Source organism: Suncus etruscus, chromosome 18, assembly GCF_024139225.1.
Source record: "Suncus etruscus isolate mSunEtr1 chromosome 18, mSunEtr1.pri.cur, whole genome shotgun sequence".
Taxonomy (NCBI): domain Eukaryota; kingdom Metazoa; phylum Chordata; class Mammalia; order Eulipotyphla; family Soricidae; genus Suncus; species Suncus etruscus.
The window spans coordinates 36889279-36961367 of NC_064865.1; the positions used below are offsets into that span (position 1 = coordinate 36889279).

Sequence of the window (72089 nt, forward strand, 5' to 3'; positions counted from 1 at the left end):
GAGGCTTAGGGACCACTGTGGTGCTGGTGTTTGGACCCAGGTCAGTCATGTGCTGTTGAACTATCTCTCTAGTCAGTTATTTTATTTTTTTTTAATGGGCTCAATAGTCACTTTGTATCAGTGACTGGAGTTCATTATAGATAAACTGGACTGAGAAAAAAAAATGTTATTGCTAATGTACAATTGCTCCACCAATTATACTCCTAACATTCTTGTTAAAAGTACTTTTGTTTGTTAATTTCTGTCGAACTCCTAAATTTTTCTTCCATGAGGAGTAGATGTCAAGGGTCTTTAGACTATTCTTCTACCATTTTATTGGGGCCTATAAATCCACTTTTCTAAAGACATTTGCTAGTGCTTATTAAAAGGAAATCAATCCTAAATATTTGTCACAGGCAATTAGCTATGATTATGTTCACAAATAAATTAAAAGCACTTTTAAATCTGGTATGTTATATTCTTTTCTTTTCTGGGGGACAGATACATTCTTTCTCTCTGTGCTGGTTTGAAAATTTATTCACATGTAAGGAAAAAAGTTAAGTTTAAGAAAGAGAAAAAGCTTAATAAGTTGTATTTCATTCCATGAATAATTTTTATATTATTGTGAATCCTTGAAAATGTTACTGTTTTCTACAATAAGGATTATTTAGTTGGTGAAATAATAGGAAATAACTTCAGACAAGATAGATAGGACAGCATATAAGACATTTGCTTTGCATGCAACTGACCTGAGGTCAAGCCCCAGAACCCCAATGACCACCTGAGCCCACCAGAAGTGATTTCTGAGTGCAGAACCAGGAGTAATACCTAAACATCACTGAGTATGACAAAAAATAAAGAAGAAATAAAGAAATAGGAAAGAACAGGAAATAGAGCTAGCCAAACATGGTTGACTAATAAAAGCAGGGTGTGATGAGTATGTAATTGAAGTGCCTGACTTGTTTATTAAAGAATAGCCCTTGAGATTTAAGCAACATTCACACTATAAACTCTTCCCAAGATGTGTAATTTGAATCATATGGAATAATTGGCTTTTAACTATTTTGGCCCAGAAAATTTCAACTTCATATAACTTATACTCTGTTAGTTTAATTTCTTTTTGTGGACTCAATTGAGTGAATAGAAAGAGGTAGGAAAAACTAATAGTCTAGATATGTCGAAAATAAATTGATAAAAAAAACTTTAACCTGTCCAGGCTTTAGAAGAAAGTGCATAAATGTGTCAAAGAACACCCGAAGTGGCTCTTTTAAGAATCACACAAGTGGGGCCAGAGAGATAGCACAGTGGTGGGGCGTTTGCCTTGCATGCAGAAGGACGGTGGTTTGAATCCCGACATCCCATATGGTCCCCAGAGCCTGCCAGGGGTGATTTCTGAGCATAGAGCCAGGAGTAGCCCCTGAGCGCTACTGGGTGTGACCCCCCCCCAAAAAAAAAAAAAACAAAAGAATTACATGAAGTATGAATTATTTCTGCTGCATTCAAGGAATTAAACACTAACTTTTTAGAAAATGTCCAGTGAAAGGATACAGGGTTTCAAAATTTTAGAGTTTATGGAAAAGGAGATAATAGCACAGAGGAGTTTTCTTGGTATATCTATTCATGTTAGAAGCACCAACATCACAGATAAAATTCCAAGTATTCTAATAGAAATATTTGTTATTCTTTTTGACTTTCCACAAAATTACCAGAAACAGGCCCACTTTTTAAGCAAAATGTTGCTTAATAAATAATCATTATTTTGTTTTTGTTGTTGTTGTTTGGGGCAGACCTGGCAGCACTCAGGGATTACTCCTGGCTCTATGCTCAGAAATCGCTCCTGGCAGGCACGGGGGATCATATGGGATGCTGGGATTCGAACCACTGTCTTTCTGCATGCCAGGCAAATGCCCTACCTCCATGCTATCTCTCTGGACCCAATAAATAACTATTTTAGAATAATTAAATATGCTCTAAATATGGATTTTTTTCACAACTCTAGTTCAGATAGGCAATATTTAAATTTATTTTGCTCTAGAAAAAATTGAGGGCTAATTAGAAACTAAAGGCTGATCACTGAAGAAAATATCAACAGGGGATATGTCCTGGACACAGATAAACCTAATTCCCTTTCCCCTTCCCAATAGCTCACCCTCAAGATGTCCACTTACGTGAGGTGTCCCTGGCCAAAGCAAGGGAAGGACTCAGCAACATCAGTATCACTGCCAGAGTTGTCATCTGGGAGGCTCTGGGGAAGCTAAGCTGGACACCAAAAGAGGTCCTGGGTACAGGGATTAAGCTCACTTCACTATGACCCAGTTCCACTTACACGCCTAGATAATAATAGCCGAGTTCATTTCTTTGCTCTGTGATTGGATCAGCTCAGTCTTGAGAACCAATTAACATAGATGTCATAAGGCGTCAGCAGTTGCTGGTCAGAGATTCAATTTGCAAGTCCTCTTCTCAAACTTAGATATTTACAAATGAGATTGATTTAATTTAGTACTTAAAAGTTTAACCCAATAGCACCTGAAATCTTTTAGTTGGGCCTCTATTCTAAGGCAACTTTGTACTGTCAATAATGGCCACACATTTTGGGCTTTAGGGAAATCCTACATTTCTCTGACTTGAAGATATATATTAAATAATTTGTGGATTGAACCACTGTGAAACACACCATTACAATTATAAATTTATGTTCATCATTGTGTTTCAGTTATACAATGTCTAAAACCCTCAGCAGTGCACATTTCTCACCATCAATCATCAATGCTCCCATTTTCCCTCTTACCCTCCTCCTGCCTGCCTGCCTCTGTGACAGACTGGCAAATACTTCTCTCTCTCTCTCTTTCTCTCTCTCTCCCTCTCTCTCTTTCTCTCTCCTTCCCTTTCATTCTTTTTAGACATTGTGGTTAGAAATACTGTAACTGAAGGGGCATCGTGCATATCACTTATCTCCTTTCATCACCCCATTCTGAAGACACATCTTTTTTCACATTGTGTGTGTGTGTGTGTGTGTGTGTGTGTGTGTGTGTGTGTGTGTGTGTGTGTGTGTGCAAGAGTTGTTCAAGTTGAGGGAAAGAGATTGCAAGTTTGGAGACCTATAACATGATTTGTATTGCTTACATAACTTTCTGAAGTTGGTTTATGGAAATTACTTATTGCCTCACAGTTTAAATAGAAACGCTGATTTTTAAGGTATTTTCATATTGGAAAGCATTATGATTCTATGTTGAAGCCTGGTACTAAGGATATTATAGAATTATAGCTGTTTGTTTGTAAAGTATAATTAACATTTCATTACATGGAGAGACATTTACCTAATAAACAAACAAAAAATGAATATAGTAATTTAGCTTGAGTGATAAAACTTCATCAAATATGAGAAACCTGCTATTTTCCATTCCTCTATCCTTAATTTATAGACTTTGTCTTCACACTTCCAGGCTGGGAATGTAGCTCAGCATTAGAGCACTTGCCTTACTTATGGGAGACACTGAGTTCAATTCCTGGCACTCCAAAAAGAGAAAGAGGGAGAGTGAGAGACACAAATGTCTTCAAGATTCTTGCTAAGTACTTAAAATATATAAGCTTTATAAACATTGTAAACAAACATATACCACCAGTCTAGTTTCTAGGCAGAAATATAAGGGAGCAAACAACAAAGACCTATTTCTAGTATCCCTATTTATGCCTGTTTATGGGATGAGAACCACAAAAGTTTCATCTATTCTCATTAAACCACATAAATTTAAATAATTTATTTTGGATAAAATTAAATGATAAGAACAAATAATCTTCTACCCAAAAGCTAATAAAGTTTAAAATAAAAGCAACTCAGACTAGAATGTGGCTCAGTGATAAAGAGAATACCTCACATAAATTCCTGAGTTAAATCCTTAGCACCATCAAAAAACATTGAAAATAAAGTTAAATGTGGGGAAGAGAAATTAAACAGGGTAAATGTAAAACAAAAAGCAAATGGAGATGTTGGCACTGGGCAAGATCCTAGACTCACTCTTTTCTCGAATGAGATGTAAACCAAGCCATGAAAAAAAACATAGATACACCAGAAAGCTGGCTATCTTGGAAGGAGAGGGTGGGCCAAGTCCCAGCCATGCTAAAACCACACCTGCTGTATCCATCACTCAGAAACACAATTTTGCTGATGGCCCTACCTCACCCACTCTTCTTTGGTTCTCTTCAGGGATACCAATCTGACCAAACTTCAGGTATCTGTTTTTATTTTGATACCAGCAGGGCTTTTTGGAGCAAGTGTAGGCACCCTCCTCTCATATCTTTCTTTTATACAGGCGGGCTGGCAGATGAATACATGCCCCAAAAGTTGCAGTATCAGTAATACCGCTGGCGAATAAGGTCTTGTAGTAAAGTTGGATGTCTCCTAAAGCTTCAACTGGCTGCCTGTGGATCATTTCTTTGCTGTCACTCTGCTATCTATAGGCTGTAAGGGCTTCAGGCACCTGGCCAAACCTAGAAAGGTTTTACCATTCATCTACCACACTAGGACTCATTACTTTATAATAATAATACAACAGTCAACTATATGATGCATTATAAAAAGACATAGTAAGTCAATTAAAAAAGTAACAGAAAAAATGTGATGCATTTTCTTTAAATCAAGTAATAAAAAAATAAATGGAGAGGAAGCATTTAGCTAAGTGCAATATTGGAGAGAAAATAGGAGCTATGTGGAAAAGCTATAAAAGCTCTTACTAGAAAAACACAAACATCGAAAATATCACATGTGAATCAAAGAATAACAGTAGGATAAGGAAAAGACATGTCTATGGTGCTCTGGATTTACTGAGATTTAATTTTACTTTTTTGTTTTTGTTTTGTTTTGTTTTGGGCCACACCTGGCAATGCTTAGGAGTTATTCCTGTCAATCCTTATTCCTTATTCCTTCAGTCAATCTGATATTGGCTGTTCACCCCAACCTTGGATCCCATCTTCGAAACTGGCACCATTTTCTGCATCAACAACAAAAATTGAACTTCTATCAGGGAAGGCCCTAATGCTGCCCTGGAACCAACTTGTTCCAAGGTGGGTTCATATGACACCCTGACAACTTGAAATAAATAAAAATAATAATAAAAATAAAAATAATAAAAAATAAAAAATAATAAAAATAAATAAAAGCAATAACTTGCTTTTAGGGCTTGTTTCCTTGCCTCATCTGCCCTAACAATTAGATGAAATCAGAAAATGCTTCGTGATACCCTGACTTTCATATAGGATCTGTGCAAAATCCAAGATCTTTAATTACTGAAGCTTGACTGCAACAACTGTGATTGAGAAGATCTTTTTCTGGGATCATGAAAAAAGACTTTGGGGCTAAACAACTTAGTATGCTTGGAGCTTGTAGTTGGTATTATAACAGGATGCTTCATGGGTAGGGACACCATGTTTTGGCCAACAGTTTTTTCTTTCTATTTCCCCAAACTTTTGCTGCTCCTATACAAAAAAAAAATGCTGCCTCTGTTTTTTATCTTTTTAAATAGGGGCTTCTGTTTTTTTTTTATAGAACCTTGGTTCATAGATTACTTTGTTCTACATCATATATCTGCATTATTTTATAAAAATAAAAAGGGAGGAATAAGAATGGGAGCCAGGTGCCAAATGGCCTCAGTTGCATTGGTGGAGATTTAAAAAATGAGAGAAATAAATATTCAAGCCAAAGTCAACAACAATAGAATAAAGAGACCCAAACTATAACAATCTAAACTTAAAGCAGTCCTATTATACTGGCAGGCCAGAGGGCAAAGAATGGTGATTTAGGATGAACTCTGGAATATTGGTGGAGGGAGGTTGACACTGGATTGGCCCTGATTCATTGTACGTCTGAAATACAACTATAAAGGACTTTGGAAATCATAATGGTTTCAGTAAAATAAAATATAAAAATAATAACTCCTACTAGGCTCAGGGGACCACATGCGATGTGTGGAATCAAATCCAGGTCAGCTGCACACAAATCAAATACCCTATTCACTGTGCTATCACTCAGATACTGAGATATACTTTTTTATTTTTTTTATTTGGGGGGGGGGTTACAACAGGCAGCACTCAGAGGTTACTCCTGGTTCTGTGCTCAGAAATCACTTCTGGCAGGCTCAGGGGACCATATGGGTTGTCAGGAATCAAACTTGGATCTGTCCTGGGTTGGCCACATCCAAGGCAAATGCCCTACTGCTGTGCTATCTCTCCTAGCCCCTGATATCTAACTTTTTAAAGCACATTTTTGCAGTGACATTGTATAGGTAAAGTGAACAATGTAAAAGCAATGAAAATATCAAAACAGCATTACTGATGAATAAGAAAACTTAAGTTCACTTAACCAGATCCCCAAATAAGCATATAGCTAATGACAGCTTTTATTCATTAGATGGACTACTGACCAAATGACTAAATGTTCAGCATTCAGAAAATAATCTGTGCCTTAAAATTGAATTGTAAAATAAATAACATAAGGTGCTATCTTGGAAAAGATCCTGGACCAATTAATCCTGAGTTGCTAGTCCGCTCAACCTTCCATTTTCAGAAGAAATGCTTTTCTCTCTCTCCATGAAAGAAATTGCTGAAGTCACACAAGGAAGTAGTACTTCTGTGGAAACATTTTCCTGCCTTCATACTTCTAACCACGGTTGGAAAAATACTTTTGATATCTAGATTTCATAACTTTTTGTTGTAATGATATCAGTCATTCATGTTTGTTTAAATGTAACTAAAAACCCATATATATCATATAGATGTATCTACATATACAATATATTTAGGGCTAATCAACTCACAAATACTCTATTAAATACTGCATATGTACAAATGTACAATGCTAAGTAATTTGACATATATCACTTATATTCCACTTTAAAAAAACTTGTAAGCATAATACAGTTAATATAAAGGATGTTACAAGATCTACAGTAGACATATCTCAAAACACAGCTGATGACAGTATTTTTTCAATTAAAAAGTATTTATTATTTACGCCACTGAAATAGCCTCATAAGAACAATATACACCATGTTTATTCAAAAGGATAGGCTCCTTTCAAATATGATAACCATATGAAGCAACACTCAACACAGAAAAGAGATAACATTACATATCTGCAGGCATCAGCATTGCAAATAATATCTTACAAGTGTCTTACAGCTGGATATTTCACCATATGGTCCCCTGAGCCTGCCAGGAGCAATTTCTGAGCACAGAACCAGAAGTAACCCCTGAGCATTGATGGGTGTGACCCCCCCCCAAAAAAAAAAAAAAAAACCTAAAATGTGATGGTCTGTGGGGAGCTGAGGCCCAACAGTCTCTAGCAGTCTCTCAAGAGGCCTGAACAAGATTGCAGCCTGCCTTTACTAAGGTTATGTCATCAATAAGTGAGGCATTGTGACAAGCCAAAGGGAACACAGGCGCCAGTAACCTTGGGAGAAGCAATTTTTGTTGTCTATGTGGCCAGGTTCTAGGGGGAATTATATTAGGGGGTCACTGTTAATTATGTAGCTAGACGACTTGGGGCATCTTGGGGGGAATCGTGTGCTGTTATCTGTATAATCAAAGGCCTTGAGAAGTTGCTCAAAGTGCTTGCTCTACACTTCTCTTTGTTTGCGCCCCCCCCCCCACGCCATGTATGATATATAATGATCTGCCCCCTTTGCAATAAACAGAAGCTGGCTCTTCTTACTGGCTTCCCATTTTCTTTGTCTCTGTGTGTCTTGTGTGTCCTTTGTATGTTTTAAATTCACACTCCCTCCGAGAAATTCACCCACATTTGTGGTGTCACTGCAGGGGCAGGGACCCTACAATGGTTTTAACTGCTTTTAAGAAGACAATAGTTTACATTGAAATGTTTCTACTTAGCAACCAAAAAGAAATGCACTCTAGTTTCTTGTTTCATTGTTCAGGGTAGCGATTTCTATGTTACAGCCTATGATGTGCTGTTATCACAGCTGACATTTTCCAATTCTACTCAGAACTGACACAACAGACTACACTGAGACAACTTGGAATTCAGAGCTGTCAATAGTATTGGAGAGGGGAGAAGGTGTCTCTCTGATAAAGAAAAAGGTTCTTGGGGATGTAAGCTGACCAAACTAGATTTCATACTCAAATCACTTTTTGCAGGGTGGGGATTTGGGCAGCATCTAGAAGTAATCAGGGCTTACAACTGTCTCTGTACTCAGGGATCTCTGAGTACTCTGTACTCAGGGATCTCTCTTGTCTGTGATCAGAGTCTATATGGGCTGCAGAGTATCAAAAGCAGGTTGGCTGCAGGTTGGCTACAGTACAGAGAAAATGACCTACCCACTCTCCTATCTTTCTGGCCCCAAAAACATTTTTTAAAGGAAAAAGCAGCAATTTTGAGCTGGGTTTGGTCTTAGTTTTCATCAGAAAACAACACAATGAGACAAAACATAGGCATAACTGTTTTCAAAGTCACAAAATGATACTGCTGAATATGCTTTTTTTGGGTCTACTTTTGTGTGTTGGGGTGGGGAGGGGTTCAGTATTTAATACAAGAGAAAATATTTTCAAGAGTAAAATGATGCTGATATAGGGAAAGAGGATTTTTTTAGCATATTGCTATGATCTTCAAAAAATATAAAATGAAGTTTATAAAAAGAAACCTGGAAGACCAAGTATAAGCAGCTTGATTTCTGCTTCAGTGCCCAGCATTACTGTGATGATTTCTATTTTTTGTTGGGTTTTTTTGGGGGGGGCCACACTCGGTGATACTCAGGGGTTACTCCTGGCTATAAGCTCAGAAATAGCTCCTGGCTTGGGGGACCATATGGGATGCCAGGGGATGGAACCGCTGTCCGTCCTAGGCTAGCGCTGATAAAGCAGACACACCGCTTGCACCACCACTCCGACACCACTCTGATGATTTTTAGCAGAAACGGAAGAAATTTACTGGGTCTCATGTGTTTTCAGTAACAGCCAGTGTAACTTGTAACTACTGTCTCTACTTCTTTGAGAGATACCTCTCCCAATATTTGTGATTTAGGTCCAAAAAGTTACCTAATTTGGCTATTTCCTTGAGGTACTGAGTTAGTTTTAGGATCTCTTTGTCTTTGTCTCAATTCAGGTGTGTTTTCATGAAAGGCCTTATCTGGAGTTCATTCTGGGGGCTCATTAGAAAATTTCTGCCTATGTCATCAAACATAATGGTGGGTTTTTTTGGGGGGGGCTGTAAAACTTGGAAAACATTCCCCAAATAAACCAAGAGGCTTCACGTCTATTAATCCTCTCCATGGAGTATGAGCTGATATAATAGCAGTACTATCCAACATGAAGGTAATTTTATAATGTGCATTCAGGCTCACTCTCAGCTCTTTCATGTTATCTTCAATCCACTTCATATTTGTTGCAGACCAAATAACAATGACATATTCCTCATAGGATGATGTTAGCTTTTCATGAAGATGAGGAAGCATTGACTCTACATCAGTCTCCACGCAAGACCTGTAGTCAAACAACATTGAGTCAACATCTGGTACCAACAGTTTTTTTCCCTTCCCTAGGAGGGTTCGAAATTGCCACTTTGTACTTTCACACAGCAAGAAATTTTCATTAGGTGTTCTTCCCTGTTTTCTACTGCAATTATTTCATCTTCAATATCAAAGTCTTTGACATCATCATCATGGGAGGTGGGGGAAATACCTAAGACATCTTCTAAGCTCTCCTCACGAGTTCCCAACATCATGATTTTAGTATTTGGTTTCGGTTTGAGAGCTCCAAGTTCTCTACAGGATGGTCTTTAACTTTGAGTCCAAGTAACTTCTGATGCTCTGGAAGCACTCCAGTTAGAGTGTTGAAAAACTGCTTGAGATCCAGCACACTGTCGTCTTCGGAAAGCGTGGTCACAGAATATCCCTGCCCACCTCACTTCACAATGATAGGGAGAGCTATCCTTGAAGCATGGGACAAGGGGAACGCCTGAACCGGCAGCTGTGGGCACAGGAAGAGACCTTACCGGAACCCAAGCGACCAGAAGTGGAAGGCGGGCTAATGACAGTGATTTTTAAATGAAACAAAATGGTTAAAACTAAGGACAAGTATGATTTACAACAAAAAGGAAGCATTTGTTTATATGTGAGTTCTAGAGGAAGTGAGACTTAAAACAAAGAGGAAGATAGTATATTTCAAGTTGGTTAGGGACAAACTGGGAACAGAACTACAGTAAAGTGTGTGTGTGTGTGTGTGTGTGTGTGTGTGTGTGTGTGTGTGTGTGCGCACGCGCGCGCGCGCGTGCCCGCGTGGATGCATTCGTGCTTGTGTTAAAGAGGTATAAAGGAATACTTGATAGAATAAGAATATTCACTTGATAGAAATAGAAATTCTTTATTAAATTATATATTAAATTATATGAATGCTATGCAGAATTAAACTATGATAGAAAGTTGCTGAAAAAATGTTTAAGTTGCATGTACTAGAATATAGGGATGAGAACAGGAAAATATTTACTAGGAAAACTTTAAGCAATCCAAAATTAGCTAGGAGGGATTGAACATTGAGATTAATGCAATGACAAAAAAGAATAGGAATTCCATACAATTTTTTTTTATTTCCAGGCATGCGTTTGATGAATTATAGAGAATGTGGGGTCTTTCAGAATAAATATATTGGAGGTAACATGCAAGATCCTCATACAGTTCTAGGTATTATTTCTTTCCCTCTGGTGTGACTCTTTGGGGGAGGAGGAAAAAGAGAACATGAAAAGGAGTAGGAAAGGAAAGTGAGAGAGAAAGAGCTTTACTGGAAATCCCCACTCTTTCTGAGATCACTTTTTTTTTCTTTTACCAATGGAAATAAAGAGAGAAACAGCATCACTTATCTCCAGCAGATACATATGACCAGAAGATCTTATTTAAGTTCTAAGACAAAACTAGAAGAGTACAGGATGACTAAAGTAGATTCTGATAAGAAACTGAAAATATTCTTAAGGAATGAATCCTGAGATGGGAAGGCTGTTAGAAAAAATATTTTGAAGTAAAACAAAATATGGAATGAAAGTTGGAGAGTCAGACACTTATAATTAAAGAGAGGTGGAGTCTAAATTTTTGTACTATGTGATAAGTCCCTATAATTAAAAATATACAAATTAAAAACTATGATCCTGACATCTTCCTGCTATTTCTGTCATAGAACTTATCGAAACTGTAAGAGATATATTTTATACCAGTGCTAATTGTATTTCGTAAAGACAAATAAAAGGAAAATCACATGTGAAATATCACTTATTTTCTACCAGCTCTTGTTATGTACTTCCAGACACTTTATTTCATTTGATCTAATTACAATTTTGAAAAGACTGTATTGTATCATACTACATTTCAGTTAATTGAAGCATATCTAGAAGATTAAAAATACTGATCATGTTATTAAAAATTAGCACTTAACATATAGATTACTAATCTATTAACATAGGTTATTAGTATCTAGTTCAAAAATATAATAATGAACCTGAAGCTATAGCCCAACAGGTAGGGCATTTGCCTTGTACACTGCTAACCCTTGTAACCCCTGAGCGCTGCCGAGTATGGCCCCAAAACCAAAAAAAAAAAAAAGTAATAATTTACATCTTAACACTTTTAGAACATGTTATGAATATAGAAAACATATGAAGCATTCATTTACAACTCAATTATTGTATTTCAAATATTAATGGAACTAATGTACAAATCAATAAAAGATTAGTCTAATACCCTCTCAGCATATACTGTGCCTTTTCCCATTTACACCTGTCTACATTCCACCAAGAAAACTCACAATCAGGATTTCCAAGCTTTATTTCCCTGCTTCTCAATGTATTTCACAATCTAATAATACTTATAAGTATACTTGTAGCATTATATAAATGAACTCATTACATATATTCTCCTTTATTATGTAATTGTTTTCATTGAACAGCTAGGAAAGAATAGTCTTTTCAATAAATACTTTTGAGTCGATTGGTTAGCCTCACTAGAAAAAGTTATTATAATTTAACAGCTAACCCACATTGCATACAAAATTAATTCCAGTATAATTATAAAGGTTGCTATAAAAGGCAATGTATTTTTAAAAGAAAAAGCTTAAATGATATTAGAGAAACTCTTCGTGCTCTAGAAGAAGAAGAATGTTCTCAAATTATTACCTTAGAATGGTTTTAAAGTAAAAAAAAAATAAAAAGAATACAAATGTAGCATTGCAGTGAAATGGGGTGTTGGTAATCGCTGGAGCCATAGAGCTATAGATTAGGGATGGACTATACTGGTGAAGATAGGAAAGTCTGGAATTGCTGAATGTTTTGTGTATCTACAAACTTGTCTATTAAATGTATAGGGGAAGTAAAAATAGAGTTTTTTAAAACTGATTTTTTTTTTCATTTTAGGAGTTGCATTAAAGTCAGTCCTGAAACCCTACTTCCCTTCTCTCTCCTTAGATTCTTTCTTTAAGAAAGAAGCAAGGTCAGTTTGCTTAAGGGAAACACTTTGTAAACATTCTCATTTGTGTCCACTAACTAGTACCATTTCAATAATGCTATTGGTTAAATAATCTTGATAAAGTGGTGTGGGGAGTAGTTGAGTTAAGTGGTGAGAGGAAAGTCTAATACCCGAAGTCTATGAAAACAAAGGTGATATGAGTGCGTTGATGGCACTTTGTTTTCAAGCATGATTTGGTTGGGTGTAGAGTGTTATAGTCAGGATTCTTACTCCTTTTTAGGTATCATTGGAAAGTCCTTGACAGTATTAAATGGTAGTGAAGACTATTATGATGTCAGTATCTCATTGCCCATACAAAATTAATCTTTGTGCTATGGAAAAGATGAAAGGGAGAGAAACAGTGAATACCTTTACTTCATCTGCTGTTTGTCTTTAAAAAGTACAGGGACAATGATGGAAAATGAAACCAAAGTTCTAAGGCATTTTTATTATCTCATTTAACATTTGTAACCATCCTGAAGATAAGGTTTTATATTATTTTTGGAATATAGCCAGAATGTTCAATTTATTTTCTGAGTTCAGAAAGAAAAAAGTTCTTCCTGGGAAATATAAATTTAATGAAAATGGTATTTGTGCTATAACTGTACACAGCAGTAGTTAAGGTGTTGAAATTAAAAGAAAAAAATTGGCCAGTAAGCCTTATTTCCTACAAGTTCAGGACATACATAATCTATCATATGCCTCAAAAAGACCTGCAACAGATTGAGAGCAGAAATTAAAGAAAAAGTGGACAGAATTACTAAAATGTTTTATGAGTCTATAAGGAAAACATTAAAATTAAATACTGTAGTTCTCTATATATATGAGATAGCAAGACTCAGGAAAAGATAATATGTTTCAGGTTAATTATAGATTATAGAAGACAAAGATCTTGACATAATAGGCATGGACAAGAAGGAAAGAAATATGTACATATACCTATATGTAGAGAGAAATGATACTGGTGAGAGAGAAGATATTCTGTAAGGAATGGGGGGGAGGAAGATATTCATATTGGAACCACCCAAACAAGCAGAGAAATTATATGGCTGCTGTTAGAAATGGAAATGAGCCACGAAGTCATTTGGTAGTTTCAGTGTTACCAAGCAAGTGTTGGTTAGAATGAAGGGATGGGAATCACTGAGAACTAATGTTATTGGAATTGTGCTAGGAAAAACTGAGTTACATCAAAAAGAATTCCTCTTCTCTCTTAACGACGATACCTGAAGATTCAGTACTCAAAGCCAGAATCAAACTCGTCACTTAAATCAAGTTAAGTTGACTTCTTCTTTAGAAAGATGTTTCAGTCTTTTGCACTGATGCATTTTAAGAACAGCATTCCTGGAAAACCCCATCCCTTCACTAAAGTTTCTGCTCCACCATTAAAAATGGAAAATGAAGCAGAATCACTCATCCCCTGGCAAATGAATCTGCTCAGAAGATATAATCCCTGGGAGGTGAGGAGAAGGTAAAGAGGCAGAAAGATAATTATGTAATAAAAGAATGATTCACAGCTTATTTCCTTAGAAAGAGATATAACATGTGGAAAGACAAAAAATACCATATTTAAACCTAAAAAAACAAAAAACAAAAAAACGAAGAGATAGCACTGTGGCGTTTGCCTTGCAAGCAGCCAATCCAGGACCAAAGGTGGTTGGTTCGAATCCCGGTGTCCCATATGGTCCCCCGTGCCTGCCAGGAGCTATTTTTGAGCAGACAGCCAGGAGTCACCCCTGAGCAACGCCGGGTGTGGATCAAAAAAAAAAAAAAAACCTAAAAAAAAAAAATACCATATTTTATAGTTGTAAAGCAGAGTCTGAATGTATGTATTTAGTATTGGTTGAGGGAGGGGAGAATACTTGTTATTTTTCATGCATCTGTGAGAAGTGCCTATCCATTTTAGAAAGTGGTTCTGATATTCAACTCTCCCTGGTAATAAGAGATAAACACCTGTGGTGAACACAGTGGAAATTGCCTAGAAATTTAGTATCTCATTTGCTGATTGTCATAGGACAGATTGAGAAGAGTAAATAGTGTCACATTGCGTTATTATGCACTAGCAAAGATTTATTTCTAGATTATGAACTCTCAGTTGATTATCATGAATATATTTGTATTTTTTATTAAGTGATGAATCTTCAGCACCTACAAGAAGTTCCTATATTCAAGAAATATAAGGTCAAATAATTAATAAATAGCATTATGCAAAAATTCAATTTTATACAGAAAAATTATGCTTATTAGGACCCAAAGCCAGGAATCAAAAAATATTTGTTCATCTGAAAGCAGAAAAGTATTTGGAATAGAAGGTCTTCATTCTATTAAAAATATTTATTCTATTAATTTAATATATTTCAGCTTAGTATTTCTTCTTCCAATATACCTTCAATACAACATTTTACTTGATCAAAGTTACCCTGGTACTCAGTTCATGGATATATAGAGTGAGATGTAAGATAAAAAGCAGTATCTATATTTATTGCCATGAGATCATAATTCTAGTCCAATAATTTACTATCTTCAGCTGCTCTTCTTTGACCACTAAGTCACTATGTGACAGGTTAGCAGCTTGCTGGTTCCTTGAATATGATAAATGTTAGTAGACATTAAATTTTTACTTCATATCATTGAGCATTTCAGGAACTGAAAAATAATTACAAAGGAAGGAAATATTATATAACTTACTTCAACTAAAATAAAGATAACATTTTTGTTATCCCAGAAGAAAATCATTCCATATTAAGCAATATCATTTAATGAAATATTAGTCATATGATAATTTTTTCAGCTATCCCTTATAGATAAATAAGAGCATTATTTGTGTAAAAATATTATTGAGGGGCCAGAGAGATAGAAACAGGGGTTAAGAAAAACATTTAACTTGCATGTACTGTGGTGGCTGTAACCCTGGTTTGAATTCCCAGTACCACATATGCTCCCCCAAACACCACCAGGAATGCTCATAGAGCACAGAACTAAGAGTAAGCTCTGAGCACAGCTAGTGGCCAAAATAACAACAAAATACTCTTTGGGGTTTTGTTTTGTTTTGGAGCCACACCCAGCGATGCTCAAGGGTTATTCCTGGATCTGAGCTCAGAAATTTCTCCTGGCAGGCTCGGTGAACTCTGGGGTATGCCGGAACCGAACCCTGGGTTCGTCCTGGATCTGTTCTGGGTCCTCCACATGCAAGGCAAAAGTCTTACTGCTTTTTCAGCGTTCCATCTCCTACTGTTAGGAATCGGTGAGGAGAGCAACAAAATACTCTTGAGGTAAATATACTCGTTTTGATTAAGGAGCTAGAAATACACTATTAGTACTCTGTCTCACGTAGCACAGAATTATAGGAAAGAACCTTTCATCTTTAAGTAGAAAATGCAAGTCTCCAAAATTAGATTTTAAAAATGTGTTGAGTACTTAGATATGTAAAGTACATGTCTTGCATGTAGGATACCTGGAGTATATCCCTTGTATCACATATAGACACACATGCTCAACAAAAAAAATTATATTTTAAATGATCCTTAATGGGATGGTGGGCCACTTCCCCTCACACCTAACCTGGCAATTGTGGGTCTGGGAGTACCCCGGAGGCGACCAGAATCATAGCCGACTTTATAGGGAATCAAACCCGTCCCTCATGCATGCTACACATGCACCATATTTGAGATTAAATTTCACAAGAAACAAAAGAGAAAGTTCCTCAGATAAAAGAAAAACCTGGAAACCAAAATTTCAATTTACACACACACACACAAAAAAAAAAAAAAAACAGCTATGTAATTGTTAGGAAACTAAAGAAAAGCACATTTTCTCAATTATTTTAAGTAATTTAAAACAAATCTTTGTGGCCTATAAAATATATGAATATATGTAAAATAAACTGTTCAATAGCATCATAAAACAACTAGGTGGTAGCAAATATATAACTGGACTAGAACATGATGACTGGCAAAAAAAGCAATATTTATCAAAGTAATGTTATGTTTACAATATTAGTAGATGTAAGGTATTCGACAAAATTACCATCAGAAAGGAGGATAAGGCCTAGGAAAAACGTTTCTCCATATTTCTGGAATTAAGCTAGTATACTACTGAAAATGGTTCCTTTAATATGTATTGATAAACTCTAGGCCTATGTATACAAACATATAAATGCTACATTAAAAACTAGAAAGGGGGGGCAGGAAAAATAAGGAAGGGGCAAGTTTGTTTGCATTCACACTGCTGATCAGAGTTTGATTCTCAAAACTCCATATATTTCCCAGAACCCTGCCAGGGGTGACCCCTGAGCAAAAAGCCAGGAGTGAGCCCTAAGAACTTCTGGGTGTATGGTTCCAAAATAATGAAGGAGGAGGAGAAAAACAACAACAACAACAACAACAACAACTTCACTAGGGATGAAAAGTCTTTTTTTTTTTATCGGGTGTGGCCCAAAAGCCAAATAAATAAAATAAAATGATTTACTAATTTTAGCCACTGTTATAGGGGTATTTTTTTGTTTGTTTGTTTTTTGTTGTTTTTTTTCTTCTTTTTTGTATAACTTTATATCATATGCAAATATAGATAGTTTCCATTGTAATCCCTTTGATTTTCTTCTTTTGCCTAATTGCTGTTGCTAGGATTTCAAATACTATATTGAATAAGAGAGGAGAAAATGGTCATTCTTGTCTTGTGCCTTACCTCAGTGGGAATGCTTTCAGTTGTTTACTATTAATAATAACATTGACTGAAAGATTTGTAACTCACTTTACCACAATAAAAACATAAAAAAAAAAATAATGTTAACTATGGGATTTTTCTTTTTTTTTGTTTGTTTGTTTTTTTTTCTTTATATAAACACCATGATTACAAACATGATTATAGTTGTATGATTACAGTCATGTAAAGAACACCCCCCCTCACCGGTGCAACATTCCCACCACCAATTTCCCAGATCTCCCTCCTCCCCACCCCCCTACACCTGTACTCGAGACAACTACTACTTCCCTCATTCATTCACATTGTTATGATAGTTTTCAGTGTAGTCATCTCTGCAATTGCACTCATCACTCTATGTGATGAGCTGCATGTCCTGAGCTGCACCTACCAGCCCTCACCTCTCCTGTCTCTGAAATACTGTTAAAAATGTCCTTCATTTTTCTTAAAGCCCATAGATGAGTGAAACCATTCTGCGTCTTTCTCTCTCCCTCTGACTTACTTCACTCAGCATAATAGATTCCATGTACATCCATGTATAGGAAAATTTCATGACTTCATCTCTCCTGATGGCTGCATAGTATTCCATTGTGTATATGTACCACAGTTTCTTCAGCCACTCATCTGTTGAAGGGCATCTTGGTTGTTTCCAGAGTCTGGCTATTGTAAATAGCGCTGCAATGAATATAGGAGTAAGGAAGGGATTTTTGTATTGTATTTTTGTGTTCCTTGGGTATATTCCTAGGAGTGGTATAGCTGGATCATATGGAAGCTCAATTTCCAGTTTGTGAAGGAATCTCCATATTGCTTTCCATAGAGGTTGTACTAGACGGCATTCCCACCAGCAGTGAAAAAGAGTTCCTTTCTCTCCACATCCTCGCCAGCACTGCTTGTTTTCCTTTTTTGTGATGTGTGCCAATCTCAGTGGCGTGAGGTGGTACCTCATAGTAGTTTTGATTTGCATCTCCCTGACGATTAGTGATGTTGAACATCTTTTCATGTGCCTTTTGACCATTTGCCTTTCTTCTTTTTCAAAGTGTCTGTTCATTTCTTCTCCCCATTTTTTGATGGGGTTAGTTGTTTTTTTCTTGTATATTTCTGTCAGTACCTTGTAAATTTTGGATATTAGTCCTTTATCTGATGAGTATTGGGTGAATAATTTCTCCCACTCAGTGGGTGGCCTTTGTATTCTGGGCACTATTTCCTTTGAGATGCAGAAGCTTCTCAGCTTAATATAGTCCCATCTGTTTATCTCTGCTTCCACTTGCTTGGAAAGTGCTGTCTCCTCCTTAAAGATGCCTTTAGTCTCAATGTCCTGGAGTGTTTCACCTACATGTTGTTCTATATACCTTATAGTTTCAGTTCTGATATCAAGGTCTCTAATCCATTTTGATTTGACCTTTGTACATGGTGTTAGCTGGGGGTCTGAGTTCGCTTTTTTGCAAGTGGCTAACCAGTTGTGCCAACACCACTTGTTGAATAGGCTTTCCCTGCTCCATTTAGGATTTCTTGCTCCCTTATCAAAAATGAGGTGGTTATATGTCTGAGGAACCTTCTCTGAGTACTCAAGCCTATTCCACTGATCTGAGGGTCTGTCTTTATTCCAATACCATGCTGTTTTTATAACTGTGGCTTTGTAATACAACTTAAAATTGGGGAAAGTAATGCCTCCCATATTCCTTTTCCCAAGGAGTGCCCTAGCTATTTGAGGTTGTTTGTTGTTCCAGATGAATTTCAGAAGTATTTGATCCACTTCTTTGAAGAATGTCATGGGTATCTTCAGAGGAATCGCGTTAAATCTGTACAATGCTTTTGAAAGTATTGCCATTTTAATGATGTTGATCCTGCCAATCCATGAGCATGGTATGTGTTTCCATTTCCGCGTGTCCTCTCTTATTTCTTGGAGCAGTGTTTTGTAGTTTTCTTTGTATAGATCCTTCACATCTTTAGTCAGGTTGACTCCAAGATATTTGAGTTTGTGTGGAACTAATGTGAATGGGATTGTTCTCTTAATGTCCATTTCTTCCCTATCATTATTAGTGTATAGGAAAGGCCATTGATTTTTTTTTTTTTTTTTGGTTTTTGGGCCACACCCGGTGATGCTCAGGGTTACTCCTGGCTGTCTGCTCAGAAATAGCTCCTGGCAGGCACGGGGGACCATATGGGACACCGGGATTTGAACCAACCACCTTTGGTCCTGGATCGGCTGCTTGCAAGGCAAACGCCGCTGTGCTATCTCTCCGGGCCCGGCCATTGATTTTTGTGTGTTAATTTTGTAGCCTACCACTTTGCTATATGAATCTATTATTTCTAGAAGCTTTTTGATAGAGTCTTTAGGGTTTTCTAAGTAGAGTATCATGTCATCTGCAAACAGTGATTGCTTGACTTCTTCCTTTTCTATCTGGATTCCCTTGATATCTTTTTCTTGCCTAATTGCTATACCAAGTACTTCCAGTACTATGTTGAATAGGAGTGGTGAGAGAGGACAGCCTTGTCTTGTACCAGAATTTAGAGGAAAGGATTTTAGTTTTTCTCCATTGAGGATAATATTTGCCACTGGCTTCTGGTAGATGGCTTTGACTATATTGAGAAAGGTTCCTTTTATTCCTATCTTGCTGAGAGTTTTCATCAAGAATGGGTGTTGATGGGGCCGGGTAGGTGGCGCTGGAGGTAAGGTGTCTGCCTTGCAAGCACTAGCCAAGGAAGGACCGCGGTTTGATCCCCCGGCGTCCCATATGGTCCCCCCCAAGCCAGGGGCGATTTCTGAGCACATAGCCAGGAGTAACCCCTGAGCGTCAAATGGGTGTGGCCCAAAAACCAAAAACCAAAAAAAAAAAAAAAAAAAAGAATGGGTATTGAACCTTATCAAATGCTTTTTCTGCGTCTATTGATATGACCATGTGATTTTTATTTTTTTTTGTTGTTTATGTTGTGTATTATATTGATAGATTTACGGATGTTAAACCATCCTTGCATTCCTGGAATGAAACCTACTTGATCAAAGTGAATGATCTTCTTGATGAGGCACTGGATCCTGTTCGCCAGGATTTTGTTGAGGATCTTTGCATCTGTGTTCATCAAGGATATTGGTCTGTAATTTTCTTTTTTGGCAGCATCTCTATCAGGTTTTGGTATTAAGGTGATGTTGGCTTCATAAAAGCTATTTGGAAGTGTTCCTGTGTTTTCTATTTCATAAAAGAGCCTGGCCAGGATTGGTAGTAGTTCCTCTTGAAAGGTTTGAAAGAATTCATTCATGAATCCATCAGGGCCTGGGCTTTTGTTTTTGGGTAAATTTTTGATTACAGATTTAATTTCCTCAATAGTGATGGGGGTATTTAGATACGCTACCTCTTCTTTATTCAACCGTGGAAGGTTATATGAGTTCAGAAATTTATCCATTTCTTCCAGGTTCTCATATTTAGTGGCATAGAGTTTCTCAAAGTATTCTCTGAATACCCTTTGAATCTCTGCAGTATCTGTAGTGATCTCCCCCTTTTCATTTCTAATACGTGTTATCAAGTTTCTCTCTCTCTTTTGCTTTGTGAGTTTTGCCAATGGTCTATCAATCTTGTTTATTTTTTAAAAGAACCAACTTCTGCTTTCATTGATCTTTCTGATTGTTTTTTGGGTTTCCACTTCGTTGATTTCTGCTCTCAGCTTTGTTATTTCCTTCTGTCTCCCTATTTTTGGGTCCTTTTGTTGAGCACTTTCTAGTTCTATTAGCTGTGTCATTAAGCTACTCAGGTAAGCTCCTTCTTCCTTCCTGATGTGTGCTTACAAAGCTATAAATTTTCCTCTCAGTACTGCTTTTGCTGTGTCCCGTAAATTCTGATAGTTTGTGTCTTTATTGTCATTTGTTTCCAGGAACCTTTTGATTTCCTCCTTGATTTCATCTCGGACCCACTGGTTATTGAGTATGAGGCTGTTTAACTTCCAGGTGTTAAATTTTTTCTTCTGTGTCCCTTTGCAGTTCACATCTAACTTCAGAGCCTTGTGGTCAGCAAAGGCAGCCTGCAAAATGTCTATCTTTTTTATTTTATGGAGGTATGTTTTATGTGCCAGCACGTGATCTATCCTGGAGAATGATCCATGTGCACTGGAAAAGAATGTGTATCCAGGTTTCTGAGGATAGAGTGCCCTATATATATCTACTAGGCCTCTTTCTTCCATTTCTCTTTTCAGGTCTAGTATATTTTTGTTGGGTTTCCATTTGGTTGACCTATCAAGTGTTGACAAGCCTGTGTTGAGGTCTTCTACAATTATTGTGTTATTATTGATATCCTTCTTCAGATTTGTCAACAATTGTATTAAATACTTTGCTGGACCCTCATTTGGTGCGTATATGTTTAGGAGAGTGATTTCTTCTTGCTGTACAAATCCCTTGATTAGTACATAATATCCATCTTTGTCCCTTACAACTTTTCTGAGTATAAAGTTTGTGTTATCTGATATTAGTATGGCCACCCCCGCTTTTTTAAGGGTGTTGTTTGCTTGAATGATTTTCCTCCAGCCTTTGATTTTGAGTCTATGTTTATTCTGACTATTCAGGTGTGTTTCTTGTAGACAGCAGAAGGTTGGCTTCAGTTTTTTGATCCATTTCGCCACTCTGTGCCTCTTAACTGGTGCATTTAGTCCATTGACATTGAGAGAAATAATTGTCATGGGATTTATTGCCATCTTTGTGTAGAAGTTTGGTGTGATTTTTGTTCTGTCTTGTTTTTAGAGTAGATCTTTCAGTTTTTCTTTTAAGGCTGGTTTTGAGTCTGCAAAGTTTTTGAGCTGTTGTTTATCTGTGAAGCCGTGTATACATCCTTCAAACCTGAAAGTGAGTTTTGCTGGGTGCAGTACTCTTGGCGAAGCATTTATTTCATTGAGTTTTGCCACTATATCCCACCACTGCCTTCTGGCCTTGAGTGTTTCTGGTGACAGGTCTGCTGTAAATTTCAAGGATGCTCCCTAGAATGTAATTTCCCTTTTCGATCTTGCTGCTTTCAGTATTCTATCTCTATCTGTGGGTTTCATCATGGTGACTAGGATGTGTCTTGGGGTGTTTCTCCTCGGGTCTTTTTTAGCTGGTACTCTTCGGGCATGCAGGATTTGGTCACATGTTTTCTTTAGCTCTGGTAGTTTCTCTGTGATGATGTTCTTGACCATTAATTCTTCCTGAAGATTTTCTTCTTGGGTCTCTGGGACTCCAATGATTCTAAAGTTGTTTCTGTTGAGCTTATCAAAGACTTCTATTTTCATCTGCTCATATTCTTTGAGTAAATTTTCCATTGTCTGATCCTTTGATTTAAGGCTTTTTTCCAATCTCTTCTGCTGTGTAAAGTTGTTATGCATCTCATCTTCTAAAGCACTAATTCTATCCTCAGCTGCTGTTAACCTGTGGGAAAGCTCATCCATTATGTTCTTCAATTCGTCTACTGAGTTTTTCAGACTTGTTATCTGATCTGATATTTCAGTTTGGAGTTTTCTGATTTCTATCTTCATATTCTCTTGATTTTTATTAGTGTTCTGATTTATACTTTCTTTGATTTCTGTTAGCAACCTCCATATTTCTTCTCTAAACTCCATTTCTGAAAGACTGCTTAGGTAGTTGGCCATTGTTGGGTCATCAGAGTTTCCATCTTCATTCTCTATGGTTGAAGTTGGTCTGCGTAGTCTCCCCATTGTCACACTTACACTTTGGGTTTTTCTACATGTTGTGGTGGTACTCATTGGCTAGGTGAAGTGCATGGCCGCGAAGCGAAGCGGAGCGGCCGAGCTCCGGCCCCCAAACACTCACCTCAGCCGAGGCAAGCCGTCAGGGGATGCCCAGGGAAGCCCCCAAATGTCTGGGATGAAAAGTCTTGATGTAAAGTGGATCTTTAGATCTAAGTAAGACAGTGATACTGAACTATCTGAAACAGTGAAATTGAGCTCCTCATGGTTAAATTTACACTGCTAATAATATCTTTATATTATATAGATATAGGCTCTTATATTATAGATCTCTTTGTAACTAGAACATTAATAGCTAAATTATCCTTTGCCAGGGTGATATTGCAATCTAGACTCTCCAGTTGATGGGAAGATTAGTAAATCATGAGGATACTGAAAACACACTTTCTTACAATGACCAAATGTTATAATGTATTTCTAGCCTTCACTTAAAAATTTAGGTATATAAAATGCACTAAAAGAAAAAATAATTACAATTTATAATTACTGGGTGATGCCACAGCACATGCTAAAAATGCAACAAATTATAAAAGAAAATATAAAAGAGGCTTAAAAAAATTTCATGGAGCCTGAGAGATAGCATGGAAGTAAGGCATTTGCCTTGCATGCAGAAGGTCGGTGGTTCAAATCCCGCATCCCATATGGTCCCCTGAGCCTGCCAGGAGAAATTTCTGAGCATAGAGACAGGAGTAACCCCTGAGCGCTGCAGGTGTGACCCAAAAACAAGCAAACAAAAAAAAAGCATTTCATATGTTATAAATTCCTTAATATTGTGTATGCAGTTATATGTGTGTGCATATAATATATGCAAATAATATACTTATGCACAATATTAAGGAGCTTATATGGATATTTAGATACATGTAATTTTTCACTCTATAAATGATGAATGAGTAATTAAAAGCATTAATTCGTAGATTTGCTTTGCAATGCATAATCTTGTTCTTAGTCTGTGTGCTGCCAAAGCGAACACAGCATAATCTTGTTCTTATACTGGAATCGCCTGTACATATTATTCTTGAATCATTAACAAGCTAAATTGATTTAGCTCAAATTACCAGAATTTACATTTAGTAAATTTAGTAAATTCTGTCATACAAAGCAAATGATGATGGAGTTATCAGGTCTGCCACTGATTGCATAAGATAAAACAAACAGGAGTTCTGGCTAATTTATCTAAGGCTCTGACAGGTCACCATTCCCAGAAAACACTTGTACCCTTACCGATGATTCAGCAGAGGACTCAGTGACTAATCTCCTGTAGGAGGCTCTAGTTGCCTTAACTCTGAGATTGGAGATGGCTCCAGTCTCTGTTCAAGCCAAACTTCTACTGATCCAGCCCCCAGTTAAATGCAGCTCTTACTGTTAAAGCCTGTCTTTCAAATATTGAGACAGTGACACTAATTCTGATTAATCCAAAGCTAAACTTCTCAATCATGTTAAACCATTTTATATTTTTCTAATTTTCATGGCTTTTCAAAAAACATTTATTATTTTAGGGATATTTTTGCAACGTATTTACTAATATCTTGGATTTAGATGCCCAGAAAGTGTTTTTTAAAATACAACATTTGATTAAAATGTGTTTTCACAGTTAGCAGTGTTAACTTGCACTCTTGATAAACTTCTAAATAGTTTACTCATATCTCTTATATTCTTCAGATTTTCTGTTGTTTTTTTTGTTTAGGTTTGGTTTTGGAATTTTTGGTGGGGGGGGCAGACCTGGCAGCACTCAAAAGTTACTCCTGGCTCTGCCTCAAAAATTACTTCTGGGGGCCGGAGAGATAGCATGGAGGTAAGGCGTTTGCCTTTCATGCAGGAGGTCATAGGTTCGAATTCCGGCGTCCCATATGGTCCCCCGTGCCTGCCAGGAGCAATTTCTTAGCGTGGAGCCAGAAATAACTCCTGAGCACTGCCGGGTGTGACCCAAAAACCACAAAAAAAAATTACTTCTGAAAAAAATTACTTCTGGTAAGCTCAGGGAACCATCTGGGCTGTCAGAGATTGAATCAGTGTCAGCCACATGGAACACATATGTCTTACCCACTGTGCTATCATTCTGGCCCTGTTATTCATTTTTTTGTGGCTTATTGGGGAAGTGTCAAAAATATTATATTTCTCTCTAAAATTTACCTGGAAGTACCTCCAAAAATGCACCACAGCTGATGTCCATAAGTCTGAAGAGAGGAAGTGGTTATTGAACCAGGGTTATGGTTTAAAACAAAGAAAAATGGCATAAATCTTTGTATAAGTCAAGTTTCCATGAAACCATGCTATTTCTTGAAGTACCTAATTTTCCAGCAAATCAGGAGAAAGAGTAAAGTCACTGTCACTTGTCTCTGGCAGACACAGTCATCAAATAGTTCCCAGTTATGGTTTAGGTGGGGATAGGACAAATGAATTTTGGTTTAGTGAAATTTGTGTAAGAAACATCTATATAAGGAGGACTGTGTACAATTTCTAAGTTTACCTGCCCCAGCCATCTATCCTGTGGCAAGGATATTCTCTGCCACAGTATGTCCATATGTCTGTTTTCTTTCCTGGAAGCCTTTATAGTAATCCTGGGACCAGGACCACAAAGTTTTCCATCTCAATTGAACTACAAACATTTAGTCCTTTCAATTTCTCATTTTCTTCTAATGTGTTATCTTTTTAAAGCCCCCACCTCAAGAAACTGAATAACCACATTGGACCACATAACAATAAAGATATGAACATTCTCTCAGTTTGATGAGCCTTAAATTATATACCTGCAAACCCCAGAGTACCCCAATGAGCAGACAGTAAAGACCACAACTTAGATGCCTGATCTCCACAGATAGAAACTTTTAGAATAAAAAGATTCATCTGTAGTTAAAGTATAGCAATTTCTGTGTTGGAAATTCTGGGACTGGATACAAGGATGACTTTGATCCTGGTTATCATGGGATTTTGATTCTGCTCTAAATACAGAATATTGATTTTGGTGTTCAATGAAGGTATAAAATTTTGTTAGCCTCAAATTGTTTGAATATGTCAAAATCCTTAAGCTTGATCAGATAAAATTTCCCATTCTTTATCTTCTCATGCCTCTGATTCCAAGAACTGAACAATACCCTGTGTACCACCAGAAGTAACCCTTGAGCATAGTACTGGGAGTAGGCCTGAACAGATTGATGTAGTCAAAAATCAAATAAACAAAAGATCAATATATATCAAAAGTTCATACATAGTGAAAATTTTAATTGTAACTGTCAACCATTATTATCATTATGCTCAATGAGTCTGGCAATCTGACTGACTGATAGATTCACTGAATCTAAGGAGAAAGTCCTAGTGTTGAAAGTCAAAATAATGGCCAAAGAGATAGTAGAGGGATTTAGGTACTCATTTTGCATGTCACTGGCCTTGGTTTGATTCCCCAGTACCACATATGGTCCCCTGATCACTTCCAGGGGAAGAGTGAAGTCACTGTCACTTGTCTCTGGCAGATACAGTCATCAAGCAGTTCCAATTTATGCTTTAGGTGAGGATAGAATGCTCTTTTCACATACCTTGCTTCCTCTACATTTTCACCTAACCTAATAAAACAGAATTTTTATTCTATTTAAATTCTTATGAAATATAGTCTTATATTTCTATACTATATAGAAATATATATTTATAGAAATATATATTTATAAATATATAAAGTAAATATATAAAAATATATAAATTATATGAATAAATATAATAAATGTATATGTAAATATAAATAAATATTTACAAATATATAAATGCTTAGCACAGAGTTGGGAGTAGCGCTTGAGCACCACTAGGTGTGGTCCTAAAACAAACAAAAAAAGCCAAAATATGGGCCAGAGAGATAGCATAAATAATGCTATAGCTGGCACATGCCTTGCATATAGAAAGCTTCAGTTCAATCTTCAGCACTACATGATTCCCAAGTAATTAACTGAAAGTGATCCTGAAGAGCCACTGGGTGTTTCCAAAAAACAAAAAACAAAACAAGGCCAGAGAGATAGTACAGAGATTAAGTCACTTACTTTGCATGTGGTCCACATAGATTCAATCCCTGACACTACATATGATCCCCTCAGCCCTGCCAAAAGTAATCCTGAGCATAAAACCAGGAGTGAGCCCTGAATCACTACCAAGTGTGGCCCAGAACCCACCCCAATCAAAATAATCATGTTTTCCCCATGAGAGTACCATGCCCTCTCATAGGACAAGCACAGCCTGACATGCTCCTTCTCTAAAATAGGAGGAAATACTTTTAAAGCTGGTTTTTGTTATTAATTGTAGACTCATTGATTCTATACAACAGTCTATATTTCATATGCATTTTAAAAGAATAAAAATTCTGATTTATTAGGTTAGGTGAGAGTGGAGAGGAAGCAAGGTATGGGAAAAGAGCATTCTATATTCTGGACTTTGCCAATGCCCCAACCAATTCCAAAAAAACAATCAACTCTCAGGCATCTGGGAAAGAGCTTTATCCATTTCTTCCCCCAAACTGAAATCTGTTTCAACATTTACAAATCTCAGAACTTATTTGTAGATTCTGAAAGAACAGAGGTCAGATTCATATGAGCATGTCACAAGTTTAGAATTGATGTGGTAGGATTAGTTGTAACTGTAATAACAACTTTATCTGTGAGGAAAAAACTATATTGTGAAAAATGTTGTAACCATGGTGTTTAAATTTTTTTAACTTTTTCTTCTTCACAATTTCACTTTTTTCAAAAGTTCCATTTCTTTTATATCTTACTGAGTTTTCCCTAACTGAAGGTGCTTTATTTCAGCATCTAACATTCTGGCCTTAAAAGCTGAATCCAAGAAACAGGTTCAGGATACCAGACAACAGAAACAAACACACATACACACACACACACACACACACACACACACACACACACACACACACACTCTCACACACACACACACACATTCACATACACATATCCAGAGTGGCTTTGTAACCCTACTTTTTGACTTCAGCTCTCATGCCTCAATGTCTACACAGAGGATATAAACTAACCTAGAATGTATTAACAAAGAGCATTTGCAGAAGTTTATTGCTTTTTTTTTCTTTTTTCTGCCTTTACTGAATCGGCTGCTGCAAGGCAAATGCCCTATCACTGTGCTGTCTCTCCAGTACTAATGTCCTGTAAATTTTATAACAATCTTCTTTTATTTCCTACTCTGATTTTATATTATACTATGATTGAGGGAGCCTGAAGAATATAAATAATATTTATGCAGTTGACCTTTTTCTTAAAATACATTGTCCATTAAATTTCATTTATTGATCATTGCTAGTCTAGCATCACTATTAACACTGCTTTTTAATGTTTTTGCATTTGTCTGATAAATCTTGTCCATATATTCATTTGGCCTTTCTTTACATTGTGTATATGTATTTTACATCTTTATTTAAGAATTATGATTACAAACATGTTTGCAGTGAAGCCTCATTCATAGAAAAAACACCCCCTTCACCAGTGCAGATTCCCATCACCAATGTATCCCTTCTCCCTCTTCTCTCATCTTCTGCCTGTATTCAAGACAAGCATTCTACTTCTCTCACTCATCAACATTGTTATGATAGTTCTTAGTGTAGATATTTCTCTAACTGCATTCACCACTCTTTGTGGTGAGCTTCAGATCGTGAGCCAGTCTTTCGGCCCTCATCTCTATTGTCTCTGGGCATTATTATAATAATATCTTTTTTCTTTTCTTCTCTTTTTTTCCCCCATTTTTTTCCAGGATCTCAAGTTTTGTGGCATAGAGTCTCTCAAAGTAGTCTCTGATCACTACCTGGATCTCTGTATTATCTGTAGTGATCTCCCCTTTTCATTTCCAATCCAGTTTATAACACTTCTCTCTCTCCTCCTCCTTGTGAGTTTTGCTAGTGGTTATCAATTTTGTATATTTCTTCAAAGAACCAACTTTTGCTTTCTTTGGTCTTTGAGAGTGTCTTTTAGATTTCCACTTCATTAATCTCTGCTTCAAGCTTTATGTCCTTCTGTCTACCCATTTTGGTTTCATTTTGGTTGATCATTTTCCAATTTTATAAACTGTGTCATTAAGCTACTCATGCAGGCCCCTTCTTCCTTACTGATGTGTGCCTTCAACTCTAATTTTAAATTTGTGTTTGTTCTGACTATTCAGATGTATTTACTATAGGCAGCATAATTTTGTTTTTTATATCTTTATTTAAACACCTTGATTACAAATATGATTGTAGTTGGGTTTCAGTCATGTAAAGAACACCCCCTTCACCAGTGCAACATTCCCGTCACCAATGTCCCAAATCTCCCTCCTCCCCACCCCACCCACGCCTGTATTCTAGATAGGCTTTCCACTTCCCTCATTCAATCACATTGTTAGGATAGTTTTCAGTGTAGTTATTTCTCTAACTGCACTCATCACTCTTTGTGGTGGGCTTCATGTCGTGAGCTCAACCTTCCAGCTCTCCTCTCTTTTGTCTCTGAGAATTATTGAAAAATGTCTTATTTTTCTTAAAACCCATAGATAAGTGAGACTATTCTGCATCTATCTCTTGCCCCCCTGACTTATTTCACTCAGAATAATAGATTCTATGTACATCCATGTATAGAAAAATTTTATGACTTCATCTCTCCTGATGGCTGCATAGTATTCCATTGTGTATATGTACCACACTTTCTTTAGCCACTCATTCGTTGAAGGGCATCTTGGTTGTTTCCAGGGTCTGTCTATTGTAAATAGTGAGGCAGCATAATTTTGGATTCAGTTTTTGATTCATTTTGCCACTCTGTGTCTCTTAACTGGTGCATTGGGCCCAGTGGTGTTGAGAGAGATAATTGCCATGGGATTTAGAGCCATCTTTGTATATAAGTTTGGTGTGTTGTCAGGCCTGTCTTGTTTTAAAGTAGACATTTAAGTTTGTCTTTTAAGACTGGTTTTGAGTCTATAAAGTTTCTGCATTGCTTTTTAACTGTAATACTATGTGTACTTCCTTCAAACCTGAAAGTGAGTCTGGCTGGGTGCAGTATTTTAGGCAAAGCACTCATTTCATTGAGTTTTGTCACTATGTCACACCACTGCCTTATTCCCTTGAGGGTTTCTTTTGACAGTTCTTCTGTAAATCTTAAAAATATTCCTTTGAAGCAAGAAATCCTAAATGGAGCAAGGAAAGCCTCAACAACAAGTGGTCTTGGCATAATTGGTTAGCCACTTGCAAAAAAGCGAACTCAGACCCCCAGCTAACACCATGTACAAAGGTCAAATCCAAATGGATTAAAGACCTTGATATCAGATCTAAAACTATACGGTATATGGAACTACATGTAGGTAAAACACTCTATGACATTGAGACTAAAGATATCTTTAAGGAGGAAACAGCACTCTCCAAACAAGTGGAAGCAGAGATAAACAGATGGGACTATATTAAGCTGAGAAGCTTCTGCACCTCAAAGGAGATAGTGCCCAGAATACAAATACCAGCCACTGAGTGGAAGAAATTATTCACCCAATACCCATCAGATAAAGGACTAATGTTCAAAATATATGATATTGACAGAACTTTACAAGAAAAAAACATCTAACCCCATCAAAAAATGGGGAGAAGAAATGAGCAGACACTTTGTAAAAGAATTGCAATTGACCAAAAGGCACATGAAAAGATGCTCAATATCACTAATCATCAGGGAGATGCAAATCAAAACTACTATGAGGTACCACCTCACACCACTGAGATTGGCACACATGACAAAGAAGGAAAACAAGCAGTGCTGGTGGGGATGTGGAGAGAAAGGAACTCTTTTTCACTGCTGGTGGGAATGCCATCTAGTCCAACCTTTATGGAAAGAGATATGGAGATTCCTCCAAAAACTGAAAATTGAGCTCCCATATAATCCAGCTATACCACTCCTAGGGATATACCTGAGGAACACAAAAATACAATACAAACATCCCTTAATCACACCTATATTCATTGCAGCACTATTTACAACCAGAATGCCCTTCAACGGATGAGTGGCTAAAGAAACTGTGGTACATTACACAATGGAATACTATGCAGCCATCAGGAGAGATGAAGTCATAAAATTTTCCTATACATGGTTGTACATGGAATCTATTATGCTGAGTGAAATAAGTCATGGGGCGAGAGATAGATGCAGAATAGTCTCACTCGGGGCCGGGTGGTGGCGCAGGAGGTAAGGTGCCTGCCTTGCCTGCGCTAGCCTAGGACGGACCGCGGTTTGATCCCCCGGCGTCCCATATGGTCCCCCAAGCCAGGAGCGACTTCTGAGCGCATAGCCAGGAGTAACCCCTGAGCGTCAAATGGGTGTGGCCCAAAAAAAAAAAAAAAAGAATAGTCTCACTCATCTATGGGTTTTAAGAAAAATGAAAGACATTTTTGCAATAGTTCTGAGACAAAAGAGATGAGGGCTGGAAGGTACAGCTCATGACATGAAACTCACCACAAATGGTGATGAGTGCAGTTAGAGAAATAACTTCATTGAGAACTATCCTAACAATGTGAATGAATGAGTGAAGTAGAAAGCCTGTCTAGAGTACATGTGTGGGTGGGTGGGGAGAAGGGAAATCTGGGACATTGGTGGTGGGAATGTTGCACTGGTGAAGGGGGGGGTGTTCTCTATATGACTGAAATCATACAACTACAATCATATTTGTAATCATGGTGTATATATAAAGATAATTAAAAGTTGTTCCTTTGCATTTCTCTTTTTGATCTTTCTGCTATCAGTATTCTATTCCTATCTGTAGGATACATCATGATGACTAGGATGTATCTTGGGGTGCTTTTCTTCAGGTCTCTTTTAGTGGTATTCTTCGGGCATGCAGGATTTGGTTGCATGCAGTCTTTAGCTCTGGGAGTTTCTCTGTAATGATGTCCTTCACTGTTGATTTTTCCTGGGGATTTTTTTCCCTGAATCTCTGGGACTCCAATGATTCTTATGTTGTTTCTGTTGAGTTTATCAAAGACTTCTATTTTTATCTGTTCACATTCTTTGATGATTTTTTCCCATTGTCTGATCATTTGCTTTAAAATTTTTTTCAATCTTTTCTATGTATGGAGTTGTTCTGTATGTCATCCTCTAGCTCACTGATTCTGTTCTCAGCTACTGCCACTCTGTTGGAGAGGGTTTCCACTGAAACTTTCACCTCATATACTGAGTTTTTCAGTCCTGTTGCTTCGGCTTGGAGTTTTCTGATTTCCATCTGTGTGGTCTGTTCAGGTAGAACTGTGCTATCATTGAGTTCTCTGAACATCCTCAATATTTCTGCTCTAAACTCCCTATCCAAGGAACTAACCATGTGATTGTTAGTTTTCAGATAAACAGAGCTGCCATCTTCTTTCTCTATGCATGTTGTTGTCTTGCATTACTTCCCCATTGCCACACTTGTAGTGTCACAGCATTAACATAATAGGAATTTTAATATTTCTAGAGGAAGTCAGTCAGAAGATCTGCTAGGATGTCCATATTTTAGCATGGGTAATTGGTCAAATATTCCTGAAAAATATCTCCCCAAGAAGGCCTGCTAAGAAGTCTTTCCCTTAGTGTGGATGGCTGAGGAGATGTATGTTAATGGTGTTAACATTCTGCTTGCTTCATAACAAACATTTAATTGGCTTTAAGAAAAATATCCCTTCTGCTGTACTTTGTGCGTATATAGTAAAACCTTTTACTTCTTAACATAGGAGTTACTACAGGCAAATATAGCCTTGATTTAATTTCTCTGTACCTGGAAAAATTCAGCACCAAAAGACAACTTTATTTCTCTTTGTCTTCTATATGTCCTTGCTGTTTTAAACAGAAAGAAATGTTCCGCCTTTTGGGTATCTCTAAAAAAGATTGAGCATTTGATCACTAGTTCTTGCCTCAGAATTTACATCCAAAGATTTGTCCAGGAAATAGTATTGGACTATTCAGAAAATCTTCATTGGGTAGATTTGCATCTCTTTCAGATAAGTTTGTTTTTTCCTAAAACTATTTGTTAGTCAGACCTTAGGAAGTTAGTTATCTGTATTAGTCCCTAAAACAAAACCTGTTCCCTCAGAAAGTGGGAAAAACTGGCTCCTTGAAAATTCTCCTAATCTGTATTGACATCCAGGACTAGCTGGACAATAATTGCTTTAATATGTTAAAATTTATCTTCTCTGAGCCGGAGAGATATCATGGAGGTAAGTCGTTTCCTTGCATGCAGAAGGACGGCAATTCGAATTCCTGCATCTCAGATGGTCCCCCACGCCTGCCAGGGGCAATTTCTGAGTGTAGAGCCAGGGGTAACCCCTGAGCACTGCCAGGTGTGACCCAAAAACCAAAAAAAAGTATTATCTTCTCTTCTGAACTCTGGATTCTTACTTGAAATGTTCTCATCAGGAGCCAGGTGAATTGTTTTGTTTTTCCATTTACAAGAGAGTCATGTTGTAATTTAACATAGGAGACCATTGTTTTTCTGCCATAGAAAAAAACTGTGGCTGGCTAATCCCTCATTTATATCCCTTTTTCTTAAATATTAAACTTAGAAATACTGTTTTTTCCCACATAAAATTCTGTGGTCTCTCATTTTCTTCATATGCTGTTTGTACATTCGCTTTCCTGAGAGAATTCAAAAAAGTTTTCTAATGCAACCAAATCAAAGCTAGCCTGTGGTATGATAGTGTGGTTTTTACTATGTGTTGTGGTGGGGTTCATGTGCTAGAAGATGTGCATGGCCCCGGAGCAAAGAGGAATAGCTGCACTCCTCTGACTCTATCCTTATTGGGTGGAGTCAGTTTACCCTGTGCAGGCCCCTGAAGAGATTATGTTCGCTGTTATCTTCCTGGCTGCCTTACTCAGGAAAGCAGGAAAGTAGGCAGAGAGTGAGGCAGCAACTGTTTATAATGGCTCTCTTGTGCCACAGTAGTTTATTTCCAGTGAAATAGTAACTTGACATTAAGTACATTTTCGCTAACCAATGGAGATGGAATATAGGACAGCATCACTTGTCTCCAGAAGTCTAAGCTGATAAGAAAACTACAGGAACAAGAACTATGAAGAAAGTATTTCTTCATAATACCAACAAATATAACATCTAAGATAAAAGGATATATAAAAAATATACTAATGTATTTAACACGAGAAGCTCAAGTGATAAAATATAAATCACATATCACCTTAAATTCTAAAACTAATATGATTCTAAAAATCAAAAGGAATGATGAGTAATAATAAGATTAATAGGAACACATTTTCCTTTTTTAACTAAACTTGCTCCATCATTTATAAATTCTAAACTAAGATTCTCACGTCTCAAAAGTATTTTGGGGGACATACCCGGTGGCACTAAAGGGTTATTACTTATTTTGTGCTCAGAAATCACTTCTGGCAGGCTCAGGAAATCATATGGGATGCCAAAGAGAGCTCAGGTCTGTTGTATACAAGGCAAATGCCCTACCCAGTGTGCTATCCCTCCAACCCCCTCAAAAGTATTTTAAAAAATACATTTCCTTAAACTATAAAAAAAAAACTCACCAATTATTTCAATAGTTTTTACACTAACAAAGAAGGTTACTACTTACTTATCAGGGGAGCATTAGACCAAGAAGTACTCTGATCAACAATTATGCATCAAATGTAGAGCCAGAAAAATTTGTAAGGCATTTGCTCACAAATCCAGAGAAACATATGAAAGAAAATGTGATAGTAATAGGAGACTTCAACACACCATTATCACCATAGACAGGTTCATTAGGCAGAAAACTAGCAAAGATATAAGAGCCCTAAATGAGAAACTAGAAGAACTAGGACTAATGGACTTATACAGGGCCCTCCACCCCCCAGAAAGCAGAATACACATTCTTTTCAAGTGCATTTTTCAGTCCCATTATTTCAGTTTCTGATTTCCATATTTGTGGTCTGTTCAGATCGATCTATGCTCCCTTTGAGTTCCATGAACATCCTCCATACCTCCACTCTAAACTCCTTTCCCAAGAGGTCAACCAGGTGTTTGGCATTTTTTAGCTCATCAGAGCTGCCAACCTCATACTCCACACATGCAGCTGTCCTTCGTTGTTTCCTCATTGTCACCCTTAAACTGTGATTCTGTGTATTGCAATGGAGTTTGAATTATACAAGAGTGAGCAGCCTTGGAGTGAAGCAGAGCAGCCATGCTTTTATTTTTTTATTTTTCCCCTGTGTTCCTCTTGGATGGGCCCAGGGATCACAAAGCAGCTTCAGGTGTGGCCCTCAAAAAAAAAAGTCTGCTTTAACCAAGGCAGGTAGGGGTCAAAGAGCTGAGGGCTGATCCACTCTTACCTTCACTCAGACTCCGGAGAGCTCAGTTCCCTGTGTTCCTCTTGGATGGACCCAGGGATAACCCCAATAACCATTCTTGATTTAAAACTCTCATCAAGATGGGAATGGAAAGAACTTTTCTCAATATAGTCAACGCCATCTACCACAAGAAATGGCAAATATTATTCACAATGGAGATCAATTAAAATCCTTTCCTCTAAGATCTGGTACAAGACAAGACTGCCCTCTCTTCCCACTCCTATTCAATATAGTACTGAAAGTATTTGCTATAGAGATTAGGCAAGAAAAAGATATCAAGGGCATCCAGATAGGAAAGGAAAAAGTCAAGCTCTCACTCTTTGCAGATGACATGATACTATTTGTAGAAAATCCAAGACTCTACCAAAAAGCTTCTAGAAGCAAGAGATTTATATATCAAAGTGGCATGCTACAAAATTAACACACAGAAATCAATGGCCTTTTTATACACCAATAATGATAGAGAAGAAATGGACACTAAGTAAATAATCCCATTGACATTAGTGCCACAAAAACTCAAATATCTTGGAGTCAACTTAACCAAAGAAGTGAAGGACCTATACAAAGAAAACTACAAAAATATTTGACTGAAATTTGGCTCTCTAATAAAGATATGTCCCTATAGTTTAGTCAAAGATGAACTATAATGCAATGAAACTTTAGCCATGCTTACTCTGGAGATGAGGAAGGAATCATTAAAAGCTACCTGTAGTGGTTGGTCACATGCAAAAAAAAAATAATAATAATACAGATACCTTTCTATCACCATATACAAAAGTAGTCCAAAAGTCACATCAACTTGGACTAAAGACCCCAACATGAGGCCTAATCAATAAATTTTATATTAGATAAAACATATATAGAACACTTCATGGCATGAAAATTGAGTTATCTTTAATGGCTCAATGCCATTGAACTAATAAACAGGAGCAAAAAACATATGAGCCTGCATCATATGAGTCTCAGAAGCTTCTGCACTGCAAAAGAAAGGATGGCCAGGGTCAGAGCAATAGCACAGTGGATACGGGGAGTGCCTTGCACATGATCAATCTGGATTCAATCCCAGAGATCCCATATGATCCCCTGAGCCTGCCAGGAATACTTTCTAAGTACAGAGCAGAGATGGATGTGGCCCAAAGCCTTTCCTAAAAAAGAGAAAGAAAAAAATGATGACCAGTATTAAAAGACACTCCACAAATTGGGAGATAATTTTTGTCCATCACCCACCAGTTTTGGAGAGTATGTGGGATAAAAGAGAGCCTCATTCACTGCTGGTGTTAATTTGTCAACTAGTCAGCCTTTTTTTTGAAAAACATTATAGACAACTCCTCAAAAAAATAGGAAATGAAACTACCATATGATCCAGTAATTATGATTCTGAGTTCCAAAATTCTTTTTAGAAAAGACATTTTCACTCCTATGTTCATTGCAGCACTATTCACAATAGCCAAAGTCTATAAATAACCAAAGTATCCAAGAACTAATTATGGATAAAGAAAATACAGCATATATACACAATACAATACTACTCAACTAACTCAACTATAAAATAATATTTTGGGGGGTTTTTTGGGTCACACCCATTTGACACTCAGGGATTACTCCAAGCTATGCTCTCAGAAATCACCCCTGCTTGGGGGACCATATTGGACGCCGGGGGATCAAACCCCAGTCCATCATAGGCTAGCGCTTGCAAGGCAGATGTCTTACCTCTAGCACCACCTCTCTGGTCCCTACAAAAAAATTTTTAAAGGATGAAGTCCTGTGATTCATAGCTACCTGGACAGATATGGAGACTATCATGCTGAAGTTAGTCATAAGGAGAAACACAATGGTTTCTTTCATAAGTGTGATATAAATACAGAAATATGGGAATAAAAATTTTCAAAAGCAACAGGAACTGAGAAAGGGTTTTCAGTAGAAAGTCTGCCACAGGAAGAGTCAGGACCGCTAGGAAGACATTGGAGCAGCAGTAGAGTAAAGTGACATTCTGAGGGAGAGAGTGTTGCTGGGAGCATATTGTAAGTCATGGTATATTTTTTATGTGTCAAGAAGGCAGGCTGTGCCTCACCACTGACCCTCTACAATTCCTTGTGAGGATGCCCATCTAACCACACTTCAGGCATGCAAGTTTTGCGACTGATATCACCAGGGCTTTTTTTGTTTCACACAAGACTCAGATGCTTAAGAAGTTAAAGTTTATTGTACACTTCAAATAGATGGGCCTGGGCCCCTCATGCATGGCATTGCTTGTCTCTCTTTCTGGTTGCCTCCAGTATACAATGATCTGGTCTTGTACACTTGTACCATTTTTGCCTTCAATGTATGCATTCCTGATCTGGAATCTGTCTAACTGTCATCTATGTCTCCTTTCTGGGCCTTGCTGTCCCAATAATCTTTTGATAGACCTCTCTAAAATATACCCTAGCTGTTTTCTGTTGCCCTGGTTTTCTCATCCCAGCATGAGGGTAAACTTCAAGGTGCTCAGTGCCTTGTCACTGTGATGTTTCAGCCTTACCTGATTCAGTCCTGTGTCCCAATGTACAAACCATTCCTGGTTCCTTTGGGCATAGGTGAGTAGGCAAAGAGAGAGAGAGCTTTCTTCTTGTTATTTTGCCTGTGTGTCCTGGTTCCTGATTTCTCTTTTCCTGGCTGGGATTTCTTTTTTGTTTGGTTGTTTGCTTTTGGTTTTAGTGGATTTTTGTGTTTGTTTGTTTGTTTTCTTTGGCTATACCTGATGGTGTTCAAGGGTTATTCCTGGCTCTGCACTCAAGCAATCACTCCTGACAGGGCTCAGGGAACCATATGACTTGTAGAAATTCCATCACAATCAATCATTTACAAAGCAAACATCCTACCTGCTGGGATTACCTTTTATTTGCTATTATTTCATATTCTAAATACCCCATCATCTATTTGATCAGATGAATAATATTTAAATGATCAGAGTAACTTTAGATTAATTAGTTTATCTGTTTCACTACCCTTCCACTCCCCCTGGATCACCCTGAGCATTACCAGGGTGATATACCAGGGTGATATAAATATGTACATATATAATATAATATAATATAATTAATTAATATAATATAATATAATATAATATAATTAATATAATAATATATATAAAGCCCTGAAGACTCTTACCTATCAAGCTGAAATATCCTCACAAGGTAGTAAAATTGGTCAGAAATCAACAGAGGTATAAACAGCAGCCTGACATTAGGGGTAGTATATCAGATCAATGCTCAGACCATCTGAAATTTGAAGTTTCACTGTGATGTTATGGAGTGACACAGATAACTCAGAGTCCTAGAAAACATTTTTTTAAAAATTGAAGCAGATGCCAGAGTGATTGCACAGTGGTAAGGCATTTGCCTTGCATGCAACTGACACAGGACGAACCTCAGTTTGAACCCTGGGGTCTCATATGGTCCCCCAAGCCAGGAAATATTTCTGAGCACGTAGTCAAGAGTAACCCCTAAGTGTCACCAGGTGTTCCCCAAACAAGAGACACAAAAACAAAAACAAAAAAATATTAAAACATTTTCAAGGAGTTCTGTTAGCCAGCTACTGCATAGGATCCTAGACATAAATCCACAAATCATACAGCCTAGTGATCAGACTTTCTAGTGGTCTTTTTTTTTTATCAATCTTGTTCAATTTTTTCAAAGAACCAGCTATTGATTTTTTTTTTAATTGTCTTTCCCCCTCCTACTTTCTTTGCACTCCTTTTCTTGGTCATTTTCCCATTTCTTAAATTGTTCATGTGGGACTTCCTTCTTGATGAATACTCACATGGCTATGAACTTTTATTCTCAACACTTTTTCTATCCCACAAATTGTGATAAGTCATATCCTTATTCTCATTTGCTTCCAGGAATCTTTTTATTTCTTCTCTGACCCATAATATTAGGTCAAAAGTTTTTCAATAGTAAGATATTTGATCTCCAGGTGTTTGTGTTATTTCTCAGTTTCTGTGTGAGACTAACTTCTATTTTCAGAAAAACTTATCTGAGAAGATAGTTGATACAATTTCTATCTTCTTGACTTCTCAAGATGCATTTTGTATTTCAGCATGTGATATATATTGAAAATGCACCATGTTCATTAGAGAATAATGTGTATTTGGTTTGGGGGCATACAAAGCCCTATAGATCTACTATACTCCTCTTCTCTATTTATTCCTTCAAATCAAGTATTTCTTTACTGTCTACTTGACCTAGAGGTAACAGAGAACTGTGTTGAAATCTTCAAATACTATTGTGTTTTTAGCAATATCTTTTTTTCAAGACTATCAGCAGTTATTTCAAGTGTTTTGCAAGACCCTCATTAGGTACATTTATTTTTAGGAATGTGAGTTCTTCCTGAGGTACCTGATGATCATTAAAAAATGAATTGCTATTCTTATAACCTTTTTGAGGATTAACTCTATGTTATCTGCTACTTGTATTGCTACCCCATCCATTTTTTAGTGAGTTGTTTTCTTGAAGAATTATTGTTCAACCTTTGACTCTGAGCCTGTATTTGTTCTGACTGTTCAAATATGTTCCTTTCTGGCAGCAGAATAGTGGGTTCATTATTCAAACCCATAATTCTATTCTGTGTCTCCTAATTGGTAAATCTAGCCCATTGACATTGAGAGATATTATTGTCTTGGAGTTTTGTTTCATCTGTCTGCAGGAGTTTTGCGTGCCTGTGGGTTTTGATACCTTAAGTAACACCTTTAGTTCTTGTAAAGATGGTTGTAAATCTATAAAGTTCCTAAACTGTTAATCTATGAAGTTATGTATCATTTCTTTAATATGAATGAGAGTCTGGCTGGGTAAAGTATTCTTGGTGAGGTGTTCATTTTAACTTTTTTACTTTTTTTATATTCCTCCCAATTGTCTCGGGCCTTACAAATGTGTTGTAAATCTTAAGGTCACTTCATCATTTATAATTTCTTTTTGTGATCTTGCTTCTTTCCGTATTCTATCTTGTTGGGGACTGTGACTTGTTTGAGGCCATTTTGCTGTTCTTTCTGCCATAATCCAGCCTTTCACCTAAAGGCTACATGCAGTCTTGCTGTAAGTTCTTGGGCCAAAGAGAAAGGAATGTGCAGCTGCAAGAGATAATTAATCTTGTAGCCCGGAGGAGAGCAACACGGCCCGGTACCATTCCCAGAAATGAGGTCTTACTCCCTCAACTACATTCCGGAGTCAACAAGGCAGTTATTATGTGTATATGTTACATTGTCTGTTCGAGATCACTGAGGCAAGCACATCTTGCACCACCTCCTGATAGTCAAGCAATTAGGAATGCAGCTAGAAGGTCACTAGAAATTTCCATGGAAACAGCACGTTCATCATGACTTGCAGGTAATCCTGCCTCCTAGCCCACTGCCCATTTCCTTATTTGGAGAATGATTTACTTTCTTTGTTCCTTGTAACCTGATATGTATTCTTGCCTTGTATGGACCTTCGCGCCAAAAAGTATGACTGACATCACCTTTGTACTGCCCCCTTCTCCTTCACTATATAAGAAGGAGCTGTAGTCAAATAAAGTTGCCTTTGAGTAGTGAGACGCTGCCTTGGGTCTTTATTATTAACCTCTCTCAGATTTTTACAGGTGTGGTTGTTCTTCTACCCAGCAAAATAGGAGTGCGGTTGTCTAAGAAGTCTTCCCAGCTAATTCCTGCTGGCCGGGCCCCCCTGGGGGGCTTCCGGACCCCGCACTATCTCTATCTATGGTTTATTGATGTTTTGATTAGGATGTGACTTGAAGTATTTTTATTTGATCTCTTTTACCTGGTACTATTAAGATCTCTAGGATGTGGGTGTATGCACTTTCCAGCTCTGGAAATTTCTCAGCAATGATGTCTTTATTGATATCAAGGAACAGGTCCTCCTAGCTCAGATTGGCTGGATCATTTCAAATAGGTTTATTTCTTTATGCATAGGTTTTTTTCTATCTCTGCACACTCAATATGACTCAGGATACAAATAACTCATAATTATATTTAATTATAATAAAAGCTATAGTCAGACAAATGCTCTTTAACCATCTTAGGAAATGGAAAAAATAGTAATATAATGTCCTCTGGACATCTGAGTAGCAGCTTTTAGCTGCAGACACACAGACAAAGGCTCCAGAGTCAGTGAAAGACATTGCATCACAACAAGTTCCTGAAGTAGGGAGTCTGCATCAGAATGATTGTAGGACTGTCAAAAAGCCCTACAGACAGCTAAGACAGGCATATGGGAATTCTGGGCAAGGACAGATATTATAGAAGACCGAAATTAAATCCCCTTCAAAGTATCCTCAGGTATCAGTGCAAGAGTCCTGTAGAAAAGAAAGAGTGATCAGCACAAGACATCCTCAGGAACATACCCTCTCCCCTCTCCTCAGGATCCCTGCAACATCAGCTAATAAAAGTTGAGGTTCAGGATATATTGCTGCTTCTTCCCCTAAAATCTGTTTACAGGTAAAACAGTTTCAGAGCTCCATGAAAATTGGAGGCGTAGGTGATGATATTCTTTCAGCTGATATGAAGATTCCTATAATTAGTAAATCTAATAATTCACCATTTTCTCAGAACTAGTAACCTCTTTCAGTGGCTTACAGATAAGCATGGGCAGTAACCACAAAAACAGAACATAAAGTGGACTTTATCTTGGTACTTAACATTCAAAACATGTCTCTAGCCCTGAGTTTCACATACATATTAAATCAAAGTCATGAACTAGTTCTCAAAAACAACCTTGAGAGCTCCCTACAGAAACTGGGAAAACTTCCCTCCTAATTCTTGATAGCACAGTAAAAAATAGAGGCTATGAACTGAGATCTCATTTTCCAGACTCACCCACCTCACACTTTTCCCTTTATTACCTCTTCCTACCCTCAATCCATGCATCAAATTAGACCAGAAACATTACCTGCTGGTGGAGATCCACGAGAGTCTAGAAAAAGAGTTATACAAAAGGAGTTATAAGGTCTCATTACTCAAATAGTTTGTCTCCATTCCAAATGGAAGTAAGATATACAACTGAACTGGTGATTTATAACCTCCCTACCCATGGACTACAAGGCCTTAATTAACCACCCTAATGTCAAATCCTCCACAATGAGTAAAATCATCTCTAAAAGAGAGGAAAGTCAGTGCTCTGACCTAAAGGAGGAAATTCGCAGAAAAAAATTTAGTGAGATAATAGCAAACTAGAAAGAAGCCTTAAATACACACATTTCCTGTAGTAGTGTTACATTTACCATTAAAATAGAATCCAACATGTTCCCTACATTGTTCTGCCTCCACCCACAATTAGTTCAGCCCTATTCCTTTCAAGATCAGACAGAATTAACATAAGAGGAAAAAATCATCTCTGAGGAGAGGATCTCAGACATAGCTCTCCATCTCCATTTCCCCAGAGTAACTTACCTTTCTGGCCCCAGTCCAAGGAAGATCAGTCCCAGCACAAAACCCCCAATGCCACTCAGAATCTTACTCTTTTTGCAGATTCAGACTGCACACCTGCAGAGCAAAGCCTGAGTATTAGCATTTGTTCACATTTAGTACAGTTTCCCTTTGAAAAACCCAAAATATAGTCTGAAGTATAGGAGAAGGAGGCATCAGAAAATCTATTCTCTATTCTGATCACTCCTAGGAAGGTAAGAGCCTGCCGTAAAATCCTTAGATATTATGGGTAGTTAAGGGGGGAGGGAGATCACTGCTCTTCAGTGGTCTAAAAAATAAATAAGAATAAGAGGCCTTAAGGAAAGCAAAGAAAAGGAAGGGGAAGAAGGGTTTGGTAAGAAGGGGAAGGAATAAGAAAGAGATTGAAAAAGGAGAGGGGAGTAAGGAAGGAGATGATAAGAGAATAAAAGATGAAGAGATGGGAGGGGAAAAAAGAAGGGAACTAAAAGGAAGAGAAGAGGAGAAGGAGGAGGGGGAAAGTAGGAGGAAGGAGAGGAGAGAAAGGGAAAAGCAAAGTAGGGTAAATAAAATAAAATCTTTGTAGCAGTATAGATGAAAACCAATCAGGCTGGTTTCTAGAGCCATGGTGTATAGCATGATCCTTAATATTTAGAAAAACAATAAGATGGGGATTCTTTGTAAGGTGACTGCTAAGGTTAAAAAAAATGCTCAGGTGACTCTGAGGGACACAGCTCAGCACTGATTTTGAGGGAAAAGGATGGATTGGGATAGGCCTGAGGAATCTCTGTCCACTGGTTTTAGGGGTCCATGGTGATAGGAAAACAAATTGTTCCTTACGCCATTCCACTGTGATGGGTGTCTGGAGGCTGGGGTGCTCCATATGGCAAGCATAGACATCTCCACGCTGTGGAATCATTTCTAACATCACAAGGATCTGGAATGTCCGTCTCCATTCCTGGTAAGAGGAGTGGACACTACACGAGTTGTCTCTTCCTGGTCATTACAGAACCACCGCACCTTGACTTGGCCTGGGTAGAAATCTGTCACTAAGCAGACCAGTAGGTTGTGGTGGTTTAAAGCCTCTGTCTTTGATAGAGAAATGGTCACTTTAGATTTTTCTGAGGAGAATAACAAAATATAGAAGACAATGAGATATTAGAACACAGAACAAGTCTCCATTCCCATGCAGTCAATTCTTTCTTAGTGCCAGAGAAAAAGATTGTTTGATTCCAAATATGAGTAGAATACATGATACTACATTAGTCTTAGTAAACTTATTAATCAGTTTTCTTTCCATTCTCAAGAAATAATACTAATCAACATATGGGAGTTGCCTGCTGATATTAACAAACATAAAGCACTTAAAAATTATAAAATGCTGAAACCAGAATGATAGTGCTTACACATGGCCAATCCAGGTTTAATTCCCACTTCCATATATACTTATGTGGTTCGCTGAGCCAGTCAGGAATAAATTCTTGAGTGCAGAGTCAGGAGTAAGTCCTGAGCACTACTAGATGTGGTCCCAAAAAGTCATAAAATGCTTGTGATACAGGGATTGGGAAAATGTTTTTGATATAGATCATTATTCATATTTTTATTAAAAATATACAATTGAGGGGCCAGCATGGTGGTGCAAGGGGTAAGGCATCTGCCTTGCCCACACCCTAGGGCAAACCAGGGTTCGATCCTCCGGCATCCAAAATGGTCACCCAAGCCAGGAGTGATTTCTGAACTTAGCCAGGAGTAACCCCTGAGCGTCACTGGGTGTGTTCCCCCAAAAAATATATATAACTGATAAAATATGTAAGATTGACCCACAAAAATAGTACAGGAAGAAGGATGCTTCAATTGTATGTGGCTGACCTCAGTTCAATCTTTGGAATCTCATATGGTCTCCTGAGTAACACCATGAGTAATCGCTGAGCCCAGAGCTAGGCATAAGTCCTGAGCACTGATTGGAATGGACCACCTACCCCATAAGAATAAAATTGGGTTCCTAACTCCCAAAACTTATTGAAGCTAATCATAAGAATAAGCTCTAGTTATTCATGATAGAACAGTGACACCACTTCCAGTTAGTTCCGCTATTCCCCCAAAGCAGAGAAAATTTTGCAGTATTGACTCTTGTTACCATTAGATCACCAATACTAGTCAATACCCCTGAATGGTAGCATAAATAATAATTTATACATATTTATTTGACCCACTAACTATAACAATAAGGACTAGCATGCTCATCCATCCTTCAAAGCAGTGTTTTGAACATTCTTCACTCCATAATTCTGTCTGTAAGATTAACAAAAATTGAAAACAGGGCCACTTCTTATATCAAAGCTTCTCTGTGTCTAACCTAAGCTTAGCCCATAAATTAGTCTATAATGAATTCCAAACAGAAACTTAAATTATTAAGTATGTTCACTTCCATCTCAACATAACATGCATCAAATGCAAAGATTAGCAACAAAACATGATTCCTGCCTTTATGGAACTTGGAATCTCAAAACAGATGCAAAAAAATTTTGTTAAACATTCTAATATTCTATTATTAGAAGAGAAAAAGAGAACTGTGAAAATAAATAATAGTGATAAACATCTTAATTGCCTATATCTATGTTCTTTCATAGCTGTCTATGGTAAAAGTGCAACCAAAAGGGACAGGTGTATCTCCTTTGTATATCTCAGGTGTATTCCCTTAACATCTATAACTCTTTTAGAATATCCTCTTATATAGTGACAATTTTGTCCACTGGTCTTTTTATTTGATTGTTTGCTTTTCCTCATTGATATTTGTTTTATAAGCAATAATGGTAGAAGAGTATCTCTGTATAGAATTCATGTTTGAACCAAGTTACGGGGAATGTTGGACTTTATTTGTCAGCCCCCACATGCACCAACTATATCTTGTGGCAATGTTTCTCTTTTGCATAGGCACATTAAAATGGGAAAATAATACATATGCAAACAAGTTCTTATCTAAAAGAGATGGAAACACAAATTTCGTAATTCAATTAGGCCTTATACCCTGAACATTGGCATAATGATTTGCCTTATGCCTCAGAAGAATGGGCAATGTCCATACACCCCTGAACAATAGATAAATAACCACAATTGTCTATAACATTACCAGGTCCAAACCTCTACCAGGGAAGACCAACCACTGCTCTGGCATTGTCTTACTCCAAAGAATGCTCTCAACAACCATATGACTCAGCTACAGCCTGCTTGCAGGACAGATTGCTCCACATCTAATGGTGTACTGAAACTAGAGGATGCTCCACATCAGCCTGACTTTGATGAAAGAAATGCATAGAATCCAGAATCTTTAAATATAGGAACCTGATATCAACAACAGCTAAAGTGTGAAAAAGTTTCACCGGGACCATGGAGAATGACTTGAATTGGACAGACTGGTATGCCTGGAGCCCAGAGTTGGTCTTATGCCAATAAACTTCAGGGGTGAGGCCTTCTTGTAATCAGGCCAAGAATTTTTTTTCCATTTTCCCCATATTTTTCTGGGCCTATGCAAACAACAGCAATTGCCGCTGTCACACCTTTATTATTTTTTTAACCTTTATTTTTTAAGAAAAAAATTACTGATCTTTAAAAAATAACTGTAGTAGAATGCCTGTCTCAAATACAGGCAGGGGATGAGAAGGGGGGAAGGGGGCATTGGGAGGGGGGATTGTTACACTGGTAAAGGGGGTGTTCTGTTTGTGACTGTAACCCAACTATATATAATCATGTTACTTAAATAAAAGTATATTTTCAAAAAGTGCAACACAACTTTCACACAACCTATACTGCTTTTTATTTTTGTCTCTCTAGCCATTTTAGCATCTAATTTTCTTAATGTGAAATACAGTAAATATTTTTGTTTTATTTGTGCATTATATTCTCTCATTGTTTTATTTCCCCTAATTTTCTAACATTTGTATGAGTTTAGTGATATCTACCTACACTGTTCCATTCCTTTACTATGAAATCAGACATTATGATCATGTATGTTCTCTGTAGAAATGCATGATATTCTTGCAGAGCTTAGCCTGGGTTAGTAAAAATGTAATGTAAACTTAAAAGCACAGTTGAGTCTTACTGAAGTTAGCAAGGAGTCTTTGCACCTTAATTAAATGGCACTTATCTAGAAGTAATCATGGTTTCCACTGGATTTTTAATTCATTTGCAGTTTCTCATTCTTAGAGTCTTATTACAGTCATGATCCACTATATGCACTTACAAACTATGCTCATCTTAAGATAGTAGATGCAGATGTCTTAAGTTCAAGAAAAGGTGCTACACTAATTATGAAAGCAAACTGAAATAGCAAAAATATAACTATTTTGTACTATTAGAATGTAGCTAGAAGAAAATGAGAGCGTAGAAAGACAAATAAAAGTTACTATAGTCATAATTGGGACTAATCAGTTTTCAGTACTTAAAAGTACCATTTTGTTCATTCAACTATGCTAAAAAATAGGCAGAACAGATTCATACTGCTGCTGTCAGTCATGACTAATTTTAATAAGGCTTTGCTTCCATTAAATTCTATGTGCATATAGTAAGGAACCTAATGGCATGTAGGTGTGTGTATGTGTTTGAGAAACCTTTAGGAGTAAGTGAATTAAATACAGGCTAATTACTTCAAGTGTTTAATGTATTAAGAATTTAGTGTATTATACAAAAGCACTGAGGGGAAAATAAATGAACAGACAAGGAGTCTACAGTCAATCCCATGACACTATACTTCAAGGGTGGAGAGACCCTGTATCTCCTAGGCCAAGGGAATTCCCTCTCTAATGCTCCCAATATTTACTATGCCTATGCAGGAAAAAAAAACGGGGGGGCACAAAAATAGTCTTTTTTATCTATTTATCTATTTATTTTTATCTTTTTTTACTTCTTTGTTTAGGTGCAGATATTGAAGTTGATGTCCCCAATCTTATTTTATGTTATTTTATCTTTTTCTTTCTTTTTGCACTCTGGCATGGTTTTATTTCAGGATCGAGACTAGTTTGTGGTGCTTGTCTTTGGTGCTGTAGTGTTCGTTGGATATTTGTTTGATATTTCTTTTTGTATTGTTGTGGTATTTCAATTCCTTTTTTCCTGTCCTCTCTCAGACTGAGGTTGAGAGCCTCTAGAATGACTACACGCATTTTCAGCTTATTTGATTTTTACCCCCACGTTATCGCTTTTCTCTTCTTCAAACAAAACCACATAACTTGTACTATCTAGTTCTGCCTCTCAAATAGAGGGGGAAATAAGGGAGGGTACCAGGACCAAACAGCTATATGATCACTATGGAGGAGGAGGAGGAAGAAGAGGAGGAGGAGGAGGAGGAGGAAAAGGAAGAGGAGGAGGAAGAGAAGGAGGAGGAGGGGGGAGAAGGAGAAGAAGAAGAAGAAGAAGAAGAAGAAGAAGAAGAAGAGGAGGAGGAGGAGGAGGAGGAGGAGGAGAGAAGAAGAAGAAGAAGAAGAAGAAGAAGAAGAAGAAGAAGAAGAAGAAGAAGAAGAAGAAGAAGAAGAAGAAGAAGAAGAAGAAGAAGAAGAAGAAGAAGAAGAAGAAGAAGAAGAAGAAGAAGAAGAAGAAGAAGAAGAAGAAGAAGAAGAAGAAGAAGAAAAGAAGAAGAGGAGGAGGAGGAGAAGAAAAGAAGAAGAGGAGGAGAAAAGAAGAAAAGAAGAGGAGAAGAAGAAGGAGGAGGAGGAGGAAGGAGTTAGTTATTCGCCTCATGATGCAATAGCCATTTGGGATGAATGGTGTGTCAGATGAACAATTATTTGAAACCAAACAGTCAAAAGGCCTCCGCCCCCGCGGGACCCCACCCAGGCCTCGGGACCCGCCCACCGACCGCGTCTTGGGTATCACCGGCCTCGGTCCAGCACAGGGAGACCCGAGACCCGAGGATGCTGGTGCGGCGCTCGGGCGGGTGCTCACCGCTGCGCTGCAGGGTCGTGACTTCCTCGTTCTGGTAGTTGTGTTTGCGCACCGTTTCCACCAAGGCTCGATGGGACTCCAGGATGTCATGGATGTTCCAGGACTTGGCGATCGGACGCCCCAGCTCGGCCACAGCCTGGAATTCGCCCACGTCGCTATCGAAAGGCACGAACTCCTCCTGGTTGTAGAAGTATCTGGCCACACCCGCACTCGCTGCGTCCCGTTGGTGAAGTAGCACTGGGACTTACACTGGAACACGAAATCCTCTGCGGGGGAAACACACCCCGTCAGGGCGCCGCCAGCTACCGACGCAAACCCCTCTCCTGGGGATATTGGGATCGTAAAGCGGCTGGATCCGCAAAACCCGAAACCCCACACCACTTCCACCACCATCTGCCAAACCCCTGGGTCTCAGGGGTTCGCCCCCCCCTATCCCAACCTGGCACCAGGCTCGGGTCCAGGGACCGCCACTGCTTCGAGAGGCCCTCGAACCCGGAGAGAAAAGAGGAAACGTGTCTAGAGGCAAATCCTGGAACCCCCTAGCTGGGGAAGGTGCTCTGGAGGGTTCGTTTTAAGTTCATCTCTATGATTAGATCAAGTGGCATCTCCCCGGCCACAGAAATACTGGGAGCCCCAGAGATTAATAAATCTGGAAGTCTGAGTTGAAGGGAATGACCGGGATGTTCTAGGATTTCCTTGTCCTCTGCCTGACTCTTCTTGGTCACTGTAGAAATGCCTCTTCCCTCGTGTACCGGGATTTACTGTCTCTACCAGTTCAGAACACCTTTGGAGTTCTCTTACTATCATGTTTAAGGATTCCTTCCAAAGACCTAAGAAGGAATCACACAGGCTTTGGAATTAGATAAACTAGCTTCTGCTTAAACCTTGCCAGTTAGCTAAACTTGACAAGTTACTTAGTAGTATCGCTAGCATAAGTATAATTGTGTATAAAGAAAAACCAACACACAATGATGTGAGGAAGATTGAGAGAACGTATAGAAAACTGTCTGAAATGAGTGACTCCTCAATATGTATTATTTCCCTTCTATACGGTCTTTTTTCTACTAAATAAAACCCAGCATCAATTCCTCTCAAAATCCTAGTCAAGAAGGGAAGTCTGGCTCCCTGCAAAGGGGAGTCTAGTTCCTGTTCCCCCTTTTTGGGAAATCTGATTCTTGCCCCCCACTCCTTTTGCCCATTACCACAACCAGGGGAAATCTGGCTTAGATCCTGCTTTTATCAAATCTATGTATTGTCATCCCCTGACATGTCTGCATACTTCACTCGTTCAGTCATGTGTATCCCTGACTCTGAATGTCCTTCCCAGCTACAAAGGCTGACAAAGCCCTAAATAAGTGTAACCAAAGCCTCAAACAGACTCTCAGCTTTTGGAGAACTTCCCCTCTCCCTGGTCAGGCAGGCATGGGTACTAGACAAATTCAGTTTTTCTTGTTTCTCTAAATATGTATCTTTGTCTCTTTCCTTTGCAGGGCTTCCTCTGCAAGATTTCTGGTACATTCACTATAAAGATGACAACAATCTGGCTGGCATATATGAGTGAAACTTCAAATCAAGACTCCCATTCCATGGTCACTGAGTTAGCTTCACACTTCACTCAGATCAAGTTTATGTTTACCTCATAGGTTCTCCACTCAGTCAAGAATGCAAAATCCTTTTCCTTAAATACTAAAATTCTAAGGATCACTGAAAGTCATATTGGAAGGCCCCAAAATAACAAATCCTGCTGACTTCTCTGTGAAGACATTTTTTTTTAATCAGTAGAGTTACAAAGTTGTTCATGATTGAGTTTCAGTCATCCTATGTCCAACACCCATCCCTTTAATCAGTGCATATTTCTCATACCAAAGTCCCCAGTTTCCCCTTCCATCTTCCCCTTGCCCTCTCCCCTGCCTACCTCTGTGATAGACATTTGTCTTTTCTGTCTCTCTCTGGAGACATTCTTTATTCAAACACAACCCCAAGCTCACTTTGTCCTGACACTGGTGGTAGTGCTCATACACTTTGTTTCCTCAATAGTAATATCCTCACTTAAACTTATGGAATGGGTATTGCCCTTATCTTGCCCTTAGAAGGTGGAAATGGGAATGCGGTGTTGCTCTTTCCAAAGAGAAGGACTCTAGGATGAAAACCTATGTTCTAAGATCATAGAATCCCCCAACCGAGTGGTGACAATGAAGCAGCCCTGTACTTGGAGTGTCTTTCCCCTCAGACCCTGGGGTGCTCAGCATCACCAGCATCATCACGATCACAACTGCTGTCCACAAGCTCCTAGAGTTTCACTGAGTCATCTTCCCAGTCATAGCTTAGGACAGAAGGAGAAAATATGCTGTTTAATACAGCTGACACCTAGTGACTCTGATATACCCACAAACACTCAAGTCCTATGAAAGCTTCCCTGCAGGGTAGGATTGGAGAGGCCCTGGGAAAGGATCCAATCAGCATTTGAAGTGAAATAGCTCATCTATCTCCAGGCAGACACTTTTTATTCAGGTTCTTACTTTAATGCCTGTCACTCTCTTTAAATTGAACTAGATGGACATTTCAGGCAGATTTTTTTTTTTTGGTATTGCAAGAAACCTAAAGATTGAATGCCTTAGGCATTTAAAGAATCAAAAGAGAACAATGATTCAAGAATAATTCTTTGTTTTATTTAAAATTTGCTATTCTTATACCTAGAATTTGTTCTAAACAGTGTCACCACCATGTTTTTTCATATTTTAGGAGTCATAACATTGGCACAAACATGTTTACTTCTATTATCTTGAACATTCTATGAGGTTTAAGTTGTGATGGGATGAACAAAATTCTTAGAAGAATTCTAAGCTCTAGCTCAACTCCTATGGTGTTGTTAGAGAGTTAACAAAGTAATGAAGCTCCTTTTTGCCTCAGGAAAAAAGATCATATCCCATGGATTTTGCATCTATATCTTTATATACCTAAGATTAGTGTGACCTGTTTAATTTTTAAAATTATCCTTCATTACCATGTGTAACTGTTGAAAATATCAAGTTAATGTATACAGCAAAAAAAAGTCAAAAAAATCAATACCCAGGTTATCAAGCAGTAGTACAGTAGATAAGGTGCTTGCCTTGCTTATGACTGACTCAGGTTTGATCCCTGGAACTTCATATGGTCCTCTAAAACCAAGCCAGAAGTGATCTCTAAACACAGAGCTCGAAGTAAGCCTTGAGCTTACTCAAAAAATAATTTACATCAGCCCTGCTAGATAGTGACTATTATATAAAAAATACTACATTTGTGATTTTTAAATAAAGGTATTTGAAATGTTTGTTAGATTGAGTTTATTCCATAAAGTCAACTGTGTAAATACTTTCTGAGTTATTAATTACATTCATGTGATTTCAACAGCACCACAGCCAACAAAGTCACTTTAGTTCCAGGTAGAGAGGAAAGACATGAAGAAGCATTTCCTGGAACTTAATAGTGTACTTAAGGAAGCAAAAGTTTAGGGTTACAGACTTTCCTATGCCAGCTTTAAATATTAAGCCCTGAATGGCAGGTATTGATAAAGTGTGAGAGGGACTGGGGCACAGGCATGCACAGTTGTTCAGTTCCCTGAGTCCTGTGTCTCCACCAAACAACTTTTACGGAGGACACAAAGTAATTAAAGCAATCATTCAGTTAAAAGGTAAAAAAGTCAGTGAAGGAAAACTAGCACCTAGTGTTTATATAAGTGTTCATTTAAGAAAAAGGAAAAATAACAAAGATCTCCTACAAGCATAATGATTAATCCAAAGGGGAACACTGAAATTTTTTTCTGTTTTGCTTCTCATTCCAATTTCAAGCATTTTGCCACTCCTATTCCCTTCTAGTATCCTCCCCAAGTACCTGAGTCTGAAGTCCTGATCATATAAGCCACTTTCCTGGGTTACTGTGGTAACTAAAACCTGTCCTGTGTTTGTGGTTTTGATATGTTGGTGCTTTCTGTTTTGTTATGTTTGATATGCATTAAAATGACCATGTAGGGATCAGAGAGATAGTTCAGAGTCTTGCATGTTATGGTCTAGAGTTTAATCCCCAGCATCCCATATAGACCGCCAAGAATAAATCCTGAGTACAGAGCCAAAAGTAATCCCTGAGCATCTCCAAATAACATTAATTACATGATTATGTAATGACCTAGAGTTCACTCAGAGAATACCTAGGACTGACATATGCTTGTCCCCCAGGTATAAAAGGAAAAGACCTTACAAAGTGTTATGTCTTGCTTGGAGCCATGCTGCCAAGCCGTCTGCTAACATTGCACAACCTTTTGTATAGCAATGTCATAAAGACCACACACCATTCTCTATCTATCTTCATAATAGTACTTACAGTTTTTTTTTAAAAGGCATTATTTATCAGACTCTTCTTGTCTAAGTTGAGATGTAAGATGAGAGTAAATAGAACAATGCTGGGCAAGCATTTTGAAACAAGAGTGTTTCTTCCTCTCTATCTAGCTGGTATTTTTGGATCTCATTTTTAAATAAAGAGCAGAATTTAAAAGCAGCCTATAATGGGGCCAGAGCAATAGCAAAGAGTATAGGTACTTGCCTTGCACACGGCCAACCAAAGTTCAATCCCCAGCATTACATATGAGATGAGCTAGCCAGGACTGATTCCTGAGCACAAAGCAGGAGCAACCCTTGAAATCCCCCAGATATGACCCAAATACAAAAACAACAACAACAACAACAACAAAAATTAGCCTTAAATTTACTAAGGTAAAAAGAAAGGGAAGAAGCAAAAAAAAGAAGTTTTCACTCGTGTGTGCACAATAAGGCAGTGAGACTGGAAAATTTGTCACAATAGTGGAGGTATTAGGACCTGGTTAGCTCCACAATTTGAAGGCTTTTGGCAGTGATGGAGGAGTAAAGAGGATGACAATGAAAATGACAAGTAAGGAAGCTTGGAAGTGCTTCATTTTCCAACCCCAGAGTCCCTCAGATGACCATATTAGCCCTTCCCTCGCTCTTATCCTGACAACAGAGGCTTCAAACCTGGAATTTCCCCCATCTTACAAGCCTCTGTACAGGAAGTTTTCAATTGGCAACAAAAGTATAATCTTAGCTTCCTTTTTCTGATTGGTTAAAACATCTGAAGCATACACTCACACACACACACACACACACACACACACACACACACAGAGTCTCTCTACCACAGCACCTCCCATCACGCCCACACTTTCCTACAGGGTGAGCTTTCTCTTTGCACTGCCCTGTTCCTCTCCACATCCTCTACCTCCTAATGCTGATGCAGGAGCAAAAGAAGCAGGTTTTTGTGTTCACAAATTCTTCTCTGTTTTCAAGAATGAAAATATTGAGAACCAGAGAGATAGCACAGCGGTAGAGTGTTTGCCTTGCAGGAAGTCCCGTCCCACGACGAATCCAGGTTCGGTTCCTGGCATCCCATATGGTCCCTTGAGCCTACCAGGAGCGATTTCTGAGCCAGAAGTAGCCCCTGAGCGCTGCAGGGTGTGCAACCCCCAGCCCCCCAAAAAAGAAGAAAATATTAAATAATAAAGATACCCAGACTCTGAGTTAGAAGCAGATTGAAAAGTAGAAGTGGTTATGCTGAGTGAAATAAGTCAGAGGGAGAGAGATAGACACAGAATTGTCTCACTCATATGGGTTTTAAGAAAAATTAAAGACACTGAAATAATTCCCTGAGATTATCGCCTGAAGGACTGACTCAAGACATGAAGCTCACCACAAAGAGTGTTGAGTGCAACTAGAAAAATAACTATGCTGAGAACTGTCATAACAATGTCATTGAGTGAGGGATATAGAAAGCCAATCTCAAATACAGGCAGGGGCTGGGGGAGGGAGGAGATGGGGCCATTGGTGATGGGAAGGTTACACTGGTGAAGGGGGTGTTTTTTTATGACTGAAATTCAACTATAATCATGTTTACAATCATGGTGCTTAAATAAAGATATTAGAAAGGAAGGAAGGAAGAAAGAAAGAAGAAAGAAAGAAAGAAAGAAAGAAAGAAAGAAAGAAAGAAAGAAAGAAGAAAGAAAGAAAGAAAGAAAGAAAGAAAGAAAGAAAGAAAGAAAGAAAGAAAGAAAGAGAGAGAGAGAGAGAGAGAGAGAGAGAGAGGGAGGGAGGGAGGGAGGGAGGGAGGGAGGGAGGGAGGGAGGGAGGGAGGGAGGGAGGGAGGGAGGGAGGGAGAGAGAGAGAGAGAGAGAAAGAAAGAAAGAAAGAAAGAAAGAAAGAAAGAAAGAAAGAAAGGAAGGAAGGAAGGAAGGAAGGAAGGAAGGAAGGAAGGAAGGAAGGAAGGAAGGAAGGAAGGAAGGAAGGAAGGAAGGAAGGAAGGAAGGAAGGAAGGAAGGAAGGAAGGGAAAGAAAGAAAGAAAGAAAGAAAAGAAAGAAAGAAAGAAAGAAAGAAAGAAAGAAAGAAAGAAAGAAAGAAAGAAAGAAAGAAAGAAAGAAAGAAAGAAAGAAAGAAAGAAAGAAAGAAAGAAAGAAAGAAAGAAAGAAAGAAAGAAAGAAAGAAAGAAAGAGTGGGCTAGATGGCATTCCCACACTACTCATCAACATGGGACTGAGATGTACATCATCCACTTAAGAGTGGAAAATTTATGAACCCTACAGACCAAGCACAAAAAGAAGCCCAGAAGAGAGAATTAAAGAAGAACTAAAAAACAACACATGATGGTAAGAGCTGCAGTTTTAAAGATGAAAGATCCCAAACAGATTGTCCATGATATGGAGAAATTGGATGAAATGAAATTTAACACAGTACAACAGCAGCAGTTAAATGAGAAGGTGCTGAAAGATAAGCGTAAAATAACTGCGTGAAAACTTTAAACGTATTCTACGACTCTATGAAAAAGAAAACCCAGATATATACAAAGACTTAAGAAAGCTGAAAGTAGAATATGAACAGAAAAGGGCTCGACTTAGCCAGCATTTTGATGCTGTCAAGAATGCTCAGCATGTGGAAGTAGGGAGTATTCCTTTGCCAGATATTCCGTATGCTCCTACCAACATCCTGATCCAGGGCATTCCCCTTCCTGGTGCCCAGTCACGCTCTATCCTTAAAAGACTTCAGCTGAGAGAGGCCAAAGGAAGCACGCAGGGGCCGCCAACCAGGGAAACCGGGTTTTTGGATAAAAAGGGCGGACAACCTAAGTTGACACCTCGGTGCTCAGTCACAGCAGATACCATACTGTTTGCATTATGAAATATCTTGATAAAACACTTTAATATATCCTTTATCTCTGGATTATGGTCTCTATTAGGACCTGAAGCAAGTGACCTGCCAGACCACTGAAGAAGCCAACTGTTACCCACAGATTTATATTATAGGACCTACTCATTGAACACATTTAGACAAATTAACATCTCCATTCTCTTTTCTTCTCTCTTCTCACTACTTCTTTCTTTCTCCCTTTTCTTCTACTGCCTTTTCTTCCTCATTAGCATCAATTCAATCTAGGTCAAATAAAAACCATACTGTTAGTTTCTCTTTAGGTAAGGAAATTCTATACATAAGATGCAGCGGACAATACTACATAGAGTAACCACATGCATTGATAGGCCTCACTAACACATTGATTAGTACTCGAAATGCGAAACCTATGTGTATCCTAAATTGCTCCAGTGGTCACCTAATCCTGAATACCTCATTCAAGAAGGCCCAACCCCATCACTAACAAAATCCCTAGAAATTGAGAAACCTCCCAACTTCAACACACCAGCCCAATCTCTCTTAGTTGACTTTTTAGCTTCTTTACCTTATTTTTACTATATTTACCTATTTTTCTGTTCTTCTCTTAGTTCTTGCTCTCTGCTCCTCGCTTTCTTAAACTATACCTAAGCTAAGTTCATGTGGAATAGGCTTGAATACTCAGAAAATGTTCCACAGACATACAATCACCTAATTTTTGATAAAGGAGCAGGAAATCCTAAATGGAGCAGGGAAAGCCTCTTCAACAAGTGGTGTTGGCACAACTGGATAGCCACTTGCAAAAATTGAACTTAGACCCCCAGCTAACATCACGTATGAAGGTAAAATCCAAATGGATTAAAGACCTCAATATCAGACCCAAAACCATAAAATATATAGAACAACACAGAGGCAAAACACTCCAGGACATTGAGACTACAGGCATCTTCAAGGAGGAAACTGCACTCTCCAAGCAAGTGAAAGCAGAGATTAACAGATGGGAATATATTAAGCTGAGAAGCTTCTGCACCTCAAAGGAAATAGTGCCCAGGATACAAGAGCCATCCACTGAGTAGGAGAAACTATTCACCCAATACCCATCAGATAAGGGGCTAATCTCCAAAATATACAAGGCACTGACAGAACTTTACAAGAAAAAAACATCTAATCCCATCAAAAATGGGGAGAAGAAATGAACAGACACTTTGACAAAGAAGACATACAAATGGCCAAAAGACACATGAAAAAATGTTCCACATCACTAGTCATCAGGGAGATGCAAATCAAAACAATGATGAGATACCACCTCACACCACAGAGAATGGCACACGTAGCAAAGTATGAGAATAAACAGTGTTGGCAGGGATGTGGAGAGAAAGGAACCCTTATCCACTGCTGGTGGGAATGCCGTCTAGTTCAACCTTTATGGAGATTTCTCCAAAAACTGGAAATCGAGCTCCCATACGATCCAGCTATACCACTCCTAAGAATATACCCTAGGAACACAAAAATACAATACAAAAACCCCTTCCTTACACCTATATTCATTGCAGCACTATTTACCATAGCAAGAATCTGGAAACAACCAAGATGCCCTTCAAAGAATGGCTAAAGAAACTGTGGTACATATACACAATGGAATATTATGCAGCTGTCAGGAGAGATGAAGTCATGAAATTTTCCTATACATGGATGTACACGGAATCTATTATGCTGATTGAAATAAGTCAGAAAGAGAGAGAAAAACGCAGAATAGTCTCACTCATCTATGGGTTTTAAGAAAAATGAAAGACATTCTTGCAATAATAATTTTCAGACACAAAAGAGAAAAGAGCTGGAAGTTCCAGCTCACCTCAGGAAGCTCACCACAAAGAGTGATGAGTTTAGTTAGAGAAATAACTACATTTTGAACTGTCCTAATAATGAGAATGTATGAGGGAAATGGAGAGCCTGTTTAGAGTACAGGCGGGGGTCGGACGGGGAGGAGGGAGACTTGGGACATTGGTGATAGGAATGTTGCACTGGTGATGGGTGATGTTCTTTACATGACTGAAACCCAAACACAATCATGTATGTAATCAAGGTGTTTAAATAAAATTTAAAAAGTAACTAAAAAAAGAAGAAGACTGGTTTTGAGCTCTCTTGAGCTGGAAGCTAGCTCTAGCCGGCATGGAGTTGGGGGAGACCCCATGTGGAAGGCCTTCTTCCTAACTTGGGTGCGCTGGGAGCCTTGATAGGCTCCCAGCCTTCCCCTCTTCTGCCCCCAGCCTCCAGGCCTTCTGGGGTGGCAGCCCAGGTGGCCAGACAAGGTGGGTGTCGGGGGGTTCCTCCTGGATGGGGTCCCAAGTTTTCCCCGCCCTTCGCTCAGCTCTAGAGAGGGAAGGGCACAGGGTGTAGGGCGGGCGGATCCTGGCTTCCGGTTCTCTCTCGATCCTCTCTTGAGCTGGAGGCTAGCTCAAGCCGGCATGGGGTTGGGGGAGACCCCATGTGGAAGGCCTTCTCCCTAACTTGGGTGCGCTGGGAGCCTTGATAGGCTCCCAGCTTTCCCCTCTTCTGCCCCCAGCCTCCAGGCCTTCTGGGGTGGCAGCCCAGGCGGTCAGAAATGGTTGGTCCTAACTTGGGGTGTGCTGAGATTTGCACAGTTGCGCTAAGTTTCTCACTGGCAATTTCTGACCACTCTGCATTTCTGACCCCCGCGCGCACTGCTTGTATTAAGAGTATTCCTTATCTTTATGTTATGTTTTGCGTAGCCATAATGTCCATTTTGTATTCTGTCCTTTTCCATACCCCTTCAAAGCTCATTTTTACTCCTTAACTCTCTCACCCAAACATCACTAACCCACATTACTCTTTTTAACTTCAGTATTGCACAATCCTAATCATTGTGTGTAACAACTCTGAACTGCTTCAAAAGACATAAAATGGACACGTATGTCTTTAGAATATTTTATTTTTCCCTGACAACTATAAGTCTTACTAAATATTCTCTTATGCAATGATGATTCTAACCACTTTTTATCTTCTCTTTATGAGCTGTTCAACAAGGAATTTTGGTGAAAGAGTCCCCCAGTTTAATGCTTATGATTGAACCATGTCATGGGGTTTATTGAACTTGTTCTTATGTCCCCCATATGCACCAATAATGCCACATGGCATTGCTCCTTTTTTGCATAGGCACATTAAAATGAGAAAATACTATACATACAAATAAGATCCTATCTAATAGAGATTGGAATACACAAATCTTGTAGTGCAAAGGGACCTTACACCCTGAACATTGACATAATGATCTGGCAAGGCCTCAGAAGAAAGGGCATTTTCCATTCATCCCTGAACCAGGGAAGCCATCCATGAAACATCCAGGTTTGTCTATAACATCACCTGGAAGCAATCCTCTACCACGGAAGATGCTCAGACATCGACCTGCTCAAAAGAGACTTCCCTTAACACTGAGAAGACTTAACAACAATGACCTGCTTATAGGACAGGGCTTCCTGCATTGCCCTTTAATGGTGAGGTGAAACGAGAAGACACTCCACATCCTGACTTCAATGTAGGATACGCATATTCCAGGATTTTTAATACAGAAACATGATACCAACAACAGAGACTGTGTGAAAAGTGTGTTGGCACTACGGACAATGTCTTGGATTGGACGATAACTTGCCTGGAGCCTAGAGTTGGTCTTATGCCAGGAAACTTCAGGGGTAGGATCTCTTTGTATTTAGGCCAAGGTTATTCCTTTCCATGCCTCTCATATTTTGGTGGGCCTATGCAAACAACAATTGCCACTCTAACACCGTTTTTACTGTGCTCCTTTGACTCTAATCCTTAAAAAAAAACTACTTAAAATTTGAGGTTAACTTAAGCTAATATGCATGTACATGGAAATGTAAAAAATACTATGCCTCTAATGTTTAAGGAGTTACTTAAGTTTTATGGCTTTATATTGCCTTGTGTGCTGTTAAGAAATATTATAATGTGTTACAATCTGGGGACTTGAGGGACAAAGTAATTGTACATGGATTCTGTTTTATTTATCTTAATGTTCTTTGGCTGAAAGTTCAAAGTTAAAATATCAGGAAGGGGACTTCTTCTGAGAATTATGTTATGGGTGATTGTCCTTCCACTGTAACTTTACCTTGTCCTCTTTCTTTGTATCTTTGTTCTCATAATTCAAAATAAAAAAATTAAAAAAAAAGACTGGTTTTGAGTCTGTAAAGTTTCTGAGCTGTTTTTTGTCTGTAAAACCATGTATTCTTCCGTCAAACCGGAAAGTGAGTTTTGCTGGGTATAGTATTCTGGGTGAAGCATTCATTTCATTCAGTCTTGTCACAATATCCCACCACTGCTTTCTGGCCTCGAGTGTTTCTGGTGACAGGTCTGCTGTAAATCTCAAGGATGCTCCCTTGAATGTAATTTCCCTTTTTGATCTTGCTATTTTCAGAATTCTGTCTCTATCTGTGGGGTTCATCATTGTGACTAGGATGTGTCTTGGGGTATTTTTTCTGGGGTCTCTTTTTGTTGGTACTCTTCAAGCATGCAGGATTTGATCACATATATTCTTTAGCTCTGGAAGTTTCTCTTTAATGATGTTCTTGACCGTTGATTCTTCCTGGAAATTTTCTTCCTGGGTCTCTGGGACTCCAATGATTCTTAAATTGTTTCTGTTGAGCTTATCATAGACTTTTATTTTCATCTGTTCCCATTCTTTGACTAATTTTTCCATTGTCTGTTCATTTGCTTTAAGTTTTTTTTCCAATCTCTCCTGCTGTATGGAATTGTTATGTATCTCATCTTCCACAGCACCAAGTCTATTCTCAGCTTCTGATACCCTGTCCCAGAGCTTATCCATTTTGTCATTCACTTTGTTTACTGACTTTTTCAGGCCTGTTAGTTGACATGTTCTTTCAGTTTGGAGTTTTGTGATTTCTGTCTTCATATTTTCTTGGTTCTTATTAGTGTTCTGTTCAACTCGATCCATGGTTTCTTTGAGTTCTTTGAGAATCTTCCATATTGCTTGTCTAAAGTCCTTATCTGAGAGGTTGATTAGTTGGTTGGTCATTATCTGGTCATCAGAATTGTCATCTTCATTCTCTATGTCTGATGCTGGCCTGCATTGTTTCCGCCAGGGGCAATTTCTGAGCACTTATCCAGGAGTAACTCCTGAGCATCAAATGGGTGTGGCCAAAAAAAAAAAACTCAGTCAATAGATTAACTAGTCAACATTTTTCTTAGCATATTCAAATAAACCTGTGTGGTTAGAAAAATAGCCTAAAATGCAGGTGTATTATTAATCACCATTTGGTAAAAACAGTTCAACAGATCACTTCCCAAGTACTAGGGAACTTGAAACTCCACTACTAAAACTCACAAAAAGCAAAGAACAATGGGGAAACTAAGGAGTTCAGCTGCAGTTGCAGAAAGGGAGAAAAGCTAGACAAATCTTCAGGCCTTTCAAAGCTTGAGCCTGGTTGATGAGGACCTAAAATGAACAGTCAGTACACTGGCAACAGAAATCAAAGAAATAATAGCCAATGAAATTAAACAATCAAAAGTTGAGGAACTCAGCCAACTCAAAAAAAGAAGTTCTTTCAGAGAATTCATACAATGGAATTTAATGAGATAAAGAATGTGCTATCAAGCCATAGTAGCAGATATACAAGGCAGATAAAACATATAGATAAACTGAAAAACAAATTCCAATAAAGCATTAATAAATAAGGTAAAAAAGTAAAGAGAAGACAAAAGAATGGAAAAATTTAAAGTACTTAATGAACAAAGACACAAGGAATAATTTCTGAATTATAGGAATACTAGAAAGTAAAGAAAAAAAGGAAAGCAAGTAGTGGGAGAGATAATAGCAGAACAAAACCAAGATGATCAAAATATCTCAAACCAAAGAGAGAGATGGACTTCTTAAAACAGTAAGGGAGAAGAAAAACCTTAAGTGTAGAGGAAAGAACATAAAAATCATGCCAGATCTCCCACATTAAGTGGTCTTGACTAGAAAAGAGTGGAATGACATGTTCAAATTACTGAATGAAAATAGTTCTCAATCTGGAGCCCACTACCCAGAAAACTTCTCATTTATAAGGGAAGGAAGAATAAAAATATTCACAAACAAAAAATAACAGGCAGCATTTGCGATAACTCTAAATGAGCTACTGAAAGGTCACTTATATAAATAAAATAACCAGTTGTAGAAGCAGCAACCCTACGCAGTATAACAATATTACAAATCATAGTGTTTAAAAAGGAGGTAATGGAAGGAAGTGTGTGTGAGAGAGAGAGAGGAAGAGATAGAGGGAGAGATGAGGAAAGGAGGAAAGGAAGGAGGAAAAGTGTCTGTTCCATAGGCAGGCAGTGGGGAGAACAGGAGAGAAACTGTGGGTATTGGTGTTGAAATGTGCACTGATGAAGGGTGTTGTACATAGTATGATTAAAATTCAATCATAAACAACTTTGTAACTGTGAAAAAAGCCAACTATATTATAAACAACCTTGAAGATCATGGTATTTAAATAAAATCAAAAACTTAGTGGAAAACAAGAAACTGGGAGGCATCTCATTACCTAACGTGAAGCTATACTAAAAACTGTAGTGCTCAAAATAGCATGCTATTAAAATAAAGACAGAATTTCTGACCAATGGGTCAGAATAGAATATACAGTGACAAACCCCAAAAAATATGGACAACTGAATTTTGAGAAAGGAGTCAAGAACATGTAATGAAATAAAGACAGCCTCTTCAACAAATGGTGTTGGGACATGTAAGAAATTAAAAATGGATCCATATCTCACACCTTACACAAAAGTCAACCCAAAGTTGAACAAAGACCTTGAGATCAGACTTCAATATATTAAATGCACTGAGGAAAACATAGGTCGAATACTTCAAGACCTAGATCTCAAAGGAGTCTTCAATAATATAGTAACAATGGAAAAGACAATAGAATCAAATCTGAACAAATGGGACTATATCAAAGACAAAAAAAAGTTTCTGTATGTCAAAAGAAACAAGAGTTAAAACTAAAAAACAGCTAAGTGGGAGAAAATATTTGCACTCAACACATCAGATAAAGGGTTGATATCTAGAATATACCAAGTATACCAACCCAAGTAGACCAAAATCCCTTTTAAGAGTTGAGAAATTCGGAGCCAGAGTGGTAGCACAGTGATAGGGCATTTGCCTTGCATCCAGTGGCTGACCCACGACGGGTACAGGCATCCCATAAGGTCCCCTGAGCAAGGAGCGATTTCTGAACTCAGAGCCAGGAGAAACCCAGGAGCAGCGCCTGGTGTAGCAAAAAAAAAAAAAGTTGAGAAACTCAACTTTGGTTCCGGTCTCTGTCGCCATCTGGCGTTAGATTGCTACACCACATTCCCCCGAATATTCCTATGATTCAGTAAACTAAGATTTCTAGTCTTGGGGGTGGAGAGATAGCATGGAGGTAAGGTGTTTGCCTTTCATGCAAGAGGTCATCGGTTTGAATCCCAGCGTCCCATATGGTCCCCCGTGCCTGCCAGGAGCAATTTCTGAGCATGGAGCCAGGAGTAACCCCTGAGCACTGCCGGGTATGACCCAAAAACCACAAAAAAAAAAAAAAAAAAAGATTTCTAGTCTCAGAACGGTAAATTTCTGTATTATTTTCCAACAGGAAAGTTACTTTATTCCTAACCTAGTGAATGACTGCCCATATTTTTACATGAAAACTCGTATTCGTTCGTTCAATTTGTCCTTGCTTTGGTTTGTTTGTTTGTTGATTGTTTTACTTTGCTTTGGGGCCATTCTCAGCAGTGCTCAAGGCTTACTCCTGACTCCATGCTCAGAGATCAGTCTTGGAAGGAATAGGGGTATTATATGTGGTGGAAGAGCTCTAATTGGGTCAGGTGTATACAAGGCAAGCACCTTACTCCTTGTTCTCTCTCTCTCTCTCTCTCTCTCTCTCTCTCTCTCTCTCTCTCTCTCTCTCTCTCTCTCTCTCTCTCTCTCTCTCTCTCAAGGCCAATTAATGTGTCCTTAGTTTAGGCCAGAGAAATTCTATAATGGTTTAGGCACTTATCTCGAATACTGCCACTCAGGTTTAATCCCCATCTTCTCATATGGTCCCCCAACCATGGAAGAAGTGATCCCTGAACAAAGAACCAGGATTGTAAATCTGTGGATGTAACACAAAAATAAAATTCCCTTGGTTTATTGAGGATGTTAAGATGAGGAAACTTAACCCCCAAACAACTGCCTTATCTTTTCCTTCCCCAACAAACTTTGGGGTCCAACTCTATCACACATAATGGGTCAATGACAAAAATAAAAGATGAATTCCAAAGAACATGGTGGCAGAAAATCAGTCCCAGACCCAACTCTGGGGGAACTCACTGCTTCCAGGGACGTTCTATAGAGAAGAGTTTCATGGGATCTTACTTTCTTAGAAAGTATGTAACACTACCAATACTTTCAGCACTCAACAAAATTAGGGTCTTTTCCTATAGAGAAGAAGCAGGAAATTATCTCCTTTACAACTCCTCTAAAGCTGTTACCCCAAACTGAAGATAAAACCCTTTAAGTATAGGAGAGATGAGTAAGACTAGAATGACCAAGCTTGCTGCTCACTACTCAGTGAACATAAAAGAAATGGAAATGGAAACAGGCGCTCTGGTAACAGGTGTGGTGTTAGAATGTTGTATGCTGTGAATGAATGAAGGAAGTAGAAAGCCTGTCTCGAGTTCAGGTGGGGGGGTGGGGAAGAGGGAGATCTGGGAAATTGGTGATGGGAATGTTGCACTGGTGAAGGGGGGTGTTCTTTACATGACTGTAATTATACAACTATAATCGTATTTGTAATCACGGTGTTTAAATAAAGATAATAATAAAAAAAGAAAAAAGAATGTTGTTTGCATGAAACCATATCATTGACAACTACTCAGTGAACATAAAATAAATGGAAATGGAAACAGGCACTCTGGTGACAGGTGTGGTGTTAGAATGTTGCATGCATGAAACCATATCATTGACAATATTGTAAACTTGTAGATCACAATGGCTAAAGTAAAATTGTAAATTATGTGATTAAAATACTATTAAGAGGGGCCGGGCGGTGGCGCTAGAAGTAAGGTGCCTGCCTTTCCTGCGCTAGCCTAGGACTGACGGCAGTTCGATCCCCCGGTGTCCCATATGGTCCCCCAAGCCAAGAGCGACTTCTGAGCGCATAGCCAGGAATAACCCCTGAGCGTCACTGGGTGTGGCCCAAAAACCAAAAAAAAAAAAAAAAATACTATTAAGAAAAAGAAGAAGAGATCGCTTCTCGGCCTTTTGGCTAAGATCAAGTGTAGTATCTGTTCTTATCAGTTTAATATCTGATACGTCCTCTATCCGAGGACAATATATTAAATGGATTTTTGGAGCTGGGAGTCGGAAGAGGAGCTTGCTCCGTCCACTCCGCGCATCGACCCAGTATTGCAGTACCTCCGGGAACGGTGCACCCCTCCTCGGGGAAATAAACTTGTTCAATAAAAGACTTAATCCTTCACAGTATATTTCTTAGAACGTATTCTTTTTGCGTTCACACTTTACTTGATTGCTACCTTGACTTCTACTGATTTCTTATTCTGCACTCATTTTCTTGCGCTACTTTTGTAAAGAGCTATTCTTTTTTTTTTTTTTTTTTTTTTTTTTTTTGGTTTTTGGGCCACACCCGGTAACACTCAGGGGTTACTCCTGGCTATGTGCTCAGAAGTTGCTCCTGGCTTGGGGGACCATATGGGACACGGGGGATCGAACCGCGGTCCGTCCAAGGCTAGCGCAGGCAAGACAGGCACCTTACCTTTAGCGCCACTGCCCGGCCCAAGAGCTATTCTTATAGTGCTCAGTTAGGAGATGGGAAGGAAAGTATTACAGGGTTTGCTAATTCAAAAATTTAGAAGAGGGTTTTACACACTGCATTTGGAAGTATATGAGCCATTATTAGGATTAGATTAAGTTGCACCATTTATCATCTTTATTTTTCTTTTTATTAAAGACACAGTTATAAGAAGCAATAGATAGCAGCTGGACTGAGGGCAATCCCTAGGGCACACTCCTCTCAGTTCCCCCCCCCCATAAATTAAAAAGATCTAAAAAAAAAAAAGAAAAAGAAGAGGAGGAGGAGGAGGAGGAGGAGGAGGAGGAGGAGAAGAAGAAGAAGAAGAAGAAGAAGAAGAAGAAGAAGAAGAAGAAGAAGAAGAAGAAGAAGAAGAAGAAGAAGAAGAAGAAGAAGAAGAAGAAGAAGAAGAAGAAGAAGAAGAAGAAGAAAGAAGGAAGGAAGGAAGGAAGGAAGGAAGGAAGGAAGGAAGGAAGGAAGGAAGGAAGGAAGGAAGGAAGGAAGGAAGGAAGGAAGGAAGGAAGGAAGGAAGGAAGGAAGAAGGAAAGAAGGAAAGAAGGAAAGAAGAAAGAAAGAAAGAAAGAAAGAAAGAAAGAAAGAAAGAAAGAAAGAAAGAAAGAAAGAAAGAAAGAAAGAAAGAAAGAAAGAAAGAGAGAGAGAGAGAGAGAGAGAAAGAAAGAAAGAAAGAAAGAAAGAAAGAAAGAAAGAAAGAAAGAAAGAAAGAAAGAAAGAAAGAAAGAAAGAAAGAAAGAAAGAAAGAAAGAAAGAAAGAAAGAAAGAAAGAAAGAAAGAAAGAAAGAAAGAAAGAAAGAAAGAGAAAGAAAAGAAAGAAAGAAGAAAAGAAGAAAAGAAGGAGGAGGACATTGAGAGATGCTAAAAGCCATAAAGCCAAAACCTGAAATCAGAGAGGTAAAAGAGGAAAGTGGAGGACAAGATCTAGTATGGAAAAACCTTGGCCCAGAGAAGGAAAAACAAAAAATATCTTTAGTATTTCTTGAGGATGTGATCTAGCAATAGGAACAAGTATGAGGAGGTAGGTTGGTTTGTTTTTGATGGTAGGTTTTCTTTTGTTTTGTTTGTGAAAATTGATATTAAAAAAAGAAAAGAAAAAAACATCTAGATACATCAATGGCTCTTTGCCTTTTTTGTTGCCCCTGCCCTTCTGCTTATCTTTTTTTTTCTAAGATAAAAACCTTTATTTTTGTTGCTCAGATTTATCTAAACACTTGGTTCACAGAAAAGCTATTTCTTACAAATTATAAAGGCAGCATTTTGTATACCTTCTGTCCACCTTTCATATCATAAGAAGTGAGTAATTTTTCCCTGAATCCCCTGGACTAAAGAAGCACCCACACTACTGCCCATCCCTAAAATTCAACATTCAATGGCTACATTGGCTTCACCAGACATTCTCACTCCTTCAACCCCTTAAGTGTTGGTGGTTTTGATATTTTTCTGTTAAGACCTCCATAATTATTATTCCCTATATAAATAAAATTATTAGGTAATCACCTACATGAACATGCAAATAGTATCTTAAGTGTTCAGGTATTGTTGATTTATCAAATTATAAGGAATAAGAGTTTGCTGAAACAGGTTGAATATCAAACAACTTGGGACTCTGAAGCTCAAATCACATTGCCCATAAATTTTTAAAAACAGGGGCCGGCAAGGTGGTGCTAGAGGTAAGGTGTCTGCCTTGCAAGCGCTAGCCAAGGAAGGACCGAGGTTCGATCCCCCGGCATCCCATATGGTTCCCCCAAGCCAGGGGCAATTTCTGAGCACTTAGCCAGGAGTAACCCCTGAGCATCAAACGGGTGTGACCTGAAAAACAAAAAAAAAAAAAAAAAAACTTTAAAAACAATGAAGAGGAAAGAAATATGCTCTGGTAAACAGGGACAGTAGTGACAGAAAATCATTGAGATCAAATAAAGCCTCAAGCCATTTCAATGAGGAACTTAAACCAACGCTCCTTAAAATGGCAATAAAAATAAAACAATAATTGGACAAACAATTCAGCCAACTGAAAGATGAACTGATCCAAGGTATCAAACACTTCATACAAATGGAAGTAAAGGATTTAAAAAGTACAATAGCAAGCCACAGTAACAGAATTCAACATGGAGGAACTGTAGCAAATTGAAGTATATCAAAGCATATTGTATTATATGGAACACAAAATACCAGCCATCACCAATAATTAAGCTACAAAAAGTAAGAGAAATTAAAAAATGAAAGAGAATTATAATTTGTGATACAAAGTGGAAGCCTCATGCCCCAATCCCAAAGAATTGGGGAGCGCAGGTCTGGAAGCAAAAGTAGAAACAGGAAATAATCCACGTAGATTTGAAGAGAATAAAACAGGTTTAGGAAAATTCCACCACAAGCTCTCCACTCACTAGCAAAAGATGCCAGCAAGCAGATAGACTAGTTGTGGAAACTGAAACCACAACCAGCTTCTCTTTATTAGGAAGAGAAAGACCACCCCTTTGAGTGACAAACAGGTAGGGTAAGGGATCAATGCAAAAGTACTTCCAGTCCATGAGTGACAAGCACTAGCAAAGAATTATTCTGGACAGAATGAAAACCAGTTAGTCCAACAGTGATAGTAAGAGTAAGAAGAATAATCTTTGGATCATATGACTACCAGAAGGACTACCAGAAGGAGAAAAAAAGATTGGTAGGGGCCGAAGAGATAGCATAACTGTATGGCATTTACCTTAGACGCAGAAGGACGGTGGTTCAATTCTCGGCGTCCCATATTGTCCCCCGAGCCTGCCAGGAGTGATTCTGAGCATAGAGACCTGAGCGCTGCCAAGTGTGACCCAAAAACTATTTAAAAGAAGGAAAAGAATGCTTGGTAGGGGACAGCCTGTAGGGTTGTTCCTTGCATGTGACTGAACTAGGTTCAATCCCCAGAATCTCATATGGTCCTCCAAGCCTGCCAGCAGTAATTTCTGAGCATAAATCCTGAACAGTGCTGGTGTGGCAGAAAAAAATAATGTCTAGAGGAATAAATAATTACAGAGAACTTTCTTGATCTCTGGAGAGAAGCACCGGCACAGATTCGAGACCCAAGGAGTAACTAACAAAATAGACTTAAACAATACAATGCCAAGACACAGTAATCAAAATGCTATAATCAAAAGATAAAGACAGACTAAATAAATCAGCAAGAGAGAAGAAAAACTCAAATACAAGGGAAACAACATAAGAATCACAACAGTCTTTCCATATAATATCTTACAAGCCAGGAAAGAGTGGGATGGCATTCAAAGTATTGAATTAAAAAAAAAAAAAAAAAACTTTGAGGATAGAATAAACTACCCTGTAAAGTTAACATTTAGACTTAAAGGACAAATAAAAACTTAGTCAGACAAACAAAACTGGCAGCATTTGCAACAACTAAACCAATCCTACAAAAATTACTAAAAGCCCCCCTATTAAAAATTGGCACATGAAACTATCCACACACAAATACACAAAAAGGCAAAACAAAAAGGGCAAAAATATATCATTAATTGCTCTATGTCGATGCAACTAAACTCCCTTATATAAAAGGCATACAGTAGCTGGATAGATCATTAAAGAAAATTCACCCATCTGCTCCCTACAGGAAACAAACCTAAACTCACAGGATAAATACAGATTCATAGTGAAAGGATGGAAAATAATCACACAAGACAATGGAAGAAAAAAAGGTGGGGTATCAAGGACTGATTAGTACTGACTCTAAGGAAACTTCTGGGGTTCCTTGAAAGGTGTATGCACAGAGTCAGCTAAGGGAGACAGAGGCCAAAATCTCAAGTTGGGTTCAAGCTCTGTTCCGTTTATTCAAAGCAAAAGGTGAAATACTTATACTCAATTTCTTGGCACAGCATATTTTCAGACAAAACTAATTTACCAAAAAAGCACAGGGGCAAATTGTTTGAGGCATGTTCTGACACAGGGCAGTTTCACACTCTTGAGCCACTTTTGCTATCTGAGGTTTTTAGTTAGCAAGGTCAGTTCCCAGTAACTAGTGTTATTTCATTTATTGTTTTGGTCTTATTCAAGTTCATGCATTCTGAACTGGGGTCTAACATGTTAACACTTGATATGACTGCAAATAGGTTGACAGCTAAGTAGATTTGAGTAGTAATTATTCTGTAAGACTAAATAAAGAGTACTTGAATCTATACAAATGTCCCTAGTAAGGTGTGTTTATATAAATCTGACTAATATTTAAGAGAATCTCTAAGAAAGTGAGTAATAATTATTTTATAAGACTAGATAAATAATGCTTGAATCCATGTGAAAAATGTTAAATCTGAGTAATCTTTAGAATATTAGCTGAAGTTATATCTCAAATAATAATATTTATGCTATATTTTCTTTTTTCCTAAATGTCTCGTGTACAGTCAACCAAGGTTTTTCAGGGCTCTTATGCCTGTGAGTACATGTTACTATCCAAGCATTCTTCCTTACAGGTGCTACTTTTCTTTTCTTTTTTTATAATTTTTTTTATTTTTAATTATTAGAACAAGGATGCAAAGAAAGAGGACAAGGTAAAGTTACAGTGGAAGGACAATCACCCATAACATAATTCTCAGAAGTCCCCTTGCTGATACCTTAACTTTGAAATTTCAGCCAAAGAACCAAAGAACATTAAGATAAATAAGACAGAATCCATGTACAATTACTTTGTCCCTCAAGTCCTCAGATTGTAACACATTATAATATTTCTTAACAGCATACCAGGCAATCTAAAGCCATAAAACTTACACATTACAGGCATAGTATTTTTTTACATTTCCATATACAGGCATATTAGCTTAAGTTAACCTCAAATTTTAAGTGGGTTCTTTTTAAGGATTAGTCAAAGGAGCACAGTAAAAATGGTGTTAGAGTGGCAATTGTTGTTTGCATAGGCCCATCAAAATATGAGGGACATAGAAAGAAATAACCTTGACCTAAATACAAAGAGACCTGACACCTGAAGTTTTCTGGCACAAGACTAACTCTCTAAGCTCCAGGCAAGCTAGATCATCCAATCCAAGACATTGTCTGTAGTTCCAACACACTTTTATTTTTCACACAGTCTCTGTTGTTGGTATCATGTTTCTGTATTAAAAATCCTGGAATCTGGGGCCAGGCGGTGGCGCTGGAGGTAAGGTGCCTGCCTTGCCTGCGCTAGCCTAGGACGGACCACGGTTTGATCCCCCGGCGTCCCATATGGTCCCCCAAGAAGCCAGGAGCAACTTCTGAGCGCATAGCCAGGAATAACCCCTGAGCGTCACAGGGTGTGGCCCAAAAACCAAAAACCAAAAAAAAAAAAAAAAATTCCTGGAATCTGCATATCCTACATTGAAGTCGGGATGTGGAGCATCCTCTCGTTTCACCTCACAATCAAAGGGCAATGCAGGGAGACAGGTGCTACTTTTCAAACGCTTTCTCTACAAGTACAGGCAGCTTTCCTGCAATAGTAGACAGCTTTTGAAAAAAAAATATAAAAAAACTCCCTCGGGTAGCTGGAGTCTTTTCAAATTTGGTGCTTTCCTAGGTTTCAGGATCTGTTAACACGGGGGACTGTGTTACACTGGGGCAGTCATACTTAAATAGATCAAAGACCATTCAATATCAAGAAAGTATTTGGATACAATAATGGATTCTACTTATTGGTTAAGAAAACAATAGTTCAAGAAATACTATCATAACATTTATATACCAAATAAAACTCCATAAATGTTCATAAAGCTTATGCTTTATGAAACGCATTAATGAAACACAATAGTAGTGGGAAACCTCAAAACTCCACTTTCACCTCTAGACAAACAACTAAATGAAATGTCAGTAATGAAACAAGAGTCCTAAATGAGTAGTTAAAATTGGGAATGTTGGGCATATACAGGGCTCTTCACACACACACACACACACACACACACACACACACACACACACACACATACACACACAAATAAGAACATGCATTCTTTTCTAGTGCTTTTGGAACCTTCTCTTATATTAAGGAATAAATTAAACATATAATTGACAAATATAGAAATAGTAACAAATAAGCTTCTCAGACCATAGTGCTGCCTTTATTTTTATTTCTTTTTTCTTTTTTTCTTTTTTTTTAAATCTGTTCTTTATTAGGACTTTAGGTCCTAAGTGCTTAAGAAAGAGATAGGAGAAAGACCTTAGGAAAGAAAAATAGCCCATGCTCATTGGTTGTTAAAATGGCCATTCTACCTAATCTATTATATAGATACAATGATATCACCATCCAAATTCTGACAACATTCTTCAAGGGCTTAGAGAAGTCAAGAAAAAGTTTGTATGGAATCAGAAGATACCATAAATAGCCAAAGTCATATTGAAAATTTTTAAATGTAGAGGTATCTCATTACCCAATTTGAAACTATAGTATAAAGCTATAGTGATCAAAATTGCTTGGTACTGTAATAAAGATAGGATCTCTGATTAATGGAAGAGAATCAAAAACCCCATATAT

At 38.1% G+C, this 72089-nt stretch overlaps 2 protein-coding genes, 1 non-coding gene and 1 pseudogene across 4 annotated transcripts in view; 1 reads left to right on the top strand and 3 right to left on the bottom strand.

The window, feature by feature from the left end:
* Positions 1 to 2223, bottom strand: part of LOC125995697 (DLA class II histocompatibility antigen, DR-1 beta chain-like) — a 12495-nt gene extending 10272 nt beyond the window's left edge. For both annotated transcript variants that reach the window (XM_049764711.1, XM_049764710.1), the window contains exon 1: positions 2148 to 2223. In XM_049764711.1, the coding sequence (XP_049620668.1) occupies positions 2148 to 2214 (67 nt within the window). In that variant the 5' untranslated portion in view covers positions 2215 to 2223. The remainder of the gene's footprint in view (positions 1 to 2147) is intronic.
* Positions 2224 to 8965: 6742 nt separating this feature from the next.
* Positions 8966 to 34942, bottom strand: LOC125995806 (ubiquitin-like domain-containing CTD phosphatase 1; annotated as a pseudogene).
* Positions 34943 to 42107: 7165 nt separating this feature from the next.
* Positions 42108 to 50836, bottom strand: LOC125995808 (boLa class II histocompatibility antigen, DQB*0101 beta chain-like; the record flags this gene model as incomplete). The annotated part of the gene is given in 8 exon segments (XM_049764789.1): positions 42108 to 42135; positions 42612 to 42682; positions 42685 to 42704; positions 43446 to 43553; positions 43556 to 43726; positions 48540 to 48743; positions 48746 to 48805; positions 50749 to 50836. Coding segments are annotated over 8 exon segments (750 nt in total), but the record flags the coding sequence as incomplete, so codon positions are not given.
* Positions 50837 to 65033: 14197 nt separating this feature from the next.
* LOC125996963 (U2 spliceosomal RNA) lies at positions 65034 to 65224 on the top strand. The gene has a single exon (XR_007491608.1). It is a non-coding gene; the product is annotated as a U2 spliceosomal RNA (small nuclear RNA).
* Positions 65225 to 72089: the final 6865 nt, after the last annotated feature.